This window comes from Barbus barbus (assembly GCF_936440315.1).
Source record: "Barbus barbus genome assembly, chromosome: 39".
Taxonomy (NCBI): Eukaryota; Metazoa; Chordata; class Actinopteri; order Cypriniformes; family Cyprinidae; genus Barbus; species Barbus barbus.
Window position 1 is genome coordinate 12,091,706 of NC_136717.1, and position 51,045 is coordinate 12,142,750.

At 36.4% G+C, this 51,045-nt stretch overlaps 1 protein-coding gene across 1 annotated transcript; it reads left to right on the forward strand.

The window, feature by feature from the left end:
• Positions 1–1,164: 1,164 nt before the first annotated feature.
• Positions 1,165–50,047, forward strand: LOC306858313 (protein lin-7 homolog A). Its single transcript, XM_079398767.1, has 6 exons — positions 1,165–1,309; positions 20,295–20,413; positions 34,369–34,440; positions 41,995–42,204; positions 44,515–44,730; positions 48,115–50,047. Exons 1-5 carry the CDS (start codon positions 1,270–1,272, stop codon positions 44,728–44,730), a joined length of 657 nt encoding a protein of 218 aa, XP_079254893.1. The 5' UTR covers positions 1,165–1,269; the 3' UTR covers positions 48,115–50,047.
• The last annotated feature ends 998 nt before the right edge of the window (positions 50,048–51,045 follow it).

Below are 51,045 nucleotides of genomic sequence, written 5' to 3' on the forward strand. Positions count from 1 at the left end.
GAAGATCTAATACAGCATACGTGTTGTTCCATTCAAAGTATGTGATTCTTATTTAATATTTGAGGTTGGTAGCAGTAAAAACGTAAACATGTTTGAAATTTGGTAAAACTAACAAATAGGACATTGTAAGTCTTGCATATACTTCTGATTTTTTGTATGTTTGATGAGTCTTAGATTTTAAACATATGAATGATGCATTGTTATTATGTATTGTCCAACAACCATTCAAATATATTTTAAATGTCCAATTTAACCAATGATTAATTCGACAAGATTTACAACGTTTTATTTTGAAGGTTTTATTCATCCAAGTTAAACAGCATCAGAAATGCAGAAGGTCTGATCTATGCTGCTCATTTAACTACATTTTAGGTAGATTTTAAACATTGGATTTATTTCTTATTCAATAAATTTACATTTGAACTGTCTGGTTTACTTGTCAATCATCAGAATTTTTAAATTCTAATGAAACTAATTAAACTCTTTATTAACTTCTTCCAGAAACTTAAAAATTTGATTAATTTATTCCACATTCAAAAAAGGTTAGAATTTTACATTTAAAAGTCCGATTTATCCATTTTAATGAGCATTAGAATTTGAAATGTTCATCTCTGTTTATTCATATTCTAAATGAAATGTACATTTTAAACATCCGCATTACAGTCAAACCAAAAATTATTCATTTTTGATATATTTTTAGGGGTGCAGGACACTATAGTTCATTTATGTAAGTGAGCATATCAAAATAAAGTAAACTGTGACATATTATACCCCAAAACTCTTAATACAGTATACTAACAGTAAAACTGATTAAAAAAAAAAAATTGGGACCAAAAATTATTCAGACACTTTGTTTTGCTAAACTATAGAGATAATATGAGAAATGCTGAAGGTGTCTGAATAAATGTATTGTTCAACAACCATTAGACACTTTAATTTTAAATATCTGATTTAACCAATGCTGTTCAAGAATTAAAACTTTACATTTGAAACGTCTTATGTATCCACGTTCAACAAGCTTACGCAAATTTACAACTCAATTCTAAACGCAGCGTGCAGACACTGCATCTCCATCTGATTTATCCCATTCAAAATCGTCCGCTACACCAGCAGCGAGTGGTAAATAATCCCGTCCCCCTCCCAACCACTCCCATCATCCGCACAGGCTCCAATCCGCGCTCGCTCGCGCTCTCCGCCGCTACAGTGCGCGCTGATGCCGCAGTTCCAGTCTCTCTCCCTCTCTCTCTCTGATAATAACACAGCACAGTCATGGCGACAGTGACAGTCCAAACGCTCACCCTGGAGCGAGGTGAGTACAGCCAAACGCATGTTCAATCAGTCCTCGCTGCTGAATTATTTGTGCGCAATTCGTTTGTCGGATTTTTTTTTTGCATTGTTGGATTTGGCTCTTGGGCTGTTGATGTTTTGGTGATGTTGATGGTGTATGTCAGGTGTATGATGGTGATGATGACGGTGATGCACAGAACACGCTCTGCTTCAGGATCCATTACTGTGTGTGTGTGTGTGATGTTCATTGTGTATTCGGTTTATTTTAATAAAGCACTTTAGGCACTCGTTTCATACATAGCCTACACTTTGCTCAAAGCAGCGCTGTGTGTTTTCTTTATTTTGTCTTTATTTCACTTTACAGAAAACTTCTCAGCGTGTGAAACTGAGTTGTTTATATAGCCTACTTCAATCAAATACAACCGGATTAGATTACACCGAAGCGCTTGAATAATATACTGTACGCGCGATGCTTCCATTACAGCTGAAAGAAGAAGAAATGTCATGTGGATAAAAGCTTGCCTTTTGGTTGTAACCTTGTCGTGTCTTTGTTTATTATCTGACCTGAGTGCAACAATGTGGGCCGATATGCTTTTAAATAGCCAACAAATTAATTGCATTTAATTTATGCACGGTTATACACCAGGTCAAATAGTAGCCTAGAGAAACTCAAACCATTTAACGCGTCCCTCAAAGCAAAGCGATGGAGAGATATTTTTAGAGAAATGAGACACCTCTGGCATGTTGGATATGTGGGAACTGTACATTGCTTCAAAACTAGTAGCGATGTCCGATTGGTGAACGAATTGTTGTTTCGAGTCAGATCTTAACAACGAATCAACTGAACCGACTCACAAACACTGTCTGAACGATTCGTTCGGTTCTCCAAATATCTGCCTGACTCGTTGAACCGAGAAGCAACGAGTGAACTGATAGTAAGAGCATTTAGAATTTAAGCCAAAATATACTGCTTATTAACTGATTGTATGACAGTTTTATCAACACGTAGAGAGAAGTTGTTTTAATAAAGAGCTTTTTGTTAAAAAATGCAACTTTTTAATCCAAGAGAAACAAGTGAATTAGTTTCTTGTACATGTCAACGGTTCTTTAAAACAATAATAATATTGCAGAAGAATCACTAAATTGTTTTAGGTGAAACTGGTTCTTTTAAACAAACTGTTTGAAAGAACAAGTTCATGAAAATTCCCATGACTAAAAACTAGGCTTATTATAATTAAATATACTGTTTGAACTACAAACAATACAACCATGACTTTGACACCCATTTATGTAGAACATTAATATTTTTGTTGTAGGTTTATCACGTCGCTCAGTATGGTTTGATTTGTTTGCACTGTACATTGTCCAACATTACAGATCATATAATTAGAGATAACAGGAATCCAGTGTTGTATTGCATTCAAATGTGTTCTTATGATTTGTATTTTCTCGTAGATTTCATATGGGCAAAGCGGTGCCCCGTAAACAATCTTAACACTGCTGGGTCTACGGGGGGGTTAGCTACCCAAGAATTTTGCGCGATGGCCCGGGGAGCACACTTTTGAAAACAACCACCTGAATTTTACATTAGAAAACCATACTGGAGAAACTACAAAGGGGGCCCTACAAAGCAATTACATTTAAGTGGAAAAAGATTTATTTTGGTGACATATTTTGAGCATTGCCAGAAACCCAAAGTAATTGTTATGCTTCATGATAGCACATTTAAACAGACAGATTTATGACAGCAGAAATCCAAAACACCAATGGCCTCACATTATTCAACATCTCTTGCAATAAGCCTGCTATGCTTGAGGTTATAGAGGCATAGCGAGGAGCTTGAATTGTAGCTATAATTTGATCACCGACAAAATAACCTTGTATGGCCCTTTATTTTGGGTGCGGCCGGTTAAATGAAGGTTGTGAGATTTTCCTGCAATTGTATTTAAATAACAGATGCTCAAAGATAAGAACCACTCCCGGTTCATTGTGTAATCCAGGACATGTGGAGGTGTCACTTATGTACAGTATAGAAATGCTAATCTAGCGTGCTAAAATCAATTAGATACTTTCTCAATATGTGTAGAGCATAGACTCACAGTCCCATAAGAAACTCTAGATGCTTGCGTTTGGAAAACAGAACTGTACTAGACTTCCTCAGAAGGAGAGATTGAAATCAGGGAATATAGGGATTTTGGAGTTGTGAGGATGACTATACTGACTGACTAGGGTGCTGCTCTGGCTTGCTTCATTCCAAGGATGGAAGGGTCATATTAGGAGCTCCACAAATTTTCTTGGTGGGTCGGTCCACTTGTGTGCCAACTGTTGAAACAAATTTAGATATAAAGCAAAAGCTTATAAAACTGAGAAAAAAGTATTGATTAATTTTTTTTAAATACTACTGCATCCTAATATGCCTATTCCTGACTATATGATGCATATAATGCATTTGATGCATTTGATGGACACTTTACCCCGTGAAGACACGGGAGAGGAGTTATGAATGGAAGTAAAGTTATGCTACTAACACAGCCAAATGACAATGCCAACATGGCGGATGTAGTACGTCTGATTTGCATTCTTACTATACACACATTCATACCCTGTATAGAACATACTTTTTTAATAGTTGCAAAGCAGGTTCTTTAACAAAAGTAGTACCTACTCAGACAGTATGCAATTTTTCATGCAGCTTGCCTCTTCTGTAGTTTTTTTCTGACCTTGCGGTCTTCAGAAAACCAATACATTATGGCACACCATGGGAGAATAAACATTTCAGGAGTTCCTGTATTCCGTACACACATTGTGTATTACGCACACACATGGAACAATGATTTGGGGGAATCATCGCTGTGTTTAGGTGCGGAAATCACTCCTAAAACAATGAATCTTCTTGGACAAAGCCCTCATGTTATGCTACTACTGGTGTGCCTTATAAGTGAAGTTAATCAAATCAGAAAAATCACAAATATAAATGCGATCGAATGTGCCTCCAATTCCTAGTCTATTGAAAATGTCAATATGTGGGATGCAAACATGGTTCTCTGTGATTAGCATTGCTTGACATAGGCCTATGCCTCTCAAACAATTGTTCAATTTAATAGATTTTCCTATGCAATGTAAAAGCATTATTTTTGAACTAGATAACGCAGAAGATGATTTTTTATTAGGCTAACACTGGGCTGTTTTTTTGGTCACATTCCATCCCTGCTTCATACAACTAATGCATTAAACTTGCACAAAATTAATTTATTTGTTTTCAAGATCTTGGAAGACTCATGTCATATTGATTTTTGATTTTTTTGAAGTCCTCTTTTTCTATTCAGAAAAACAAAATTAATTCGAGTACTTTGCTAAATTAAACATTAAGGGTTCCTCTTTGACATCCTTGAATTTGAACAAATTTCTTTTGGAAGATTTTAAGAGAATACTGACCCGAAACAATATCAAGACAGTCATGAAAGCTATCCAGTGGTACAAAAGCTTTGAAGGCCATTGCCAACTAACTATAGGATGGTTATATAACTTGTATAATGTACCATTGAATTATATTGCATAAAATAGCAGTGATATAATCTTTCCTCTAGGCAAAAGTGTTTCTTAACATTTTCTGTCCACTTTAGTCTGTCCATTCAAAGATAAAAGCCCAGACCAGCCTACGAATGAGATCAAGGGATCATATCTAAGACTATTCTTAGAACAGAACAAGACCGTCTGTGTCACCAGTAATTGTGTGTATGAAAAAGACAGTCTAGAAAGACAGACAGTGGTATCAGTCAGACATCAGGGGACAAATGCTCTGTGAGGTCATTTGTGCAGGACTTGCATAGCTTGCATCTGAGCTATTATACTGCGAGGTGATTTATGTGCCCTTTGCAGTCGGGAATGTCACAGTTGGGCCAATTACTGATAATTCACAGGGTTTGATAAAGTGAGGTCCTGGGATATGAGCCGGACACCAGAGAAGGGTACTGCTTTAGCTCCTGCTGTTTTGGCAGGCCTGCTGTCCGGAGACCAGCGTTTTCCTCAGGCTTGCCTGACCCGTAAAGGATGGCCGCCTGAATCTGGAAAGCGGCAGATGGCTAGCGCTCTCTCAGGCAATTCATTCTGGCATATAAAATGGTGAAGACAATGCAATCCTCAGGAAAACAGTTCTGTTAGAACTGTGTGAAACATAGTGTAGAAGTGTCTTGGCTGACCGTGATGTCAGTGTTGAAGCTTATAGCTTTAGAAACCAAAAATTGTAATGTAATGGATGACAAATTTTGCTCTGCCTCTGAAACAACTGTCCTTTTATGAGCACTTATACCACAGGCACATATGTGTGCAACTGTTTTTTTAGGAAAATGATGGCTAAAGTAGTTCCAGATAGATCTTGACCCCATTACAGTTCCATATCACTGTGCCAAATGACTTCAGTTACTTCAGAGGTTCTTAAACCATACAACAACTGACTGCTAAAATCTGATCTACTTTTTTTTTTTTTTATTACACTCAGATGTAAGTCACAATACAAAAATAAACAATGCTGTACTTCTGTTTCTTCACAACTTGTAGTTAGAACATGGTTTGGAACAATCAGTTCCTCATAAAGAAAAGTCTGGCACTAAATAATTTTGTTGTGTAACTTGTTTCACTTGGAAATATGCCAAATTACAGTGGTAAAGTGTCAATTGCCATTTCATGCTAACTTTAAACCAAACTATTCTATATACAGTATAATCCTAGATAATCGTGCTTCTACAAACTTCAGACTTTCTTGTTTGGTATAGCTCTTTTACACTGTGTTCCATTTAAAGTCACAAAATGACATGTAAAGAAGAAAATTTTGGCTCCTATTAGCTTTGCAGGTGTTGAGTTGTCAACAAGGATGTCTCCTGGCATACTGCACCCATAAATGATGCTGTGCAGTGCTAACATTTGCAGGTGTATGGAGATTAGCAGAGAGGTTCATTTAGCTTGTTTTACGCAGCTGTCTATGCAAATTTGCTAAACAGGCTTTATATTCATGTACTGCAAAGTGGGAATGTTGACTCATTGATATCATTAACAGTGAATCTCTATGTGCCACCACGTTCTTGTGATGTCATACACCTGCATATCAGTGGATCAGAGTTGCAGATTGAGGTTGGAAACTGCTGGAGTAAGACATTGGAATTTCCGACTCTCCGAGTTGAATGGAACATTAGCATTATTATTACTGCGATATTTACCCATGAGACTCTCAACTCTGTGCAGTTAGGTTACATGTGCAAATGATATTGCACTATATAGACAGAGAAGATTATATGACAGCAGGGAAATACTCATTCAAATGCTATGCACACAATGTCCAGTCACACCCTCAACTGTGTCTTCAACACAGAAAAATAATTTGCTATGGACTCAGTCCTCGATATTGAATTGTGGGCTGGCGATGTGTACTCTTGCCACGGAGATTGATGTCCTTGTTATTAAATCCTGTCTAGAAAGTGCAAAGAGGTATGAGTTTTAGTCTCACTTGAAAGACAACACTGAGTTCTCTGCAGAGATCTGGTCACTCCTCTAGACAAACAGCATCTCGCTGCACTTGATTTGCAGTGTTGAGGTTTCTGTGTCCGTTGTAGGTATTACATTGTGTTTCACAGTATTTATTTATCAGCCTTTCCTCTACCTTTGAAATTACTATATCATTAAACCATTTTTTTATTTAAAAGGTTGATTTTTGTTTAAAAACTACCAGGTTTTTGTCTGATTCAGTATACATATACCAAGATGAATTTATATTCACTTGTCCGTCCTTATCAAGCTAATGGGTTCATATAGCTAAAAGTAAAAGACTGCACTGGTAATATTGAATATAAATTGGAATGCGAAACCTGGTCTGCTGTCAGCCACATTGAAATTCAAATCCTCATTATGAATTATAGTGGGGGGGGTGTAAAAGGGTCCCCAGAGTAAAGATTTATTTCTCTTTCAGAGCTCATGACACCTAAAAGAGTTCTCAGTTGTGTTTCATTGGGTTTAAAGATTCATACAATTACGGTTGAACCACTGATGGCAGATGGACTATTTTGACGATGTCTTTCATACTTTTCTGGGCCTTGACAGTGTTAATTGTTTGGCAATCAATGGGACAGTCACAAGCATCCCGGTTTTCATCCAAAATATCTTAAATTGTGTTCCGAAGACGAACAAAGTTTTTATGGGTTTGGAATGGCATAGGGGTAAGTGATTAATGACAAAATTTTCATTTTGGGGTGGAGCAACACTTTAAAGTCGACATGAAATAAGAATTCACCCTATCTAAATTATATATTGTATTGGGAATGATGTACTGCGTTTAATTAATTAATTAATATATTTTATTTTAAATTTTTTATTTTTAAATCAGAATTCTACATATGGAGGACTTCTCCAATCATTTAGTCCTCTTAAACCCCGACCCTGCAAACTCACGTTCATCTACCTCGATTTTTACAAGCCACACCCACATCTTAAAATCAAATCAACAGCTAATATAAATATATCAGTCCCTGTCCTTCATTTTTTCTTTTTCTATTATCCATCATACTTGGATGTACAGTACAATACAAATACAAAAGAAAACGTCAGCCAGCCACACTTCCATTTCATCGCAACTTATTACAAAAAATTATATAATTGTTGTGTGCATCCCTACTGTAAAGACAAAACAAATCAAGTTAAATAAGTTGGTTTTCTGGTCTTAACTGGTTTAAGTTGGTTTTAGCTGTTTTAAAATGGTCTCACAACCTGGCCAGGCTGGTGTTTACCTAGTTTAGCTGGATGGCCAGCTGAACAGCTTTAAACTGAAAAATCTCCAATAACCCTCTAAATCCAGCAATATTATGAATTAGCCACCTCGTAAAATATGTACGAATTGCCATGAGATGAGGCTGAGAAAATCACATGGAGGACAATTGAAATTGTCAGCAGGCTCTCCTGGCACGCATTCTGTTATACAGTGAAAAACAAACAAAAAAAGAATATGGGTGATGTCTAGGTGACGCTTGACTGAACATCCGGTAGGTGACGCTGGCTCACTCTCATTGGCTATCGTGGATATCACCTCAGAGTCAGCCCGATCAAGAGTCGTAAATATCAAACATGTTTTATATTTATGATTTGAGATCGGAGACGCTCTGTCTTGATCAAGAGCATTTAAATAATCATAATGACACCACACAATAGAGGTTTCTCTAAAATAAACATGTGTTTGTGACCCAATAATTTGGTGGTGCAAATCTGCTTTAAAATGTTTAAGTGTGTGGCCAGCCTAAGACCAGCAAACAAGCTTGTATGTTTTTTTCAGCAGGGCTAAAAGTACATTTATTTCTCAGGAAGAATGATGAAATCTCTAGCTTTTGATTGCAGATTGCTGTATTGGCAAATCTGAGCACAGTTTGAGGAATTGTTGAGAAGAGACACACGTTATACTGGTGTCTTTTCTCAGGAAAATAATCTCAGAAGGAGTCTCCATTTGTTGTCCATGAGATGAGCTGTCTAGGATAAACAAGTCAAGTTTGTGACACAACAATTCAAACATAAATTATTGAATCACCCCTTAAAACAGAAAAACTGTGTGTTCGCAGAGAGAACTTTGAGATATCTCACAAATTATTTAATACTTTGCTGACAGCTTTGCTGAGTATTTATTTTTTTGTCAGGTAAACTCAACTAAATGTATCTAAACTTGCCACGATAGAATAACCTAGTTCACCGGTAAAGAGAGTCTAAGCATGATTCCTGTGAAAACTGGACAAATATCAAAATAATGCTCTCAAAACTTCACATTATTAATTCCTTTTAAAGAATTTTCTGTTGATGTAAAGCAATCCTCTCTTTCTGAGGAACTCAAATTCTCCCAAAACAGATGTTTGAGGGGATGTGTAGAAAAGAAACAAAGCTATTCGCCTTATTAGATGTAGGTATACCATCAGATGATTCTGAAACTGATATTGCAAGATTAAAAAAAACAACAAACAAATCGTTTCTTTAGCCCAGGGGTGCCCAAACTCAGTCCTGGAGGGCCGGCATCCTGCAAAGTTTACTTCAAAGTTTTTAACTTGTACTGCAACTATACTAAAAGTGAAATGATATGTATACTGATAGTTTACTAATTAAATACTTTTAGTAGCATCTTTAGTACACCTTGAAGTATAGTCTCAGTAAACTACTAGTTTAGTAGATTTATACTGCAAGTATACTCGTAAGTTTTCTTTAAGTGAACTTTATATCATACTTTAAGTATGTCCCTATTTAGGTATTAATGTGTATATATTTTGTTATATGAATATCTGAACATACAAAACATCAAAAGAAAGAACAGGCTTTCTGCTTGTAAACAAAAACATTTTATTCTAGCTTCCTGCATTTAAAAAAAAAAAACACTTGAATATGGGTAATTTTCATAAATAAAAAATAAAGAAATAAACAACATTTTGAACAAAAAGCTGAAAAAAAAAACTATGAATTGGATTCAGAATGATAATCAAAACGTAGATGGTGTTGATCAACACCCCAAAGCTTGACAGTCATTATTACCTCGTCATTGGTCGACATTTTAATTCATAACGTGACACAGTTTTGATGCCGTTTTATGTCTAATGATAGTGTTAGATAAGGGCTGCATCCAAAAACTGAACAAATGCTGCCTTTGGAGGACACATTTCAAGGAAGGCAGGCATCAAGGGACGTCCGAATCCAAAGTCAGCTTCACTTCCTGTCTCATGAGATACCTTCATCTCATCGATTTTTGAAGGCAGCATGCCTTTGATATCCCACAATCCTCTGCGTTCCATTCCGTGACGGTTGAGCTAAAAAAATAAAGATGGCATCTGAAAGTTGCATTTGGTGGTTAGTTTGTGTGTAAATGTATATTTCTGATTAACTTTTGGTTCTTTTTATGTTATTTCTATCGAGAAATGTTGTGTTGTAGTAATTAAATATTCATTTAGTTATCACAAAATCTATTTTGCTGTAGATCAATAAACCGTTACGCTGCCTCAGAAGCCCGTCCGAAATCCGTTTCACGAGGTGCCTTCGTGCAAAAACGCTGCCTTTGAAGTCATTGCCTGACAGGGCAGCGATGCAACAAGTCAGCTGCCTAAGTTTTCGGATGCAGCCGACATGTGGAAACATCTGTTGTTTCAATTTCTTTCTTAAATGTCATTTTAAGTATATTTCTGAGAAGTACATAAAGACCATTTCTGAGAAGTACATAAAAGTATACTGATAGCACACTTAAATAAACTTCTTTTTCGTAAGGGGCGGGCAAAAACTGTAGATGCTAGAGAAGATTTTTTCTTCAGTACATGATCCAAATACTATGGTTGATTTAAGTGGTGTTTTCACTATGTCGTCTGAATCCACAGCGTGTTTGTGGGGAAAATGGAATCATGTTGTCCTCTGCACCATTAGCAGCAATGCTGAAGGCTACAGTGGTTTGAATGGAGAGCCGGGTCACATACACATTCTGTAGACTGGAAGGCTGAATGCTCTCTATCTCTGCGCTATCTTTGCCCCTACCCCATGCTTACACACACAGCCATGTGGGCAGACATCCCCATGTGGGTTTTACATTTAAAGGCACAAAATTACGCAATCACTCTGGCTTTTTTCTTGTTGGAAGACCGCACGTTACGAGAAGAGATACATAATCGTGTACTCTTCCACTCCATTGCCAACGCATTTGCAGCCCCCTCCGCTGCATTTACCAGTCTCCATGGTAATGTAGTTGAATGTACCAATCACAAACGTGGAGTGTGTACACCAGGCCCTTTAAATGTCCTGTTTGTGAGCCAGCGCTAGTAGACGTGACATAAATCCCAGGTTAGATCGACACAGGGTTTTGAGCTGCCACCATGCAAATCTGAATCCCACAAATTTAGCTCTTGAAATAACAATGTGTGCTACGATGTTTCCTTTCCCTGCTAAATGATGCCATGCATCACTCAGATGTGTGAGGAAAGACTTTATTGGGATAAGACCTATACTAATAAACCAAGCCTAGTTTGGCTGCTCACTGAAAGCCGGAAAAAAACTTGAGGCGCCATGGAGAATTAATCCTATCTGTAATAGCAGCGCATGATGTGGCAGCTTGAAATGCTTTTAGAGGTTTTTTTCATCTTATAACTTTGTTAATGGATGAATTTATCTTTGAAATGTTGTTTTGTGTTCCCTCAATATATATAGTCATTAACAATCTCCACGAATGCATTAACCAGTCCATTTATTTTGTATAAATAACTTTGCCCACTAAATGACATTATGGTGATTGATCTTTAGACAGTTAATAAGGCATTAGACATCATTTCCTTCCCTGAGATTATAGAGTTTCAGCTCAATATTGTTAAAGGTGCTGTAAGTGATTTGCTAACTTCCGCTACAAGTAGATAATCCCTTCAACCACACATCCTCTCTCTTAAGGCACTTCATCATCAAACCAATATCTGTAAAAGGTGTTTTCTGAGTAGCTAAAAAGGGGTGGGCCGCTTCCTTATACCATTTTTTAGGTTTACAGATGTAATGATATCAGAAAGTAGGGGTATTTTATGCAAGTTGCTTGTGCCCTCAAATATGCGATTAAAAGAAACAATTCAGTGAGATACGACCACTTTTTTGCCAAAGCCGATTATGTCTCCACCACTTTTTGAAATCCCTGCTAATGGCAGGGATATATTTAATACATCTTACAGAGAAAACATCTGTAATGGTCAAGCACGAGTATTAATTTAGTGATGAATACCGAGTGAATCTGATATTTTAATGTTTTGCTGGGTGATTGTTGCAGTTGTCGTCAGCGGCACAAAGCGACAGCAAACCAGTCATCTCCCACACACAGTTCTCAGACATGCTCTGATTTATCACCTTTCCACAACTCTATCCAAACAAATTTGTTACCAAACAAAGCCTAAGAAGGATGATGTTTTACATGGATATTGAAACGTGAGAAGTACAAAGCCTTGTTTACATAATGAATAATAGTTTAACAACCAAATGTTACATGGCAAAAATGGAAACATTTGCATTCTTGTCGAATGAGAGAGGCTTGTGAGCCCAATGCTGTTTCAGTTTCAATTCAAATAAATTCATTTTAGCTTAACGATTGTGTGCTGTTTATAATGAATGCCACTATAGCCTAATTTGTGTTTTTTAATATAGTTTAATATATAATTTTAAGGCTTCTAAAACAGTGTTTTTATGGGCATGATATTCAAATGACAATGGTTGTCAGCCACCACATTTATAAACGTACAATCATCAGTACAATGAGATTGGCGTCATATGAATGTTTCATGAATCACACCTGAACCCTGATATAAGTTGATTTGTGCTCTCAGATCTGTGCTCATTTCTATGTTAAACTGATACATGAGACATGCACTGTATAAAGGTCCTTCAAATTTCAGAAAACACAACGTACTTTGAACATTTTTCAAAATGTTTTATATTGACTAAGAGTTTTCTGGTAAGATGTTTGATCAGCTGAGCAACTGGAATGTTGTTAAACAACTGTAAAATCCATTGAACACTTTGTACTTCTATCCATCACATCCTCGTTTTCATTCCTGTCAAACATAACAGATGGCACAACCCTGGCTAAGGTCTACTGTAAAACAACGTATAAATGGAATCCAGCTAAAGAATATACAAATACTACATGGATACAAAAAGCATGTTACAGTGAATTAACAAGGACTTTTTTCGCGACAAATAGGCTATTCATACAGAATACATTCTTGGGTTTATTAACTCGAGTGGAACCACTGATAAATAAAAAGATTGCAAGGTCTCAAGACATGTTTTTAAAAGTTGAACAAGATGCTGAAAAAACAGTGATGCACAGTGCAGTGGTCAAAGACGCAAGCCTAGCGCATGTTTACATAGAAAAACCGAAAGTAAAACTGCAGTGGTTCTAAATAAATAGACAGGATTTTGGACATTTCTAATCATTATGATAATGCTACAATTTCATTTTTACTTGGCAAATACACCCCATTTTTACTTGGCAAATACATCATATAGAAGTATTTATCAAAACAGTAACAGATCATGTTAAATTACATGTGCAATTCATTAGCAAAATATTCCATAACATCATAATCAGCACATCTGTTCACAGCCTATCCCCCAACTGTCCCTACCACATTTTAATACAAAGTGACACCCATAGAAAGATCATGATAAACAGGAAGGAAGGTCTTAGGTAATGTGTATGACACAACAAATAAAAAAATCTCAAAGTTGATCTTTAAAGCAGCTTAAATACAAAGACTTTCTAAAATAATGAGCAAGAGAGACCACCGAGACGGAAACATCTGAATCAAGACACAAGAAGTATGAGTCACAGAGAGAGACACGAAGTGAGAAGCAGCAGAAGATCATCCGTGGTCATCCTCTGACCTCCCGGTAATGAGACATAAATGTGAAAAGGAGTGTTCACACAGTTTCCTGTGCTGGCTGAAAGGACACCAGCATGTTCAAGACGGCTCATTACCCCATACACGACTCCAGACCATCCTGTCGGCAGAATCCACCGGTAATGATGGAGCTTCAGCACAGGATTAATGAAGTAACGGTTGTCACATGCTGTGGCACTGCCTGTACATATGTGGATCTGTGAAAGCTGCCACAGGACACGACTGCAAAGGTCACCTTCAATAATCTGATGTCATGCGCTGTTGTTGGGAAAACAAAGCAAACAGGCTAATGGTTTGCATATTTTGTAACCCAGGCTCAGTGGAACATATCATTGTACAAAATGATATTATGTTGCTTCTTGCACATTTAGCAAAAGATTGAAAGTGAAATGTTCAGTGAGCAGCGCTAATAGTATATTTGGTTTTATCTGAATGTGAATCTGACAACCTTTTATTAGATTGGTTGTTAAGTCTCGCAGCAGTTCAGAAATTTTATTTCCAGTGGGTAATGCTAAAGTTTAATGCTCTATAATGTTTGAAAATAATGTACCACCTATAAAAACCAAACCGATAGGGTTAAAGCAAATGTAAGTGAAAAAAACACATTAGCAGAGTCATCCATGTCATTTTAGCTTGCTTCTACAAGTCTTTAAGCTCTTTTATCATGACTCGTGCTTCACAGAACTCATACCCTGGTGTACCAGGTGAGTTACCGAGCAATTTGACCACATCAGAAAAGCCATATGAAGCTGATCATGTGATCCAAACCTAAAAACTGTATTAGCTTACAAATCATGCACTATGATAAAAAATCATGCACTATGATAAAAGTGTTTTGAGGTCATAGCATAGTACTGTGCAAGAAACCACACAAATGAATCATTAATTTTGCACATTGTTCCAATGAGCCTATGTTGATGTATTGAGCTTTAAATCCATGGCAAGGCCAGAGATCTCGAAGTTGGCAGATTTTGGTGAAATAGTGCGGACCTTTATTCTGAGCGTATGCTCTAATTGCAATGTCAGTATTACGAAGTCTACATTGATCCTATGGCTCTGTCCCAAAACCTACAGAGCAGCTTCTTAAAGCATGATATGCACACTCCTGACAGGAAGTCTGTTAAAAAGTTGTATATTATTATACTGCCTTCTTTTGCCTTGCATAAGTGTCCATCCTATAATGCACTTAAGGTGAACTGGATATAGAACATGAAATAAAAGGAAGAGAGGAATTCACTTCCAAGGTGTGGCAAAATGGCACTACTAACTACAGGAACCACTGGACAGTGCAGTGCAACATTAAATCGGTGGGTGTGATCCACTGAACTTGCATTTAGTTTTGAGTGAAACCTGCACCAAGTGGAAAAGGTACTGCAACAATTTTGAATTGATCATAGACAATGCTTTGTGACGGTGGTGTTATGGGTGATCTGTGATTATTCCCAATTCAATTCCCAATTATTCACAATTCAAGTCCTTTCCCAGTCCCATCTTCTGCTCTTATAAAATATTAAATATATTTTTCTGGAAACAATGACATACTTTTTTCAAGATTCTTTGATGAATAGAAAGTTCAAAAGGAAAAAACATATACATGAAACATATATATATATACACACACACATACACACACATCTGAAGAAAAAAGGATGCAACACGTGTATTTAAGCTATGAGTATTCTAGTTAGAATTAATTAAAATTTAACTTGTCTCTTCATCACTCTACTTATTTGCTGCTGGAACTTTGATTGGTTCATGCCTTCGTTACATGCAGAATTGTCTATTACAACTGCATTCTTTATGGCACATCATCCAAAGTCCTAAATATAAACTCCAGTACATACAGAACTCGGCTGCATGTCTGCTATCATGACCATATCACCACTGTCCTTCAAAAGCTTCACTGGCTCCCTGTCTCACAATAGATGTCTTTCAAAGAAGTTTTCTTCATGCACTAAGCCCTCCATACAAAGTCTCCTTCCTCAAAACTCAAGCTCCTTCAAAACTGTTATTGGTTTTATTGTATTGCATTTGTCATTTTTTATCTCTGGCAAAGCATCACTGTGTACCTTGAAAAGCTCTATAAATAAATTGCATTATTAGAAATGTATTAAAAAGTTTATGTTTTGCTTTTCTCAATATGATTTCCAAATCATACTATTCCCATAGCTATGCTTGGGTGGACCAAAATTGTTTAATGAATCGTTTACCTATAATTTATTATTTACTCATTCTTGTCTCAATCCAAAATTATATGCTATTACTGTTATTTTTTCCATGGAACATAAATTTTTTTTTTGAAGATTTTAGGCATTTCATTTGCATACACTTGACTGTTTCAGATCTTGCAATCTCACAACTTAGGAATCAACTTAGGCCATTTGCATAAACAGTAGCCAAGAAATAATGAGTCTTACTTTCAATCTCAGTAGACCAATTTGAGTTTTATGCAACTGATTTTAAGTTATGACAAGTTCTAAAAATTTGGTTTTTAGCCAGTTATTTTAGTATTATTTATTGAAGAATTAAAGTATTTACTAATATTTTATACATTACATTTTTTTGTTTTACTTTTAGTATATTTTCCTAGTTTTTATTATTTTTTATGTATATTTAGCTTTGATTTATTTTTTTATGCAGTTTCAGCATATACTTAGAGAAAAACTTTTTGTATTTTCTCTTTTATATTTTATTTTAACTTTATTTCAGTTAATAAAATGATTTTCAATAGTTTTAGTTTACAATAACACTGATCTAAGCATGCAAGAGGCCTCAGTTTATGTCCTCGTCTATGTTAATTTTTCACCAAAAAGCATCAGTCATCAATTTTTACTGACATGCGGTGGCAACAGAGTGATTAATGTCATGCTGACATTTTTCTGACAGCTCTGTGCCAGATCCAAGTGGGACATGCCAGGACACTGCTCAGTTATGGATCTAGCTGCCAGGTTTTGATTGAATCTAAGCTGCTTTAATAACAGAAGAGCTTTAATTTGGATCCATCGTTTTATCAGCAAAGCTTTCAAATTCAGTGCAATGTGACATATTAATGAATAATGTACCAAAACCGCCCAGTTGAGGTTTCAAGATTAGAGCAAAAGGTTGCAAGTCTCCTCTCGATGTGACTGACAGAAAGGCCCTCAAACTGCAAGAGATTTTGCTCAGATTGTTGCATCTGTTGTTCTCCCATGAGCCCACAGGCTGTAATAGCTTTTGTGTCTGCTCTTCTAGTCTCGCTGGGTTCGGTTTTATTAGTTTCTGTCAGGGTCTGGCCCACTTTGCTTTGCTGTCTGTGTTCAAACAACGTTATTATCTAATGAAGACTACTATGGGACAGAAATACCCTTGTTTTTGTCAATTTGTGAGACAGTTTGGTAGGATTTGTCAAATTTTTCACCCCAAACACTTGCACATTATGTAAAATGGGTATAATTTTTCATGGTCCAAAGATGAACGAGCACAATTAGCCACATGCCTGCCTAGACACAAAAAACAAATCACCGCGAGTCCTACGGAGCACTAAATGTGACCAGAGGCTTAACCATCAGTAACACTCAGATCATTAGCAACACGGGTGTGTAAAACTTCAAACTAGACCTTAAGATATTTATCACATAGATACGCTTTTATTATGCTTAATAACAGGAGCAATGTTAACAGCAGGCATTCACAGCATTTGAAGACAATAATTGACAATAATTTTCTCTAATTTATTGTCAAAGGTGGTGGATTTTTTATTTTTTTTAAGAAAGGTGATGGTTGTAGCAGTTTTGTTTTTAAGGGGGATGAATTTAAATAAAGTTTTCAGAGAAAGTTTTACTATGCAGGCAGCCTAACGGTTGCTATCAGCGTAGCTGTCAAAATAAAATATAGCATGCTAAAAGTGTAGGGGAAAATGTCTCTAAATCAATCCATGTTAAACCACTGCTTGAAGAAAAAGCAAAGCTAAAAAAGAAAACTATTTAACTTGACTAATCAATCACTCAACTATTCAATCCTTTGCAGAGTTTAGCTAATTAGCGTCAGCAGTTAGTGCTGGGAGATGCCATACAGTAAAAACACCATTATGGGGACATAAAAACTTATTTTACTCCACTGACTCTGAGTTCCTGTAATAGCTGCTAATAAACTTAGCTTGACACTAAATATTGCTAAGATTAATAGTAGGTACGGTTATGGGTATAAAATGGTTATACAGTATGTACACAAAAGTGCATTTTAGTTTATTTTCCTCTAAACTAAATGGCACAAAAACTCACAACAAAAGTTTTGTTGTTTTTCAATAACAATAGAAAATGTAAAAGTATGGTATTTGGGGTAAAATGTGCCTCTACTGCAGCTGCTAACTTGACAATAATTTATGTGATCATAAATAGATGACTAATGTTTCCATTTGTTGACATGACATGGTTAGATAAAAAAGGTCAATATCAATTATTAAAAGGATAGTTCACCCAAAAATTAAAACTACCCCATGATTTACTGACCCTCAAGGCATCCTGTGTGTACATGACTTTCTTCTTTCAGACAAGTACAATCGGAGTTATATTAAAAAATGCCCTGTCTCTTCCGAACTTTATAATGGCAATGAATGGCTGTTGATATTGCATAGTCCAATAGAAATCCAATAAAGTGCATCTATAGTAATGCGTCCTATAGTGATGGACGAGGAGATACCCAGAGCGCTTTGAGCGCTTGGAAAAGCAGAAAGGCGCTATATAAATGTATTGAATTATTATTAATTATTATTTTTATCTATCTGTCATAAAAAGTACAGCACACTCCTGAAGTAAAATCAATGCTTTTATAAACCATAATCTCTAACTTCCGCTAACTGTTGTACTCATGTTCACAAGAGAGTGGTGTTCCAGCAGATGATGTAGGAAACAGCGTAGACCTTTTATCGAAATCCTCTGACATTTTTCTTTACAAATTCTTGACCGGTGTTTTGTTTTGTCACTTCTCAGAGTTTATGCTACGTCTGCGCTATGTCCTACATCATCTGCTGGAATATCTCTCTCGTGAACAAGAGTGTGACAGTTAGCGGATATTTGGATATGGATATTTTTCTTACAAAAAAGCATTGATTCGCTTCAGGAGGCCTTTATTAACCCCCAGGAGCCATATGGAGCACTTTTTATGATGGATGGATGCACTTTATTGGACTTCTACTGGACTATTGAAAATCAACAGCCATTCACTGCCATTATAAAGCTTGGAAGAGCCAGGACATTTTTTAATATAACTCTGATTTTATTCGTCTGGAAGAAGAAAGTCATATATACAAAGGGTGGCTTGAGGGTCAGTAAATCATGGGGTAATTTTCATTTTTCAGTGAACTATCCCTTTAAGCTGTTTATCCATCTTAGTGATAATCACCATGTATAGAAAGAAACGGTTATATTTAAAAAATATTACATTATTCATGAAGCTTTCAAAATCTTATTTTTTTAAATGTTTTTTTTATCTGTATTCTAAATGACAGATTATTTTATAAAAATAAAGAATATACAGTACAAAATTTGCTGAAGGGGTTGTTTTGAACAAGTGGTAACCTAAAAATCATGCAGAACATATTACTTCAGCTGAAGTATTTGTATCAGTGGAGGCCAAATGTGAGATGAAAGACTTTGCCACATCATATATTTATATGATTTTAGGATTTTTCCCACAAAACGTGTTGCTTAATAAAAAGTATATTTTAATATATATATTTTTGCAGTCATACAGTATAGGAGTAGATAAAATAAAATTACTATGCCTTTTGCCCCACTCCACCTTATATTAAATGTGCATTTGTTTTCTCAATATTTTTGTTGCCATGTTTTATACAAGCCTATTTAAGCAGGTTTTAGCTACTTGGCTTTAAAAATAGATAGTTCGCCCAAAAAATCTGTCATCATTAACTCTCCCTCCTGTTGTTCTAAACTAGAATGAGCTCCTTTGTTCTGCAGAACACAAATGAAGATATTTGAAGAATGTGTAAAGTGTTTTTGTTCATAATAATGAAAGTTTTCTAGAGCAGCTACTAGAAAATTAGTAGCAGCTCTCTCATAGGTCTGTATTTTCACATTCCTCCAATGTTTCTTCATCACTCTTACATGTAAACAGCATAAAGCAGCCCACTTACAGCTGTGCAAATATATCTACTGACTGAATGTGCCAGTCGAACTGCCGTTGAGAATGCTAATGGGTAGCTCTTAGAACTTCTTGATTAGACAGACTGGATCACACAGACCCAGACAGTGAAAGCCGTGGCAAAGACATATTGTTGAAACAAGGCAGACTGACCCCAGTGAATGTGTGCCCTGTAGGTCTGCTGAACAGAGGAGCTACATCAGTGTGATGTGTCTTTTGCTTCATGTAAAGAGAGCACTGATTGCTTTCAGTGGCCCCTCTGGCCTTCAGTGAGTCTATTTCCATTATCCCAGCAATCGATTCACTGCAGCTCCACCATCTCTATGCCCTTTACTGCAAACTTTACCCTCTCTCTTTTTTTCTTTCTATCTCTCTCTCTATGAATCACAGAGTTACTCCTCTGTTGCTCAAACACATCTGTGTTTTCTTTCTCTCTTTCCATCGCAGATGTTGCCAGGGCGATTGAGCTGCTGGAAAAGTTACAGGAGTCAGGTGACGTCCCGGGTCACAAGCTGCAGTCCCTGAAGAAGGTTCTACAGAGCGAGTTCTGCACGGCCATTAGAGAGGTGAGACCTATTATGTATTGCTGTCACCTCTAGAGTTTAGCACCATAAAGATATCCTCATAGTTATATCACAGGAATAGTTTGCCCAAAAATTTTAATTCTGTCATTGTTAACTCACATCTTACTCATTATTTTCTGTGGAATATAAAAAAAGATATTTTGTAAAATGTCCAGGCTGCTGTTTACTTATGGTTATAAAAAAATATCCAAGTCTTCTGAAGCCAAACCTTAATTTTGTCCAAGGTACAGCCTGAAATTTGGAATACCTTATTCTGATTGGACAATCTATCTGCTCACATACCGAAACGTCAACTGAAACATTAGCTTTAAAATTAATAAATTGTGTGTGTGGAAATGTCAAAGTTGTTACTCTAAACTAAAAATGAAACTATAAACATTAATTGAAATAAAGTTGAAAAGCTGAATAAAACTGAAAAAAATGATTTTTACGACAATGTAAACATTTTTTTTGAAATACAATAAATTTAATTCGCTTTGGATAAAAGTGTCTGCTACATGAATAAATGTATATGTAAATGTAATCTTAATTACTAAAACTGAAATAAAAATAAAATCAATCTAAACAGAAGTATTCAAAAACTAATATATTAAAAAAACTAAAATGAAAAAAACCTAAAAACGGAAAAAATCAACATAAAAGCTTAAAATAATAATAAATAATAATAGTTTGAATAATACAAAATGAAAAATATAAATAGCACACACAAACACATATTATACAGTATAGTATATTCACACACACAGCATATGAATTAGCTACAAAAACTTAAATCCTGTATATTATTTTATCCTTAATATGTATTTAAATATATATTATATTTTGTACTAATCATTTTATTATAAATAAATTAGAAATTATTAAATTACACCATGATTCATGGGATATAAGTAGATCATTAAAGTATTTAAGTATAGGCTTTCCTTTTTCCTGCTTTTCATAATTTCTTCACCTCAATTGTTGAAATGTTGTGATTCTTGAATCTAGTTTGCTTCATTGTGCTTAGAACTCTTAAAAACTGCCTATAGAGAAAATGAATGGGGAATTCTTTCCAGAATCAAGGACAGTAAAAAAAAGCAGGCAGCCACTTTTGCACTGTATTGCAGATGAAGCATCTGAGCGTCAGAGGCTGTGGTAGATATAGGCCGAGCATCATCAATTATGGGATGGAATCTCAGTGTCATCTGAGTGACAGACGTGCATTGAGGGTGCGATGACAGGAGCGTGTCTGTCAGGCAGAGATAGTGGCGACTGGTGCCTGTTTTACTCAGCTCCTCCTGTAAACTTGCAGAAATGCAATTATTCAGAGAATGAGGTTGACCTGGGCCACTGCGGTTTTAAGTGCAGCACCAGGGCAACATCCTCACCACTTTAAGATGTCTCCTTCTTTCATTTCCATGCTCAAACACCGGAACCGCACTAGGAAACAACTACAAAACAACTACTTTATCTCACAGACACATTTTAGTACTCTGGCCTGAGCAGGGTACAGTTTTATCCTGGGAGAAATGCCTTTTCCCATTTAGTATTGTATGTGTGTGCTGTACAACACAGGGTGAGAAAAGAAACCCATTATGTTAATTCATTTGTTTATTTAATTCATTATTACAAGGATGATTATATGCTGCCTTGTTGTATGACACCACAGCTGTGCTTTCTGTCACTAGTGAACTGAGCACATATAATCATGAGCTTGTTTATTTTGAAACAGTATCGTGAGCAGCTAAACAACAAAACGAAAAACTATATTCACAAAACAAATATTTAGGACATCAATTTTATTTATTTATTTTATTTTTGCCACTATGTCAGTGACAGGTGAATTGAGAAAAGGAAACTTGATTTTGCATTTTTAATTTAAGACTAACACAAGTGAAAACCCACAGTGTAAGGCCCATTCACACAAAGAGTGATAACTATAAAGGTAACAACAGTGATACATATATTACTGTTGACACTAAGAGATGATAACATTATGTTTATTATAAGTGTGTGTCTACTGCTTTTAAATGCTGAAACTCTTTAAAGTTGGGGGATTCTGACTGGTGGTCAATGTTTTTTATTGTCCATCAGCTCGAAGAAAAGTTGAACATATACTTGTTTAATTAGTGGCACTTAGCCTGCATTTTAAAATCTTTATTTGAATGTGGCAATTAACAGTTTTATTTTTAAAACTTTCTTTGAATATGGCAACATAATATTGTGCTCTTCAATATTTCTATGAATAAATCTCTGACAGAGACCCCTCCCCTCTCCTATCAGCCAATCACTGTGTGCATAGTTAGTAAGCATGCTGACATCATCCATAGCAACAAGGTCAACCCGCCCTTACTCTTAGCTTAAGACTTCTCTCTGTTCTTTAGTAAAAGTTGGTCTCAGCAGCTTTGTAAACAGAATTTAAGAGAAAACTTTTACTGCTACTTAGGAGAACTCTTAGTGTACAGTAAGGCTACAGTAAGCTCAAATGTGCACGCTGGAACTAGTGAAGTTTTGATCGCGTAATATATGCACTTGCATTTCATACAATCAAATATTAATTGAATTTGAATTAAGCAAGAGTTTTGCTATATTAATTTTAGTATCAATAATGTGAAGGGAATGTTTCTGCCACGCTGCCGACCGCTAATATGAAGCAGCCGAGAAAGCGAGAGAGTGAGATTTATATTTCATGCTTTTTCTTTGGCTGAAATCTGAAAACAATCTGAGAAAGAGAGAAACAATAACGTGATTTTGAATATTACTTTGACTGTTAGAATAACACTTTACAATGAAGCAACATTTGTTGCATTAATTGGGTTACTTCTGATGTATTTTTTTTCTTCTTCAAAATCAGTCAAAATGTTACCTATGTTCCCGGTAGGTTTTTTGTTACATTTTGTTTGCACTGAAAAGATAAGAAGATTTGAATATATTTTCATTGCATTACTCCAGTTATATATATATTTTTTCTCCAACATCAAAATGTAACCTATATTCCCTGTAGGTTTTTTGTTACAGTTTGATACAAAGGTCTTAAGATATGAATTTGTTTTTATTATTATTATTTTAATAAAATAGTTTTCAATTCACTTATCTTTTGAGGCTGGCTGTTTGTCACCTATTGTATCGATTTAGTATTGATACCAAGGTATTACATTCTGGTATCGTACCGAAGCCAAAATTACGGTATTGAGCCATCCCTAGTGGGTAAAATGCATCAGATGGTCCATAAACGGTTTGCTTATGTGCAGTCTGTGGCTGAGATTAATGTGGCTATATCTATGCATGAGGAAATGTGCCAAAACCGGATGTGGAACATCTGTAGAGACGTGCCTCAGACTGGATATGAGATTCAGCTTATAGGTTGCTACACAGCAGATGACACAACAGATTAATCGTTGAGTACAGTTTCATTTTGTAGCAAAGTTTCTCATCAAAGAGAACATTAGAATGGTAAAAAAATTTTGTAGGACATCAATTCACACTCCCAGCATCCATCAGGCCGAGTTTCACCGAGCCACGCATGGATGCCCTATGAGCTCATTTCATGGCCTGGCAATTGCTCGAGGTATCATATGGCGCAATCTGTCTCTTACATTCCCGTAATGAGGGTGTGAAAGGACACTCGCGTGTCACAACGTCGACTCAATTTACAGAGCCAACAGCAAGGCTCTGCGTGGCAGGGACAAAATATGCCATGAAAATGTCCTCAACCACAAAATCTAAATAATAGAAAAATTAGATGCCACAAACACGGAGCACATCAAGATCAGTAACTATGGTGCCTAATGACAAGAGGTCTCACACCGGTCTATTTAGCCATGAGAATTCATTGCCAAAACGAGGACCACTAAAGACAGTGGCCAACTTAACATACGTCTTAACATACCCTATCAAAATCACTTGTATGTCATCTCTCACGTGTCCTCAAAACTGTTTCAGATTCAGTACAACTTTAGCTCTATGATCAGAATTAGCGCTAAATCTCCATCACCTGTTTTCAAATGGAGCAGCATTTAATACACGGAGCCGTAGTTCAGTGACAAGCTTCACAATATCGCTTTTATTATCGAAGGCGATATATCAGCGATAGTGAACGCGATATTGCGTAGCTTGTCAGTGAACTACGGCTCTGTGTACTAAATGCTGCTCCATTTGAAAACAGGCGATGGAGATTTAGTACTAATCAAGGAAACGGCTTTACTGACGAGATGCGCATGCATATCGCATGCGATATATCGTCCAGCCCTATCTGCTGATTACCACAGGAAATACTTTACACTTAAAAAGTGTGCTTACAGTAAAGTGAAATGTTAAGTTTATATGTTTTTGTCTGAAAATATGACAGTGTATCTTTTTTTCTAACCACTATTAGGGCCAGATTAACTAACAGCTTGCACTAGTGCAAACTTTGTTTTGCCGTTAAAAAACTACTGTCAGGATATACTGAAGTCACGCAGTGAAAAATTAGCGATGGGCAGTTATTATTGCAGCTGCATGACTTTATTGTATATGCATTTTCAGATGCAAAATTTATGAGGAGAGGATTTAAATAAATCATGCAATGTGATTTACTAATGTCTGCGATAGTCAATTTACTGGTATTTGCAGCATTATTTAACGCCCCAAAAAAGCATGTCTTAATCATTTTGTGCTTGTATTGTTGATTACATGCGTATGATTATCATCGGCTGTGCTTGTTTGCGACCCAATGCTCATTTGCGCTGCTCTTGATAGATTGTGTTGGTCATTATGGATATGAGCCAGCTCTATTTCACCCGCAGAACATTATACTCTCATTGGCCCTTTTATGAGATTGCGCTCTCATTTTGCCCTGTTTGGTAAATCTGACCCTTAATGGTATATATATATATATATATATATATATATATATATATATATATATACAGTATCTTACACAAGTGAATACACTTTACACTTTTTAAAAATTTTTTTTGTCTTGTTTCCAGTCCAAATATCTAATAATTCTTAAATCAAATCTTTTTTTTTCAGTAAAAAATAAGGCAAAATAATCTTGTTTTTGGTTTGAAATAAGATTATTTTGCTTACCCCATTTGCAGATTATTTTGACTTATTTATTTTTGTCTGAAAACAAGACAATAATTTTTACTTGTCTAGAAAATGCTTCTTGATTAAAATTTTTTTAGATAGATTTGGACAAGAAACAAGACAAAAACTCTAAGTAGGAAAGGATTTTTTGCAGTGCACCATTCAAGGATAAAAAACCTTTATATGATTAAAAGACATTTGAGCGACAACTACGGTCTACAATCAACGAGGATTGTTGTTAAGATGTTTCATAAACTTAGTCGGGCAAATAAACCACTGTAAATCTTCATTTCAGCACTCAAATTTTTGAAGCAGCTGACGGGCTAAACGCAAGGTGTTTCTCTGTATTGAAACAGGCTGTTACAAGCTGACACCTAGCTATGGCTTAGCGCTGCCTCCACTTGAGCTGAGTGATACTATACATTTACTATATTACTATACATTAAACTTGTAGGTCGAACAGTTCTCAAATCGACTTCACGTCAGAGTAATAGCTTACTGATATCTGAGACAAATGTTAAGCTTGAGACTGAGGAGCATTTTTGCAAAGGGTAACGAACTAATGTAGCGATAACGAAACTTACAATCTTCATAGCTATCACAACAGCAGCCTCACGCAAAACAAAACAAACAAACAAAAAAAAAAACTGCAGACTCACGCGGTAATCACCATTTAAACTGGAACACCATAATTTACAGCAAACACAAATGCATTCCATCCGACATATGGACAGTTGCCTGCAGCATCTAAAAGTTAGGCTTCAGGAGTGAGATTGGTTGGATGAGGGAAAGAACATTACGGTAAGCCAATCAGAGGCAGAGTAGGGCGGGTCCATTCCTTTGCCAACAGGGGAAAAAAACGCTACAGGTGACGTGACACAGATGACTCACAGATATGAGCAACCCCCCCCCCCCCTCCCCCACTATTTTTTTTTTTTTTTTTTTTTTACAGATCTACACGACTCACGTGAATGATTTCAAGGTGAAAACGGCGAATTTCACCAAAAGGTGACAAGTTTGCACCCCTGTAAGTGAAAATGTCCAAATTGGGCTCAATTAGCCATTTTCTCTCATGTGTCATGTGACTTGTTAGTGTTACAAGGGCACAGGTGTGAATGGGGAGCAGGTGTGTTAAATTTGGTAAATTTCGCTCTCACTCTCTCATACTGGTCACTGGAAGTTCAATGTAGGCTATAAGAAGATTGCCAAGACCCTGAAACTGAGCTGCAGCACGGTGGCCAAGACCATACAGCAGTTTAACAGGACAGGTTCCACTCAGAACAGGCTTCACCATGGTCGACCAAAGAAGTTGTGTGCACGTGCTCAGCGTCATATCCAGAGGTTGTTTTTGGGAAATAGACGTACGAGTGCTGCCAGCATTGCTGCAGAGGTCGAAGGGGTGGAGGGTCAGCCTGTCAGTGCTCAGACCATACGCCGCACACTGCATGAAATTGGTCTGCGTGGCTGTCGTCCCAGAAGGAAGCCTCTTCTAAAGATGATGCACAAGAAAGCCCGCAAACAGTTTGCTGAAGACAAGCAGACTAAGGACATGGATTACTGGAACCAAGTCCTGTGGTCTGATGAGACAAAGATAAACTTATTTGGTTCAGATGGTGTCAAGTGTGTGTGGCGGCAACCAGGTGAGGAGGACAAAGACAAGTGTGTCTTGCCTACAGATAAGCATGGCGGTGGGAGTGTCAAGGTCTGGGTCTGCATGAGTGCTGCCGGCACTGGGGAGCTACAGTTCATTGAGGGAACCATGAATGCCAACATACTGAAGCAGAGCATGATCCCCTCCCCTCGGAGACTGGCAGTATTCCAACATGATAACGACCCCAAACACACCTTCAAGATGCTGAGAGTAAAGGTGATGGACTGGCCAAGCATGTCTCCAGACCTAAACCCTATTGAGCATCTGTGGGGCATCCTCAAATGGAAGGTGGAGGAGCGCAAAGTCTCTAACATCCACCAGCTCCGTGATGTCGTAATGGAGGAGTGGAAAAGGACTCCAGTGGCAACCTGTGAAGTTCTGGTGAACTCCATGCTCAAGAGGGTTAAGGCAGTGCTGGAAAATAATGGTGGCCACAAAAAATATTGATACTTTGGGCCCAATTTGGCCATTTTCACTTAGGGGTGTACTCACTTTTGTGGCCGGCGGTTTAGAAATTAATGGCTGTGTGTTGAGTTATTTTGAGGGGACAGGAAATTTACACTGTTATACAAGCTGTACACTCACTACTTTACACTGTAGCAAAGTGTCATTTCTTCAGTGTTGTAACATGAAAAGATATAATAAAATATTTACAAAATTTTGAGGGGTGTACTCACTTCTGTGAGATACTGTATATATATATAAATATATATATATATATATATATATGCATATATATATATATATATATATATATATATATATATATATGTATATAGATAGATAGATAGATAGATAGATATATGTATATGTGTATATTAATATATTATACAATTTTATATTTTAAAATGATAAGTGTGTAAAAATAATAGTCTTAAACATATTTAATATACAATATAAAAAGTGAACTTTGACAGTCCTAAAAAAAATAAATTAAAACAATTAATTTCTCGCCAGATTTCTAGAAGACCCTCTAGTACACCTGCTTGCACCCCTGATCTAAGGGCCAAATCTAAATTATTTTCTGTTGTAATCAAAGTTGTCAATAAGGCTTAATTAAACCTTGAACATTTATTTAAAACAAATATCAACCAAATGATTTTTTACCTATTCAAGACCACAGTCAGTCCTATATATTGATCCAGTCCTAATCGACTGCTAAGAGAAAATTAGATATTGTCCTTCTTTCTGGTATCTGATCACGTTGTGGTACTGTAATGCATTTTTGAATGTCAGAAAAACAACGGGACTGACCTACAATGATCTCTTCCAGCAATGAGAATGCAGATGTTTTTATGCTGTTGAGAATTATTTCCCACAGTCCAGTCTGTCAGAGAGAGCATCAAAACCGCAAACGTGTATGATTTCAAATGCAGCTCTCAGAGGAATACAACAACAGAGCCATTATCAACTGAGAGCTTAGTCAATCAATGCCTACGCCATTGCTACGGGGTCAAGATGTCAGCCTCTGTCCTTATTAATTGTGTGTGTGTTTATGTGGAATAGCCTCTTTGTGCTTGGTGGGATGGCTCTGCAAATGAGAAGCTCTGCTGTGAATCAGACTTCACTGAACTGCTTGACTGACTCTCAGCAGTGAGAGAAGACAGAGAGGAGGGAGAACATGGTTTCAAATGAGAACAACTGAGATCATATTTCTCTTTATAGACAAGGCACCATGGTTACACAAAGTACCTCACTGCGGCCTGTGGGTGGGTTTCTCCATCGGCCAGAGTAGTGAGAAGTCAACTCTGAGCACTCGATACACCTGTGTGTGTGTGTGTGTGTGTGTGTGTCGATCTCACTGGAGGTAAAACAGATCTGGGTTAATAAAAGCCAAGCGAACACCCAGCTGAGAGGAAACAGAATGATCCCTCGTTACATGGGAGACAGGAAGACAGAGAAACAAGGACTGAGCTGAGACATGACTGTAGGTGGACACAGAAAAACTGGAAGAACGACACTGTACATCTTACAAAGAACATTATTTTCATGACAATTCAGTAGATTTTTTTTTTTTTAACCACAAATTCTCATTACTATGATGTAGTGATGTCAAAATCATCAAAATTACATTTTCATTATTAAAATCACCATAAATTAATAAGAACAAATACTACCATGAGGTGTGAGGTACTTAATGTAATATATAATAAATGTTTCCAATTTTAGCAATGAAAATTAGATTTTATTTAATTGGTGGGCCAATGACATGAAAAAAAGTAATGATAGGTCAATAGACTTTCATAAAGTGCACATTTTCTGTTGTCAGATGTCTTTTTTGTGTATTTTATGTAAATATTGTCTAAAACGAAGCATTGTTTAATTTTAGACTTTTTCTAATCTGATGATATCTACTCTATTATATTATTTCATACTCTACCATTCCAATGTATCTGAAAGAACCATTAATTTGAATAAAAAATACAGTAAAAGCAGTAATATTATGAAATTGTATATTGTGTATTGTGTGTGTATGTATGTATGTATGTATGTATATATATATATATATATATATATATATATATATATATATATATATATACATACATATGCACTACTGTGCAAAAGTCTTAGGCCACTAGTATTTTCACCAACAAAAAATGGTTTTAAGTCAGTTATTCCTATCTTTTTCTGTAGTGTGTCAGCAGGAAATATCAGTTTACATTTCCAAACATTATTTTTGCCATTAATTGTAATAATCCAGTAAGATTTTTGTTTGCACAGAGTCTGACAACAGCCAGTGCACCACACAGAGATCTGATCTCATCATCATCCAGTTCGTCTGGAATGATATGAAGAAACAGAACAAACTGAGACAGACTGAATCCAGAGGAACCATGGTAACGTCTCCAAGATGCTTCAAGAGACCTACCTGCAAAGCTACCTGAAAAACTATGCGCAAGTAAAAGCTGTTTTAAATTCATAGTGTGCTCACACCAAATGTTGATTTCATTTAGTTAATAGAAGTTAATTGATAAATAAAATCTATTTATGGCATTATTTCTGATAGCATCCTCACTTTACAGCATTAAGTGCCTAAAACTTTTCACAGTACTGTAGCTTTGCAGGTAGGTTTCTTGAAGCATCCTGGTAACATTGCCACAGTTCTTCTGGATTCAGTCTGTCTCCGTTTGTTCTGTTTCTTCATGTCATTCCAGACGAACTGGATGATGATGAGATCAGATCTCTGTGTGGTGCACTGGCTGTTGTCAGACTCTGTGCAAACAAAAATCTTACTGGATTATTACAATTAATGGCAAAAATAATGTTTGGAAATGTAAACTGATATTTTTTGTTGGTGAAAATACTGGCCTAAGAGTTTTGCACAGTACTGTATATAAATAAAACAGTGGTTTAATAAAACCCCAATTACCCTTGCTGCCTGCCTCATAAATCAAATTACCAACCACAAATATAATGCCTTCAATAAAGCATGGCATAGAATAGTTCCCAAGCTTTTCTTAATCTCGGATCACAAATAGATGTTGATGAGCAACAATCGGCTGGATTATCAGCATCAGAAACAGTATCAGAAAAAGAAAGTATGGTTCTAAGAGTTGGCTTTGTTGTATAGCTTCAATTTACTTGCTTATTAATTAGTTCAAAATGAAAATAAACCTGATTTGCACTTCAAGCACTAGCTCTTTTTGTACTGAGCATATAAATTACACACTGAAATAGCCTGACCTTTATTGATATTCATGCATTTCCAAGACGCAATTGCAAGACACACAATCCCCCATCCGTTGGGACACACACGTATGGCTTCTGAAAGATTTACTTAGGTCCTAAATCTATTGATTTGTTCCGTCTGGTTGCATTGATCCTTCACACATCTATTGAAGCTCAGGTTAACTAATTAAAGTTTCTTCATTGGAACTAAACTAAACATAATAAGCAGCTAAAAAAAGGATGTAACTATAGATGATTATGATTGAAAACCATTATTAGACTATCATTATTAGACTATTCCATGATGAAGAAAGTCATACAAATTCGAAGTTAATGATGACAGACTTTTCATTTTTACCAGACTATTCCTTTACCAGAGCAAACTTTACTACACTTGGTGCAGAACTTCAAGAGGCTTCCCAAACATGCTGTATTTTTAAAAAGTTAGGCACATAAAATAATAGCTGAGGTAAATAAATAAGGTGTACAACATGCTGTGCTGAAAACTATTATGGTGCAGCTTTCGGTGCGCAACATATTTGACATGTAGAATGTCACCTCTTTAGTAACACTTTTTTTTTTAAATTGTAGACACTTAGCAGCCACTTGAATTTTTCTCAAGCCATTTCTTTAGGCTATCCGATAGTTCCTGCCTGTAGAGAAGATTTAAAGTGACAAAGAAAGAGAGGGTTTTTTATCACACTAATCTCTCAGTAGGAGGTTAGTAAAACAGCTAAAGATTCTGCCCAAGGTGCAGGAGGACAGATTAAAGAGAAACTTGTTATTTAGGGAAGAGAGAGAGAACGAGAGAGAGCTGGAGCTTCCTGTAGCACCAGCTGCGTTTCAGTAGTGCTGGTTAATGAGATAAACATAGGTTCTTCAAATCCTCAAAGGACCTCAAGCTAATAGTCTCATCCCTGGGTGGTGTGAATGCAGATATGGGCTCTGTACACGCACCTGCTTGTGAAAACATTGAACCGGTGATGAAAGATGTTGCATATGTTGCATTTTAGAATGGAGTCTGTGGCTAGAACTCAATTAAGCTCTCTTTACAAACTATAAAAAAAGTGTAAAGGTAGCAACTGAATAAAGCACGAATCTAAAAATAATTTATGCCAGAATGTCAATGGTCATGTAGACCAGTGACGCTTTAGCTTTTTTAAATTCTCATTGTCGCCATATATTTGAACACCACACTGCAGCCACAGTTGTTACTTCACATTTCTTATTCAAGAAACAAATTAGTGCAAGTACATAAACACAGGAGATCTCAGGCATTTTTTGGGCCATTAAATGTGTCATTAAAGGAATAGTTCACCCAAAAATGTAAATGGAAATTAAATGAAAAGTTATTCAGTTTCAGGCCATTAAAGATGTAGATGAGTTTGTTTCTTCATCGGAACAGATTTGGAGAAATTTAGAAAAGAAGATATTTAGAAAAATGCTGGTAATCAAACAGTTGATGGTCCCCGTTGACTTCCATAGTATTTCTTTCCCTACTATGGAAGTCAGTGGGGACCGACAACTGTTCCCCCCCTCCCAAATTCTTCAAAATATCTTCTTTTATGTTCAACATAATAAAGAAACTTATACAGGTTTGGAACGACACAAAGGTGAGTAAATGATGACAAAATTTTCATTTTTGGGTGAACTATTCCTTTTAATGACGAATTTGTTTATTACAAACACACTTCACTGGAGTGTGGATACTTGTGGTTTATTGTGCTCCTTTTTCGGCTGTTTTGACGGCACCCATTCACTGTAGAGTATTCATTGGTGAACAAGTGATGTACTGCTGAATTTCTCCAAATCTGTTCCAGTGAAGAAACAAATTAATCTATATTTTGGATGAGGTTGAGTAAATTTTCAGAAAATGCTTATTTTTGGGTGAACTATTCCTTTGTGGTCACATTTACCTTTGTATGGCGAAATGCAGTCATCTCAATAAGAATCCACAAGATAAGGAATTTTGTTTTAGGGATAGAATGCAAATTTCACATCAGATTTAAAGGGGACCTATTATGCCCCTTTTTACAAGATGTAAAATAAGTCTCTGATGTCCCCAGAGCGTATATGTGAAGTTTTAGCTCAATATACCCCACAGATAAATTTTTACAGCTTGTTAAAATTGCCACTTTTAGGGTGTGAGCCAAAACACGCTGTTTTGAGTGTGTTGCTTTAAATGCGAGTGAGCTGTTGCTCCCGGAGAAGAGGGCGGAGCTTCAAGAGCTCAAGCTCCGCATTAACAGTGCTAGCCTTTGCAAATAAACTATCCACTATTAATAAAAGCCTGTTATCTTTACAGAAAACTACTTGGTTTCAAAGTCAGTCATCTGATTATACTGTGCATAATTATTTCGTGTTTATGAATTACACAGACGGGGAGCACGGCGGGATAAAAATAACAACATAGCTGGTCTCATCCTATCACAAACTTTATAAGTCCCACTTCTGATTATGAGCTCGACAACTTCAAGCGATCAACTCACATTGCTTTCATACACAACTATTAACTACCACATTCCTATTCTGGACCGAAGCTTCTCACTCAGGGCTGTGTTTATGCTAATAGGGCAGAGAGCATCACAAATGGGTGGGACTTTTTCCCCTCGGTGACGTGAACAGAGGGAGAATCTGAAACAGCTCGTTTGGAGAGACTGTTTATGATTTATTGGTTTTATTAAAAAAATTACTTGGTGGATTACACTGCGGCAACACAACTGTGTTCAAACACCTTATAAAAGTGATTTTTGCATAATAGTTCCCCTTTAAGTGGTGACAATAAGATGGGTGGGTGGTGATGGCGCAGTGGATAAGACACATGCCTTTGGTGTGAGAGACCCGGGTTCGAATCCACTGTGAGACACCAATGTGTCCCTGAGCAAGACACTTAACCCCCTAGTTGCTCCAGAGGCGTGCGACCTCTGACATATATAGCAATTGTAAGTCGCTTTGGATAAAAGCGTCAGCTAAATGAATAAATGTAAATGTTAAGTTTCCTGCACATGAAATTCACTGCTTATACAAGTATAAAGCTGCTTTATTTAGATGTTACCTCTGAGCAAGCAGTGCTTCATACATCGCTACACTATTAACAGTGGACCTTCTTTGCCAACAAAACTTCCCCAAAGTTTTGCTAATATGACCTTTAAACCAGATCCTTTCAGGTAGATCATTCAGTTAGCTAGACCATATAACTATTTCTTTTCCATGACAGTTGTTGACCTAAAAGAAAAAAACTGAAAAGTAACTTTACCCTATTGCCCACTATAGCACTGTGGCCACATTGAGAATGCAACATGTTCTTGTTTTGCACATTATTGCATTCTAACGAATTTCATTTCAGAATGTTTAAATGGGTGCTGTTTTGCTTTTTAATTACATTAATGCCATTGAATCACCAGTTTATTTGCAATCTATTACATTTTCTACAAATAAACCTAGCTGACTTGAATTTGTAATGTCTACTGTTGCAGAATGCCTCACTGCTATTTATCCATGTTTTTCATAATTTTGATGAATGTAGAAGAACTGAAACAGATTTTTGTTCTCGTTATTTTAATAGGTCTATCAATATATGCATGAAACAATAACAGTGAATGGCTGTCCAGAGTATCAAGCACGTGCCACAGCTAAGGTAGGTCTGACTTTATTCATTTAAAAAAAATCACCTACCCTAATGTTTCTGTATTACATATAATTATATATAAGATAGACCAGGGTTCCTCAAATCTTTCCCTGGATGGCCAATCTGCTGCAGAGTTTAGCTCCAACCCTGATCAAACTCACCTTCCTGTGATTTTCTAATGATCTTGAAGACATGCTCATGTGTGTTTGATTAGGGTTAGAGCTAAACTCTGCAGGAGTGGACCAGATTTGAGGATCCCTGAGCTAGACTAATAATACAAAAACCCTTTTCTGTCATCTAATGAGCAATAAGATGAAACCTATTAAATAAGAACATTTTCAAATGTGTTTCTCCGCAAACTGTCTTGATTTGATAAAGAGTCAGCAATTAGCCAGACCTGCATGCAAACACCTGCCAGTTGCTCTTCAGACACTGTTACTGAAACAGCATTCATTTAGATTCATACTGTGTGAAAAGTGCACTCTTGTGAGAAAGAGAGGAGACATAAAAATGAGAGGGGGAGGGGGGAATAGAATTGCTGAGTACTGGATGAGCAGAAATGCCTTGCTGAATCTTTAGTGGGAGAATTTCAGCCTCACTACAAAACTGGTTTCTTTTGGGATAAGTCACAATCTCCAGTCAAATGTGATTTTTTTTTCTATCAGTCTATTAGTCACTGCAGCTGGCAGATATCTCAGATTGACTTTATATTTTGAGGAATAGACACTTTGCACACCTGAATGGTTGCAGGCAGGTGCGTTTGACAGATATGAATAAAATAATAGGCCAAACCTTGCAAATAACTCTTAATTCAGTGCTTTAAAACTTTCTCACATACAAGAGTTATATTTAGTTATATAGTCACACATGTAAGTTATTTTTTATATACGTAATATTTTTTTTTAATTATTTCAAAAGAAATCTCTTTTGCTCACCCTAGTCAAAAATAAAACATAATAAACGGTATTTGAAATCCATTCATGCTAAGCATACTACAAATACATTTACATATTTATGTACTTAATAAAAATACCCTGCAATTCTACTTTTAGTATACTAAACTGGTAAACTTAAATTCTGCTAAATTGGAACAACTAATTTTGTGCTTAATATACTTTAACTGTGTAGAAGTAGTGCTGAAGTCCAACTAAAGAAGTATATTTGGCCTCAATCCCATTTCTACCCCTTAGCCCTTTCCCCTGTTTCTCGCATTCACTCGAAGGGGTAGGTGTGTCTCGATTCTCTTTTAGTTGGAGGGGTAGGGGTAAGGGTAAGGGCCAGATAGCTCTTCAAACTAAGATTTTTTGGGACCACACTTCAAACGCAGGGGTATGAGAATTATAGACATTAACTGGCTACAGCGGCACCATGGCTTGCCCGAGTGAAGAAAAAAACACATAAATGTAAGCATTTTTGGCATTAATAAAGATTTGAAGGAAAAGTAATCATTTGTTTTATTTTACATTCATTCGTGTATACATATTTACGGTCACGCTATTCAAAGAAATGTTTGCAAAAAATCGCTAAAGTTTGCTAATGTCATGTCATTACTGACTACACGATAGTGCCACAACATATTTTCATGTCTGATCAGAGCAATAACCATCATAGACATTGAGGAGGGCTACTCCCCCTTTCTCAAATATGGACAATTTGAGAGAGAGAGAGAGAGAGAGAGAGAGAGAGAGAGAGAGAGCGAGAGAGAGATGAAAGTTGGGGGGGCAATGTGGGGCAGCGTTGATGAGTTTATTTGCTCCTGGATGTGTGAGCTGCATGATGTATGTGTGTGTATACGTGTGTGTGTGCGCGTGTGTGTGTGTGTGTGTGTGTGTGTGTGTGTGTGAGTAAGCAGCGCATTAATTTTGAACGGTAAGGCTCTAATGCACACCAGTATAGGTATGTGTATTGTAGGCGCTAGATGAAGTTTGATGACGTGTGGCGGTATAGTAGTGGTGTCCCAATTCTTAGGGGAATATTTTCACCCCTACCCCTTGACACTCTGTTTCAAGGGACAAGGGGGAAGGGGTAGGCATAGAGGTTGGAGTAGGTGTTTAGGTAGGGATTAATTCATAATTATCAATAATTGGGATTAATTGGGATTGGGCCTTGATTTTGGAACTATTGCTAGTACGCTTCAGGTTCACTTGAAATATCTTGCATTTAAAGACCAATATTACTCATCAACAGTGTCATTAAAAGACATTTAGGCTTGATATTAAGAAATGTGCATTGTGCACAGGTAGTACTTCAATTAAAGTTTAATTATAACTTTTATACCAGTAAGTCTTGAGCGATATGTCAGTGAATATGTTAATAGATTTGAACTATATTTAGTAAGAAATGCATTTATTTTAACAATATTGCTTTTTTACTAGAGCACTAAGGCTGTTAAAGTTTAAAAAAAAAGTTTCACTTTGTCTTGAGACTCCTGTTCCTTTCATTCTTGCTCTGTTTTTTTAAATAAAAGATTAAAAGAATCTTGACCCTGATTGGACGATCCAGAATCTAGCCTAATTATAGAGGGCTCTTTAAGACCGATTAGTCAGCTAGTCATTCAAGCAACCCACCAACTGCTTGATTATGAAACTATGTACTTAAGCACATCCCTACATCACAAACAGGGACATGCACCAATGAGAGCCCTGTTAGTTAAAGGCCACACTGCCGTCCAGAGAGTTCCACCCACCATCTCTCTCCGCATGGGTGCACAGACCAGCAGACTCGTGCACAGTTACAACATTAGACACAAAGAGCAAAGAAAGACAGAAAGCATGCTTGGATGCTACAAAGGATGCTGAGCGGTACCTTGCAATACCTTTTTTAAATAGCTCAATAGGCTGCACTTGTGGGTGTTGTTGTAATTGTGTTTTGATCCCAATTAGGCTTGCGTTCAGTGTAATAGTCTATTAATTATGCAAATCCGAGTGAAGACTTTCCTAGTTATTAAGGGCATCCTTTGCATTTCAATATCTGGAATGTTAAAATGTCTCCTGACATACGCTAATGATTGTGTTTTAAGTGGTCATATTATAAGAAATCAAAGGTAACACTTTAGTATAGGGGACCAATTCTCACTATTAACTAGCTGCTTATTAGCATGCATATTATTAACATAATGACTGTTTGTTAGTACTTATAAAGCACATATTCTGCATGACTATATTCTACATTCCTAATCCTACCCAATACTTGTTTATTGAGTTTATTGAGGCAAAAGTCAAAGTTAATAGTTTGTTAATAGTGAGAACTGGACCTTAAAATAAAGTGTGAACAAATGAAATTTTCAAAAAACTTCTTTCCTAGTCCAAAAAGACCATTGTTGAACATGACCGCCCATTTTTACACATCAAGGATGCCTATTCAGGGTTCAATGACTTTGCCCACCCAGTCACAGCAAAATGCTAAGGAGGAAGTAGGATAGATACTATTCATTAAAGCCAGAAGAAGATGTTTTTATTCCAGTTGGTATGCAACTAAGAATAATGTGCCCTTCGAGTGCAGTTGGAAATATCATAATTTCGAGTTTCACACATGAATGACCAAAGAAAGTCGTACAAGTGCGAAACTCTGCATTCTAGATGACACATGAGTTGCCTAGTTGTGGTGTTGAAAGGGGTGTGTGGAAACACTGATCTAAAATAAACATAGTATCATATATCTATCAGTAGTATCGACCACAATACCATTCGGTACTGAAATTCTTAAAACGTCCATTTCCCACAAAGATTTGTGTACTGTTGAGCAAATTCTTAAACAGCGCTGATTGGTCATTGTGTTCACGTGCTCAACAGATACGTCTGTGATTGGCTTGAATGATCATTGCTTCACACTCTTCACCAATCAGTGCTGTTTAAAAATCGTCTCAACAGCGCTCAAATTTTTGCGGGAAATGGACGTTTTTAAAATTTCAGTACCGAATGGTATCGTGGTCGATACTTTTGACAACACTACTATATATAGAGATCAGTGAGTGGAAAGCAGATCTTTCCACTTTCCAGCAAATTGTAATGAATGATTTTGCAAGTTATTTTAATTTTACATGCTGTGTTTCAGTCATTTTAAATGTGAGGTCTTTGGAACAGCTTATAGACAACAAATGTGAAGTTAATCACTTGACTTTATGCGTCACAAACATTTCATTTTAGGCTACTTCCATGTTATGATTTCATGTGTTATATTTGCATGTGTAATAATGAATGCAAACGGTACAAGTTTTCCAGGTGCACTTGAGGGGGCACCATGAGAGTAAGATGTGTGGAGAAACATTGTACTGTTCCTGGCTCTGCATATCGTGTAGACTGATTGACTAAACTTATTTTTAAAAAGTAAAAGTGATGATGTTACTGCATAATTTAACAATTTCATTAAGAAAAGGGCAGATGCTTAACATCACACTTCGTTCCAGCCCGCTTAAGGATATCATCTACTAAAATTTTGAGCACATTTTACTAAAAAGCATGCTGGAAATCTCACTTTCATTCCTCTAGGTAGGACATTCTTTAAAGCTTGTGTTAGCAAACATCAATGAGTAACCAATGAGGGTGGAGCTTATCGAAGGGTCAGTTATGAGTTTTTGAGTGCAAAACAACCTTGACTAACATTATAAGTGGGCCTCAGGGAAAAAATAAAATGAAAAACAAATTTATGACCTTAATATTTAATTAGGCCCTCATCCTATCATCGCTGAAGGACAAGTTTTAGAGGTGACTTATATTTGGGCATTAACAGTTTTATGATCTAAAATGACTTTTATCTGCCTAATCTCTTGATTGGTTGGCAATTCATGCACAGCATACGCTTTGGAATTTGTTATAATTTAAAGTCTTTGTCATTGATTCAGTGTTATAATACATTTTTAATGACACTTGCTACTTTTTTGGACACTGGTGCAGTTATTGTCTGTGACATATAGGCTTATGACTTCAACATAATGAAAACAAAGCAATAATTTTAACCAACAGTGTGACTCATTTGAATGGTGTTGTAATAATATGGAACTATACTATAGCAATGGCAATTATACAGAAAACAGCAGTACTTAGTGTAATTAGTATGCTCAGCAAGCAGATCTCACCAGATGAGCAGAATTAGCATATCAATTAAAGTTCTAATGCAGGATGCAAATGACAAAAGTCTTAGAGTGCCTCAAAGCACCTCGCTTGGTCACTTTGAAAAGTTACTGCAGGTTTCAAAAAGCATACTGGACTCAAATCACTAGCAAAGGGCAATTAGCATGTGTGAGCAGCTTGCATCTGCGTGCCGTTGGGACAGTTTTCAATCGATAGCACATAAATAGGATGAAGAACGGCTCTAAAAGCCCCAGTCATCCTTTGGGATCCCCTGCAGCAATTGTCAATGAGCTCCAGTTGGCTTCTCCGGCATGATTTTTTTTCATACGCCATGTGCATTGCTGATGTAAATGTTAAAATCCAATATTCATTACCATTGGACATTCTTTGTGAAGACTGTGTAATTATTTAAGATGCAATATGTAAGGTGTACAGTGAGCTTGAATGGGCCATTGCTCAGAATAATGTAAATACTACTGGGTTATCTGACATCCTACAATTCTTTCTGGTGGCATTAAATGGTAGTTCACCCAAATTACAATTGTGTCATTTTTACTTAACCTTGTGTCAACCCATATGTTGTTATTTTTCCGTGGAAAATAAGAGGAGAAATTCTGAAAAAACAGATTTAAATGAATATTCTTCAACTTCTTTCAATGGAAAAAAAATTAAAACCAGACAGGTTTGAGATGACACAAGAGTGTGTAAACAATGACGATTTTCAGTTTTTCAGTGGACTTCTTGCATTCCAGTAACTCGCAGAAGAGCATGGCACTATCATCACTAAGGTCATGGATTCTATTCACAGGGAATGAAGCGTACTGATGAAATGTATAAAGTTGAATGCAATGTAAGTTGCTTTAGACAAAATATAAATGTTGAACTATTAATTTAATAAGCATGTCATTTTTTAGATATTTTAATCATCGGCAACCTGATGATTTACAATTTAACAAAGCAAATGAAAGAGTTTAGGCTTCAAAAATGTTATATATCTTTTTCCTCAGGGAGGATGTAGCTGTGAAGGTCTAGGAACTGGGAAGAGGGTGACTTGCATGCAGAGCACTTTCAAACAGCATTTCTTTCAGTGTGACACGAAACACTCAGACAGGGAAGGTGCTGTTCTTTCAGTTTCAGAGATCAGAAAACTGCCTGGTTTGCCATTTGGGAATCTGGCGCCTTGCAAAATCTCCAAAAATCCTTGGTGTTTTTTTCTCACTGTTTCCTATGTGTGAATGCCTTAATAATGAGAGGGGTCCCACAGTGCTGCACCTGTAGCTACAGTGTGGATCAGCAGGAAGTGCTTTTGTCTTCCTTCACATGCTCTGTCTCCTGGTGCTTGTGCTTGGCTAACAAGCTCGGAAGTCTGAGGAATTCAGACGACAATGCAGGCAGCAATGCAGTTTCTCTTTTCTGCTGAATTTACAGCACAAACAGAACATGTTGACATATTCTCACAGGCTGTGGAAAAACTTTGTGGGATGTACTACCTGACCAACAGTATGAGGACATCTGAACACCTTCCTTTTGCTAATACCGTATATCCGCTTTTGACTAGACCAAAGTCTAAGAGAGTCCATCTAAAGGTAAAGCCTCTATAAAGCCAAAGTGGAGCTGTTTAATTTGGCTTTTAAGACTTTAGGATTGAATGTGTATATTGAGGCTGACGATTCTTGAATATAAATCCACCTTAATGTGTTTCAAGTGAAAGGGGTCTCATGCCATCAGCTAATAAAAATAGCTGTCTTGAATGCGAAGAAGTTCCTTTGTTCTTAGTAATGTCAACTGTTATGGTTTTTTAAGTGCTTGAAACTGGTATCTAGAGAGCAGGTTTGAATATATTAGCCGATACATTAGGTGCAATGCACAATTGCTCTCAAAACCATCCATGCTGAAATGTCCCTCAGTGTTATGTTTTAAAGATAAAGTATGGGACTCCATTGGTTAAGCCAATGTTGCTGTGTTGGACTGGTTAAGATTTTCAGTCAATAGGAGCAATGATTTAAAAGTACCATAAAGTTTGTTGATATATCGCAACAGAAAGATAGATTAAGTATTAAAATTTTTGTGCACCCAAAAATTAAAATTCTGTCATCACTCACCTTTATGTTGTTCTGAACCCATAAGACTTTTGTTCATTTTAGGAACACAAATGAATATTTAAAAAATGTTCTCATCATTTCTGTCTGTCCATTTAAAGTCTAGCTATCAACATTTTAAGCTTCAAAAAAATGAATAAAGACATTGTAAAATTAATCAAGCCATGTAATCCAGTGTCTACAATAATCATATCAAGTGATCATATCTCTTCAGAAAATCTGAATTAAACTGTGCGATTTACCCCTCGTTGTTCACCCCCAAACTGTTTGTAGCTACTTCAATCAAAAGGCAATCACAAATTTGATCATCTCAAAATATTATTTTGTTAATCAGCCTTGACAATTTACTGGTCTATCGATATTTCTCATATTTTGAAATCTTTGGTTTCTACCAGGCCACAGTGGCGGCATTTGCAGCAAGTGAGGGTCATTCTCACCCGCGGGTGGTGGAACTGCCCAAGACAGATGAGGGGCTTGGCTTCAATGTGATGGGCGGAAAAGAGCAGAACTCACCGATCTACATCTCCCGCATCATCCCAGGGGGTGTGGCTGAGAGACATGGAGGTCTTAAGAGAGGCGACCAACTACTGTCCGTCAATGGAGTGGTGAGTTGCCAGGGATGTTCCTGTTATGCAGGACCTTTCGTATTCTGCAACCCTGTAAAAGGAATATCCATGTGTGATCCTAAGGCACACCTGTGCAATAATCATGCTGTCTAATCAGTATCTTGATATGCCACACCTGTGAGGTGGATGGATTATCTCAGCAAAGGAGAAGTGCTCACTAACACAGATTTGTGAACAATATTTGAGAGAAATAGACCTTTTGTGTACATAGAAAAAGTCTTAGATCTTTGAGTTCAGCTCATGAAAAATGGGTGCAAAAAGTGATTGCGTTTATCATTTTATTCAGAGTATATTATAATTATGTTCTTTAATGAAAAAGGACGGAATGAGACAAACTAATCTAACACCACAAAACATTGAAAAATGTATCAATGCATTGTTAATACTCACTGATAATTGTGGTTATCAAACATAATCACTTCCTAGAGGATGGTGTCATCACTGGAATAGTTCACCCAAAAATAAAAAATATTTAATCATTTACTCATTTTCAGTTTGATCCAAACCTGGATGAATTTCTTTCTTCTGTTGAATATAAACTGTAATTAAACAGTTGATAGTCCCTGTTGTGTCACGGTGCACACTTGAGGAGGATACAGGAACACGCAGACGAGGAGTAAACTCAAAATAACATAGAATATTGAAATAAAATTTATTTCCCTATTCATTAATCATGTCTCCCAAAATGCTTAATAAACATGCTTTTAGTCCCGTTGTCCTCATATGAGGACATGTATGAAATCAACATCCTGTTTCGTAACAGAAGGACATATTTCCATTTGAAACCCCATAACATTTTTGTTATGATGTTGATTTATGACACACAATTTAAAAATTAGACAGATTTAAATGATAATTACAAAATAATATCATATTTCCATAAGAGTGGCACTAAATTAATTTGAGACATTTTTGAAGACCAAGGAGAAGGAGTGGTCATTGTGAAACATCCAATCATTTGGTATCTCTGAAAAGCCCTAAATGTGCTCTGTACAGGGCATCCAGACTTAAAACTGTTGCATGTATAGTCTCAGAGAAATTCACTAAAATATAATGTCCTCATATGAGGCCGCAGGGTCTTAAGATGCTATAGGGGATAGTTCACCCAAACATCCAAATTCTGTAATAAGTTGCTCCAAACATGTATAATAAACATATAAAATAAGTCAATGGCTACAATCAACTGTTTGGTTGCTAACATTCTTCAAAATATCTTTTTTTGTGTGTTCAACAGAAGTAAGTCATACAGATTTGGAAAACTTGAGAATTTTCATTTTGGGTGAACTATCCCTTTAAGTGCAATAGAATGAAATTATAATTTTTAGGGGATGGATTTTTCAGCTGTGTAGAGCCGTCACATAAGATGCCTTCATGCTAGAGGGCCCACTGGCTTTTTTAATCGATACAGATCATTTTGGGCTGAAGTGAGATTTTTACGGCAGAAGGATTTTTACATTGATCTCAATGAACAAACATTTCCAACAGTCTGCGAGGCTGATTGCATCATGGCGTAATACGCTAATAAATCAATTTTGCAGCTCAGACCCATTAGAGACTGAATCCTCTAATCTTTCATTTTACTTAGGCTAAGCTTGACATTTTAAAATAATAAAACTGGACAAACAAGACAGAAAACTTACAGCAGGACTGTATCTAAAACTGAAAAAGACAGATGTCAAAAGACTTTATCTTTTCATAATTCACTTTAAATGTTTAAAATGTGTCAGACTGGAGCCAGATGAAAATTAATCTTTGACTGAATCTGAATGAATCTTTCAGTAAAAAAGCTGTCTGCTCTTATAAAGCGCTCTGGGCCACTGCTGCAGTGCAAGCCTTTTGAATCCAGTTGCTTTTCTCTTCTCTGCCATCATTCAAGTTTGTTACAAGTCTATTACATGGAGTAATTTGAGTTTATAGAAACTAATGTCCACTGTTTTCTCGCTCAAAGAGGATCCATTTGATTTCATTTGCGTCAGAGACCGTAATAGGAAAGCGTTTTGTGACAGCATTTGAGAAGCAATTTCTCATTAAACCAAACATGTTACGGTTCCTGAGCTAATAGGAAATTAATGGCTCTTTTGTGCCAAAATGTAATTGAATGGTTATCACCGTGGAGCATTTGCTAGTGCAGTTTTGAGCTGACAAAGCTATGAGTTTGGATGTAATAAAGTTGCAGCAGTCATCAACAAACTATTGAACTTAGAGATACATGTTTGGTGCTTTGAATTTTAGATGTCATGAACAAGCAGAGATTGTTCTGAAAACCAACTACTGAATTATTTTTCTCAGAGCGTCGAGGGTGAACACCACGAAAAAGCAGTGGAGCTACTGAAAGCAGCCAAGGACAGCGTCAAACTGGTGGTGCGTTACACACCTAAAGTCCTGGAGGAGATGGAGGCGAGGTTCGAGAAGCTCCGCACCGCCCGCAGACGCCAGCAGCAGCAGCTCCTCATGCAGCAACAGCAGCAGCAAAACCTGGCTGCCCAGCAGAACCACATGTCGTAGGTGAGGCTTTTCATTGCTTTAAGGGTAACAGGACCTCAGCAGGGCAGCTCACGGAGAGGTTAGCTGACCCTTCACCTATTGAGGCCTGTGGGAGATACAGTACTACATGCTGCCTGTCACCAGTGGAACTTTGTTCTGAAAACAGACCACTATTGTGTCTGAAACTCAGCTGTTATGTCATAATGTCAAATAATGAATCAATTGAAGCAGCTGGCAAGCAGTGCTGATGACATCACAGATTGAGCTCAATAAGTGGGATTCGCTTATATATCAGGCAGTTGTCCAGACATTGAAGGATCACACTTAAGGGACCTTAAAGGCTAAACTAAGAACTATTTAGATGAGAAATCGATCATTATTTATTACAAGCTTATTTAGTCTGCAAATCTCACTGATGGAACTATTTGTTTTGCTAATGCTTTACATTAAAGGGATAGTTTACCCAAAAACGTCTGGCATCATTTATTCACTCTTATGTTGTTCTAAATATGTTTGACATTCTTCCTGCTGTGAAACACAAAAGAAGATATTTTGAAAAAATGTGTATACATTCAAATAAATGTCACTGGGGTCCAATGTGGTTTGGATAGCAGCGATCCTCAAAATATAGCCTATTCTTTTGTGTTCCACACACAAAGGCATCAGGTTTGTGACAATATGAGGGTGAAAACATTTTTATTAAACTACCCCTTCGTATAAGACTACAATGCAGGTATTCTTCAGCCAACAATGAAAATTTGAAATTTACTCACCGTCATGTTACTCAAACCTGTATGACTTTGTGGAACACTAAAGGAGAGGTTTTGCAGAATGCCAATGCTGCTATTTTCCATTCAACAAAAGAAAATAGGGAGTTAAAATAACCAAGACAGGAAGCGATAGTATTTGACATCAAATCTCAGACAAAGTGTCCTCCTGACACAACATTTCTGAAAGTACATCGAAATTGTGAATGAGGTCTGAGAGCTATGAAGGGCAAGGCTGCTTTCAAAAACTGAAAATAACTTAAATTTCAATCTAGCCATCACAAGCTGTCGTATAGCTTCAGAAGACTTGAAATATAACACGAGTCATATAAACTACTTTTATGATTCATGTTTTTTTTTTTTGGTTTATTGAAATGCATTCACTTTTATTGTGAAAGTGTAGCATGAGCATTCTAAACATCTCCTTTTGTGTTAAAACAGAAGAAAGAAAGACGTATAGGGCAGTAAATGATGACTGAATTTTTATTTTTGTGTGAGCTATCCCTTTAATGCTTTATAGTGCATTATCATATGACGATGATTATACGTTGTAAATGAAACACCTTGGGTTGCCAAATCCCTATAAAAGTTCAAGGTCACTCTTTATTTTAAGGTCCAATTCTCTACTATTAACAAACCATTAACTACACCTTTTGCTTCAATAAAGTTCTAATTTGCTGCTTAATAATAGTTAGTAAGGTAGTTGTTCAGTTTAGGTATTGGGTAGGATTAGGATTAGTGATGTAGTCATATAGGTATTAATAAACAGTCAAATATGTTATTAATAGGCATGTTAATAATCAACTTATCAATAGTGACAATTGGTCCCTATACCAATGTGTTATCAAGTTCATATATTATATCCTAATTTCAATGCCTTATGAAAAGGTAGGTGGGATTATGTAAGGACAACATACCGTATAATGCACAATTGGACTATGTAAAAAGTCATTATGAATTCCCTTTTTTATGTACAACATATCTTTCATGAATTTTGTGTATTATATATAATGCATACAATACATTAGAAATGCATTATTATATACAGGCTTCTTGTTTTCTTGTACTGTCATTTTTTTCAATTTGGTGCTAATTGATATGTCATTGTCACACCCCTATATCTTCTGAAACAGTGCCTCCCCTTCTATATTAAAAAGAGAAAGTATTTCATCCTTTATCACTTCCATTATCACTGTTCTGAAATAACAGCACTCTCATTTCCTCAAGACGTCTTTTGTCTTTGCAAATGCAATACAATCTGAGAGAATTCTATTAGTCAGAGTCTTTTCCAGACGGACCAAAGCACATCTCCTTGTATTAATGATCCTCGGCCCATCTCTCGCCTCATTGCCTCCTCACACCACACTTAGCTCTGAGCAGCAGTATAGTTGGCAGCATTGTAACCTCGCAATAGAAACAAGCCAAGCCTAAAATTAAGCTTTAGGCTGTAAAATCATATGTGCTTGTGAGCTGCTGAGTATTTTGGGACATTATGTCTGGGCAAGAGGATCATGGAGAGAGAGCTGAGCCCAGATCATCCCCTATCAAGACTTGCATGCCGACTAAACAGCAAAGCCTCAGTGACCAGAGAGCACTCTGCCAAAACTAAACCACACCAAACACACACACACATCTGAAAAACAAATAAGACTAGTTGTCCAATTGTAGAGGGACGAAATTAATTAAATGTCTTCCAAACAAAACTACATGCACAGCTGAGTTTTTTTACAACTCTGGAAAACATTGACAATTTAATGCAAGATTGACCAAATAAGTGCTTGAATTTTTACTCTTCAATGAGTGAAATGCAGACAAGTATACTCTCAGCTGTGGTTTCTGTTAATAAAAATGTCTAATGTCGAAAAGAAACTTGGTTTTTGTTATTTCACCAGACGTACAAGAGGAAATATCTTAGTTTGTTGGGTGTTTCAGAGGTCTGCATGTATTGACTTTAACAATGGGGGACCTTGGAGTTACGAAGGTTGAGAAACTGATGTGGACACTACTCTAAAAATATCCAGTAGGAACCACCCAAAATGTGATTTTTCCTAGCTTAAAAAAGGCTCATATGTGAAACGATCTCTGTGAAATAAATACAAAGCACATGGCAAAAATAATATGAAATGTGCCAAAAAGTTGGTGATCTTTATATAACCTGCCAGCAAATAAATATGGAACTTTATCAGCAGAAACATACAATATATTCAAGCCTTCAAGGTTTGTCATAATGTATTCAGGAAATGCCTCGCCTGCGAAGGATACATGCAATGCCACCTTTTGTGCAAAAATGAAGCATTTCAACTTTGGACTTTCTTTGTGTTGCAGTACTGGAGTCTCAAATCCATGACCAGATTTTTATGGTCTTGGTCTTGTCATTGACTCTGTAGTGGTCTTGACTCTTACAGTCTCTTGAATCAGATTCAACCAACTGTACTCAGTTCTCGGCCTGGACTTGACTCAAATTAGTTAGTCTTGACTACAACAGTGGTACCTCTCCTTGAAACATTGGGCCATAGTGGTCACATTGGACCACATTGGACCAAGTCCAGCCTGCTACAATACGCCAAAAATACCAACCAACATTTTGACTCCCCCTTTCAACTTGTCTCTCAGCTTTTGTCCTTCTGGTATTTTACAGGCTATTCCAAAAGAAGAAAAAGTAGAGGACACTGGGTGAGACTGACATACACTCACAGTCGTGATGTAAGGAGGTCCAAGAGATCTCAGAAGAGGACCCTTACTGTTCTCCAGTGAAGACTATCCTCTTTCAGTCAACTACCTACAACTCAAAAAGGTTGAAAACTCCATGATCTGTTTTCCAAATTGGTGCTTGGAAAAATGTACATGATGGCATAAAGTAAGCCTAGCACTAAGTCCATGGTTTTACATTTACTTTTTCATATTTCAGTTGTCTGGAACCAATCGCAAGTTGTGACCCTCTTTAAAAGTCCCTCTTGTAGTTTTGTGATAATGTGTTTTGTCAACATGTATTTCTTAAGCATTCAATGATTTGTTTTTACTCTCATTATATTTATGTTGCCACAGCGCTGTACAGTAACTTTTCGAAGGGTTCTTTTGGTGCTGGTGTCTCTGTGAATAGAAAGCGCTTTTTATGTCAGTCGTCCTTGATTGGATAACACTGAGGTATTTTATACCATACTGTAGCAAGGAATATTTTGTAAAGAAAATAGATTTAGCAATAACACTTGTTTTGTCACATACTACGGTCAAATTATGGTTAAAAGTCCATTTTAGGCGTGGAAATTAATCTTATGAGGGTAAAGTTGCTACAAAACTGTATCTTATGCACCATGTGACATAAGTCAGACTAAACCATAAACATCATTTGCACAGAATGTTATTATGAGATCACTGTATCACAGTGCCATTGACAGAGATTATCTTGTACATTTGGCATATTGTATCGGCAGAAATTTAAACGTAAAGTGTGTCATTTTTGCAAATACTTTCTCAGATTTCACCTTAATAAACAAATTAAAGTAAACACTGCACAGTTTGTTTGTGCATCCATCCAGTAGCATGAGCTTGAGACAGGACTTCACGTTTGGAAACCAATAGCAGAAATGTTTGGAACGGTCCTTATTTTCGCAATTTGGTTTTGAGGCACAGTAATGGCACACTACACCTTTAACAGGTCATGCATTCATGAGAGCTGTTCAGTTTTGATGCGGTTTTATGGTTGTGATGTCACTACTGAAATGAATTCTAATTCATAAATATTCTATTTAAGTTCAGACATTTCTAGTTGATATTATAAAATGATTTACTATGAGGACAAATGGAATGTCAAACACAGATACATGATATCTACATAATGAAGGTAAATCATGACATAGTATTTTGTTATTTTAAAGCTCTATTTTCAAGTTTATTATCTCAGAGGTTTGAAAGATTATGAATTGTGGTGTTATTTATTGTCATATTTCACATAACCAACCACCTCATTCACTAGAAACATTGTAACATTGTCCTGTTTTGACAATCAATTTAAAAGCAAGCATTAAGCCACTGCATTTTGTTTTAATTTATAAAATTGCATTTTTATTTCACAGCTTCATTCCCTCAACACAAACTGTCAAAAGTTGGCAAACTGTCCATCCATTGCAGTGCTGTAGTCGTACTGTTAGTTAAAGTCTTATAGAAGCAAAACTGTAAATCAGCAAGTAGTTGAAGACCACCAGTAATCAAAGGTAATATTGTATCTGTGTTATTGTAATTTGATTTGATAGTAGACTTTGGTAGATACTTAAATTGGTTCCTTTGTTGGTTGGTTTTTGAGTAATCTCAGACTGTGGGTAACATGTAAGCGTGTCAACCTAATAGACAAAATCACTCCAAGCTGTGAAGGTGATTTGCTCCTTGATTGTCAATCAGTTCATTTCAATGGATTCTCTTCCCTTTTGTATGTTTACTTACAGACTTTCTTATTAATGACTTGCATTTTTGAGGCTGGACAAGCTGATATTATTATACAGCGAAAAAAATACTAAGTGATATGCAATTGTTATACATATTATATTTGTATAAATAAATATATGTGCGTGTGTACAAAGCTTGGAATCTTTGTTTCTGATCTGAACACCCAAGCAAACGCATAGGAACATTCTACTTATAACACCTTAGCAACCGCATATTGCAATAATTAATCAACACAATTCAATAAACAAGAAGCTAATATCAAATAACTTACATTTTAAACACATACCGTGTTAGCAGATAATATCTCACCTACACAACAGGATTAATGGTCATTAACCCAGCAGCTCATCAGACCTTAGTGTGTTTTGTATTGATATTAGTGGTAGAATTAGAATGTCGTATTATTTTCTTAAGAGTATTATTGTTAGATTTTAAAAACATTCAATTACCATGTATAATCTGGCAAGTCAGCTAAAAAATGTACTACTCTATTGCTGATGTGTGCATAGAGGGTTGAGCCAGTAATATATTTTTCTACATTTCAACTGTATATGTTTCCTGAAATAACATTTGACTAATGAAACTACATGGAAGACGTTTATGGAAAAGGGCACCAGGATAAGTACACATTACTAATGTGATCCAGTTGTTAAATGAGCTTTTCAATTCCTCAAAATCTGTACTAAAAGAGTAAACAAACATAATGCTCATAAATACTGTCGATGTAACATTCTCTGGCAGAAAATCCAGCTGAGCAAAATCCTGACAACAATAGATTAAATCCATTGGAAAAGCCTCTAGCTAGGACCTTTTTAAAATATTTTATTTATCACTGAGAAAAGTACGCCCACTGCAAATCAAAGTGGATTTGCACTCAGAACTCCTATAGGTGTGATGCATTTTAAATCAGAGCTATACAGGTACAGCTCAAAAAATTTGAATATCATGAAAAAGTTCATTTTCTCTTGTAACTTATTTCAAAAAGTGAAACTTTCATATATTTTAGATTCATTACATGTTAAGTAAAATATTTCAAAAGTTTTTTTTGTTTTAATTTTGATGATTAGAGCTTACAGCTCATGAAAGTCAAAAATCATTATCTCAAAATATTAGAATATTTACATTTGAG

Coding starts and splice junctions, on each gene's coding strand:
- LOC306858313 (XM_079398767.1), top strand. CDS start 1,270: ATGGCGACAGTGACAGTCCAAACGCTCACCCTGGAGCGAG. Junction 20,414..34,368: donor TCTGCACGGCCATTAGAGAG/GTGAGACCTATT, acceptor TTATTTTAATAG/GTCTATCAATATATGCATGA. Junction 42,205..44,514: donor TACTGTCCGTCAATGGAGTG/GTGAGTTGCCAG, acceptor TATTTTTCTCAG/AGCGTCGAGGGTGAACACCA.